The sequence below is a fragment of the Myotis myotis genome, unplaced genomic scaffold (assembly GCF_014108235.1).
Source record: "Myotis myotis isolate mMyoMyo1 unplaced genomic scaffold, mMyoMyo1.p scaffold_m19_p_4, whole genome shotgun sequence".
Lineage (NCBI taxonomy): Eukaryota > Metazoa > Chordata > Mammalia > Chiroptera > Vespertilionidae > Myotis > Myotis myotis.
The window spans coordinates 52,251,300-52,316,247 of record NW_023416346.1 but is presented as its reverse complement, the minus strand read 5'-3'; the positions used below and the strand labels follow the sequence as shown (position 1 = coordinate 52,316,247).

At 37.7% G+C, this 64,948-nt stretch overlaps 1 protein-coding gene and 1 pseudogene across 1 annotated transcript; one reads left to right on the top strand and one right to left on the bottom strand.

Annotated features, from left to right (window-relative positions):
• Positions 1 to 10,099: 10,099 nt before the first annotated feature.
• On the bottom strand, positions 10,100 to 26,166 carry IRS4 (insulin receptor substrate 4). Its single transcript, XM_036306047.1, has 2 exons — positions 22,368 to 26,166; positions 10,100 to 10,578 (listed from the first exon to the last, which is right to left on the bottom strand). Exon 1 carries the CDS (start codon positions 26,152 to 26,154, stop codon positions 22,387 to 22,389), a length of 3,768 nt encoding a protein of 1,255 aa, XP_036161940.1. The 5' UTR covers positions 26,155 to 26,166; the 3' UTR covers positions 10,100 to 10,578; positions 22,368 to 22,386.
• Positions 11,667 to 12,394, top strand: LOC118654641 (annotated as a pseudogene).
• Positions 26,167 to 64,948: the final 38,782 nt, after the last annotated feature.

The following is a 64,948-nucleotide window of genomic DNA, read 5'->3' as shown; positions in this document are numbered from 1 at the left end:
AGTCCACAGGCCGATGCTCTATCCACTGAGCCAAACCAGTTAGGGCTTTCCATTATTTCTTAATAGATTTTTGCAGCTCACCATCACTTGCATGGACTCAACTTATATATTTTGAATGAAGTTGTCCCACAACTCACTAATGCTCTTAATTTTTTGTAACTTCTTTTTGTGTTCCATGTTGAATTGAATTTGTTGCCATGACTTCAAGTTGAACAATTGTTTCTTCTGCAATGCCTTATCTTATTCAGTATTTTTTATCTCTGCAATTAGTTTTCATCTCTAGCAGTTCTATTTGTGTCATTTACATCTTTCCTTTCTTTATTTTACTCTTTATATATGTTATAATATAGTTATAATAACTTTTTAATGACCTTGTCTACTAATTCTATCATCTGTGTCATTTTGGATAAATTTCTATTGGTTTTCTTTTCATTATGGATCATATTTTTTGTTTCTTTACACATCTAGTAATTTTTAATTTGATACCAGACATTTTCCTTTTACCTTGTTGGGTGTTAGATATTTTGTAATCCTATAAATATTCTTTGGTTTTGGAAGTTGTTCCTTTTAAATCTTGCTTCTATTGTTTTTTAGGTAAGTCTGGTACACTGCTTAGCTTAGGACTCATTTTTCCCAATACTGAGGCAAGACACTTACAAATACTCTATCCAAATTCTCATGAATATTGATGTTTTTCTTTCTGGTTGGTAGGAACATGTCCAATATCTGAGTCTTGGTGAGTGCCAAATACTGTTACATCTAATTCTTTCAGGTAGTTCTTTCTGTGGTCTCATATAATTTCCTCATATGCTAGGGTAGTTAGTATTCAGCTGTACACTCAAGAGGGACGCTCTATAGGTCTCTGGAGTTCTATATATGTGAAGCTCCCTCCTCTATGGTACTCTTTCTCATGAATTCTGACCACTTTGTCTTTCCCTGGTCTCAGAGTAACATCTTTTAATTCCAGAAGTTAACTTGGATTCCCCAACCCTGCACCATGGCCTGAAGTTGCTCTCAATACAGTAAAACAAGACAATTATAGGGCTTACCAGGTGATTGTGTCATCTCTTAGGGATCACTGTTCTTTATTATTTTATGTCTATTGTGTTGAGAATCCCTGTTTCATATATTGAGGGCTTTCTTTGATGTTCAGGTGGGAGGGTAAATCTGATCTATCTTGGCTAGAATTGTAAGTCTTATATTTTATCACTTAAAATCACTTGATACCAGCACAGATTACATATCCATTATAACAATAGATCGAAATCATTCTAGAGGACTTTAATTACCATGCAGCACATGCATGGCTTATAATGTAGGCTCATCTGGTGTGTCTATAGTAATATGAATATGTGTATTTGGATAGCCTAATGATTTATTTCAGTTGTGATTTAGCAATTGGATTTTCAGATAAAATGTTTTTCATTAATTTTAGCAAGACACAGTTTTACTTTATCATAAGTGGGGAAAGTAGAAAAAATGATTTTAGACTCTGAATTCACAAAAAGAAATATTTTGAGCACCATTGGTGTAATGAAGACATTTATTGGTGATGGTGGTGAAGGCGAGTATCAAAACAGAAAGGGAGAAAAGAAAATCTTTTCAAATCTTATATGGAAAATCTCATTTTTCATGGGGTATCATGGGTCATAAAACTCTAGAATAAGAAAAAAATATTTCCAGTTATTTCATCCTATTCTTTATATATATAAATATAACTATAGATAGATAGTAGATAGATAGATAGATAGATAGATAGATAGATAGATAGATAGATAGATTTAAGAGAGGAAGGGAGAGGGAAAGAGAGATAGAAACATCAATGATGAGAGGTAATCATTCATTGGCTGCCTCTTGTACGCCCCCTACTGGGGATCGATCCCACAACCTAGGCATGTGCCCTTAACTGGAATCGAACCTGGGACCCTTCAATCTACAGGCCAACGCTCTATCCACTGAGCCAAATCAGTTAGGGCTCATCCTATTCTTTTATTGACCTTTTATCAGGACATTAATAGCTAGGGAAATAATTAAATAACCTCTATAAAGAAGAGAAGTGTATTGATACAGAAGTAGTTGGAAAGGTGATAGGGCCTGGTGTATACCCTAAGATTCCTCATAATTCTAAACCCAATTCTATAATATCAACTCTACATGAACCAAGAGTCAACTATAGTTTTCTAAGGTGTTAAGAAATAAAACTAGAACTCTTGACAAGTGAAATGTTGACCCAGTGTCATTGTCACGCCCCCACAGAAAGACAGTGTAGTCTTGCAAAAAAAGGTTTTTTGCATTTTCTATATCTTCTGTGGGTTATATCTACTGTGTAATTAATATGAAATATTTAGCTATAATGCTAAACACTGTTTAAGCACCACCACCATTACAGCCTGTCTTCCTGGAATGAGCAAAATCTTAATTTAAATATGAAAAAATAACAATATAAAAAAGCAAGATCAAACACATGGTACCTTAAATGCTGTAGAAACTTCAAGAATGTAGAAAACCTTCTTGGAAGTACAAGTGTAAGAATACATAATGCACTGTAAGCTTCACCTTTTTTCTGCAGACACATAATCTACTTTCCATTTCAGTATTTCCTTGCTCTTTTTATTGAAATGCTAATTCAGATTACTGCCAGTGAAATATAAGACCTTATCGTGGAAATTCTGAAATTGGAAAGTCAAGGAGGGGATTGCTTCTAGTTCACTTCTATGGACCCAAATGTTTAATATTAAGTTAAACAAGTGGTCTCCTCCTACTCAGGACTTCATTCTAAATAAGTTTCCCCCATTTATGTAGCATAGCAATGATGTTACTGACACATTTCAATGTAGCATGCAACAGTGGTTCCTAATTGGCTTAGCATTTATCATGCACAAGAGACAGGAGGAAAGTTGCCTTATTTTTTACAGCTTAGTTGCATTTCTTATCTCTAAAGTACACTTAAGCAGCAAACTGAGACTCAAGGTTGCTGTCTAAAAATCAGCATCTAAGAACATGCCTGTCTTAGAAAATTAATTAGTTTTTCTAAAACAGAATATAATTCAACCTTTTGTGTATTAATTTTGCATGATTTCTCTTTTGCATATTTTATAAATTAGGAGCCCTGATCAACTTACCTACATAAATTTTCATACTCATATTTTTCAGGTTCTGCCTTTGGGCAGTTTTGTTTTAAAAACATTTTTTTAAAAAGCATTTTGGTGCATTTCCAAGACACCCTTGGGGGTCAATCAGCACCTAGTAATATTTTTATAAGCAGTCACTGGAGGTGCTTAACTGGTGTATGCTTAGGCATGTTTTACCTGACAAGTCTTCTGTGTAGGTTTTATGTTTTAAAGAAACAGTATTCCTCAACATTCTATAGTGAGCATATGGTTGCTATGTATGAGACTAGTAGATAATCTGAAATTCTTTTTTTCTTTATTGATTAAGGTATTACATATGTATCCCATTGCCCCCCTAAACCCCCCTTATGCCCTCACCCCCTGATGTCTGTGTCCATTGGTTAAGCTTATATGCATGCATACAAGTCCTTTGGTTGATCTCTCCCCTTACCCCTGCCCTCCCCTAACTTCCCTCTGAGATTTGACAGTTTGATCAATTCTGTTCATGCACACTTCGATGTAGATCTTTCCAGCTAGTGGGTTCTGCTGAATGTTGAAGCAGCCACACTAACTACCCTCGCTGTTCCAGGCATTCAAATCCTATTAAGATAAGACTCACCAAATGAGTATAAAAAGATCATATAAACTGATAATGACAGATATGCCTATCTGTCTTTGAGGGGCTGATTGGGGTGAATAAAATATATTTGGACTATACCCTGACAAATAACGATTGCTTCCCTTGAAGTAGGATAAGTTATATACATATCATCAGTTGACCACTGAGCAACATGGGTTTGAACTGGGTGAGTCCATGTATCCAAAAATACATAAATTTTTCAATAAATACTATACATATATTTGCTCTTCCTTATGCTTTTTTAATGATATTATTTTTCTCTTGCTTTATTGTAAGAATGCAATATATAATACATATACCTTGACAAAGAAGGCAAGAGCACACAATGGAGTAGTAAAGACAGTGTCTTCAATAAATGGTGTTGGGGAAATTGGACAGGTACATGAGAAAAAATGAAACTAGACCACCAACTTATACCATACACAAGAATAAACTCAAAATGGATATAAGACATAAATGTAAATTGTGAAAACATAAAAATCCTAGAAGAAACCATAGGCACCAAAATCTTAGACATCTGTTACAGCTTTTTGTTTACCAATCTATCTCCTAGGACAAAGGAAACTAAGGAAAAAATAAACAAACATGATTACATCAAAATAAAAAACTGCTGCACAGCAAAAGAAACCATAAACAAAATGAAAAGAGAACCCACTGCATGGGAGAACATATTTGCCAATGATGCATCTGATAAGGAGTTAATTTCCAAAATACATGAATAACTCATACAACTTAAAAAAAGGAAGACAAACAATCCAATTTTAAAAAATGGGAAAAGGACCTAAGCAGACATCTCTCAAAACTGGACATACATAAGGCCAAGAGACATATGAAAAATTGTCACTAATCATCAGAGAGATGCAAATTAAAATGACAATCAGGTATTGCCTCACACTTGTCAGAATGGGTATCATCAAAAAAATCAACAAATGCGTTGGTGAGGATGTGGAGAAAAGGGAACCCTCATAAACTACTGGTGGGAATGCAGATTGGTGCAGCCACTGTGGAAAACAGTATGGAGTTTCCTCAAAAAATTAAAAGTGGAACTCCCATTTGACCCAGTCATCCCACTTCTAGGAATATATCCTAAGAAACCTAAAATACTCATCAGAAAGAATATATGCACCCCTATGTTCATAGCAGCACAATTTACAATAGCTAAGACTTGGAAACAGCCTAAGTGCCCATCAGCAGATGAGTGGGAAAAAACTATGGTACAGTTGTACAATGGAATACTATGCTGCTGTAAAAAAAGAAAGAACTCTTACCATTTGCAACAGCATTGATATACCTGGAGAGCATTATGCTAAGCAAAATAAATCAATCAGAGAAAGATAAGTATCACATGATCTCACTCATATGTGAAATCTAATGAACCAAATAAACTGATGAACAAAATAGATCCAGAGACATAGCATGGAACAGACTGATGAACTTCAGAGATAAGGCAACACTAGGGGTGGGGTGGGAAGTGATTAACCAGGGAACTTATATGTGCATAGCCCATGGACATAGACAATACGGTAGTGAAGGCCTGGGAGGAGTGGGTGCAGAGTGAAGGGGGTCAATGGGAAAACAAACAAATAAAGGGGACATCTGTAATAGTTTCAAAACTAAAGATAAAATTTTAAAAATATGTATAATACATATACCATACAAAAGGTATGTTAATCAATGGTTTGTTATTGGTAAGGCTTCCAGTCAACAGTACTTAAGTTTTAGAGGAGTATACATGCATTTTCAACTTCATGGGCATTGGTGCCCCTAACCCATGTTGCTGATGGGTCAACTGTGTGTGTGTGTGTGTGTGTGTAAACACATATACATATATATCTATACTAATAATAGCCTAGGAGCCTTCACGACCAGGAAGGACGACCTAACAGTGAGCCCCTGGCTGCCGAGGCACACAGGCGGGAAGGGTCTGTGGGCTCTGGGCCTCTGGAGTATGGCAGGTGGGAGAGATCTGTGGGCCCTGGGCTGCCGAGGCATGCAGGCGGGAAGGGTCTGTGAGCCCTGGGCATCCAAGGTGGTGGCAGCAGTGAAAAGGGTCTTTAACTCCAGGCCACCGAGGCATGCAGGTGGAAAGGGTCAGTGGGCTCTGGGCCTCTGGGGTGTGGTGGTGGGAGAGATCTGTGGGCCCCAGGAGCAATCTGTGGACCCCAAGAGCGATCTGTGGGCCCCGGGCCACCAAGGCATGCAGGCGGGAAAGGTATGTGGGCTCTGGGCCTCTGGGGCATGGTGGTGGGAGCAATCTGTGGGCCCGGGGAGTGATCTGTGGGCCCCGGAAGTGATCTGTGGGCCTGGACTGCTGATGTGTGGCAGTAAGAAGGGTCTATGGCAGGGGTGGACAAACTTTTTGACTCGAGGGCCACAATGGGTTCTTAAACTGGACCGGAGGGCCGGAACAAAAGCATGGATGAAGTGTTTGTGTGAACTAATTTAAATTCAAAGTAAACATCATTACATAAAAGGGTACGGTTTTTTTGTGTGTGTTTTTTTTAGTTTTATTCATTTCAAACGGGCTGGATCCGGCCCGCGGGCTGTAGTTTGCCCACGGCTGGTCTATGGGCTCTGGGCCACTGGGGTGTGGCAGTGAGAAGGGTCTGTGAGCCCCAGGCTGCTGGAGCATGGCAACAAGAACAATCTGTGGGCCTGGGCTGCTGGGCCGTGGTGGCGGGAGCAATCTGTGGACCCCGGGAGTCATCCGTGGGCTCTGGCTGCTGGGGTGTGATGGCAGGACGGATCTGTGGGCCCAGGCCACCAAGGCATGGTGGCAAGAAGGGTCCATGGGCTCTGGGCCACTGGGGCGTGGCAGCAAGAAGGGTCTGTGGTAGCCAGCAGGGGAGAGCAGTTGTGGGTGATCAGGCCAGCAGCAGAGGGCAGTTACGAGCAAACAGGCCAACAGGGGAGGGCAGTTGGGGCGACCAGGCTGGCAGGGGAGGGAGAGCAGTTGGGGGGACCAGGCCTTCAGGGGAGGGATGGCAGTTTAGGGGGACCAGGTCAGCAGGGGAGGGCAGTTGGGAGCGACTGGGCCAGCAAGGGAGGGCAGTTGGGGGTGACCAGGCCGGCAGGGGAGGGCAGGGGAGGGCAGTTCGGGGCAATCAGGCTGGCAGGGGAGTAGTTAGGCATCAATAAGGCTGGTAGGGGAGTGGTTAGGGGGCGATCAGGCTGGCAGGCAAAAGCAGTTAGGGGCCATCAGGCAGGCAGGCAGGCAGGCAGGCGAGTGGTTGGGAGCCAGCAGTCCCGGATTGTGAGAGGGATGTCTGACTGCCTAAACCAGGAGTCAGACATCCCCCTAGGGGTCCCAGATTGAAGAGGGTGCAGGCTGGACTGAGGGACCCGCCCCCCAGTGCACCAATTTTGTTCACGGGGCCTCTAGTATCTATCTATCTATATATATCTATATCTATATGTAGATATAGATATAGAGATAGAAATATATAGATATACAGATTAGATAGATATAGATATACACATATACATAAATATATAAATTCTAAATTATCTCTGTGGTTGTGGAGTTTTTCATGTTAAAGACAGTTTAATTACACCTTCCCATTGTGATATTATTTTACACACAACTTCTTGTGTGCATCAAATAAGGTCAAACTACACAATAAACTCAATTGTCTGCAAATGAGTACTCCATGTAGCTTGTGGATTATGCACATGATATAGTTACTGCCTCCCTACCCTGTGGCCCTTCTCACCCCATCACCCACTGACCATAGAGCAAGCACTGATCACAAAGTTATATTTGCTTTCATTGCCTTTCTGCATGGCAAGAGTGATAAAGAATCATGGAAGCAATTATTTTTTTAGCATTTCCTTTAAACCTTAGTTGTTGTTTTTTATAAGGCTGACAATATAATTTGCTAATATATTCTTGATATCCAATTCATCCATCCTTCTGTATTCTATTAATGCCAAAATGTTTTGTCTGTTCATTGGTATATTTTCCATGTACTCATATTTGCCTTCTCTTGGGTAAAAATAAGTAAATTAAAAAGGAGTTATGTAAAGAGCAATAGTAATTGGCAAGGAAAGGAGACAAAAGAAAATTGTAAATGATTGCCTTAACCTCATAGAGTAATCACTTCAAAACAGGATTCATACATTATCATGAATGAAAAAAAAAAATTCAGGTAAGTTCTACTGGTATCACCTCCACATTTGGAGTATCAAGAGTTGATGTCAACTCTATTTAAAAGCCTCATTTCTAGACATAATGTTTTTAACCCAAACCCTAAATTATTCAAAGTGCTTTATTCTGAAAAAATTCAGTCAATTCCACCAAAGAGCAGAAACCTATATTTATAATGAAGTGGAGACAACACTACTAAGAAAAAAATAATGAGTCTACACACAAATAACTTTCATGAACACATTTATTTTGAGAAGCTCTATGGAAAGGCAAGTCTGATATATATAAACACTATACAGAGTTGCAATGCTGTCTCCCAAAACTGCAAACAGGATGTTTACAAAGAAAATATAAGAGTATTTACAAAGGAAGACAAAGCCAAAGCAACTCAAAGCAGGTCTGTAAAGCAGAAATAGCAAATGAAATTATTGGAACTGTAAAGTTTTAGGTTTTACTGACCAAGTGACTATGTCTGATACTAAATTAAATGTAGAGGTCACACAAAAAATCGTTCCATCTGATATTTCCTAACAGCAGCATAAACTTGTAGCTGGAAGGTAAGTGATATGTTGGTACAGGTATTCTGAAAAGATTCTTCCAGCACAATACTGAATAAATTAGCTGTGTCTGTAAACTAAGAAGTAGTGTTCAAAAGATTGCATATTTGTTATGCTGTACCTGTGACTATTTGTACCTGTTTCTATTTGTATGTTCTGTTGTGTATGAGGTTTTCCATTCATTTATTCAGCAAGTGTTACATTTGTGCAGCACCCTATCTGCTGGCAGTCCCTGGGCCTAATATGCAAATAAAGATATATAGCATTTTCTCCAAATAACCTTTCTTTCCACAATTCTGAATGATTAGGACTTAACTTACTTGAAAATAAAATGGTGGCAGAAGGCTTGAAAAACAGCTGCCTAAAAGACTGCATTATTATCATAATGAACAAAAGCCACACTGCATTATTTGAATAGGTTGGAAAAAGAGAAGAGTCAAAAGGAGTTGAGGAAATCAATGCCTTAGCAGTGACCAGTAACTGGAGTAGTGATTGGTACAGCAGCCATATTTTCTCCTCAGTGCCATTCACAAGGGAAATAAAAGAGTCCCTCCCCCTCCATCCCTTTGGTTGGTAGGCAAGGAAAGATAATAGAAGCACATATTAAAAGACATCAAAACCAAGTGGCAAAAATCTTCGAGAAAACATTACACTACTTCAAAGTTGCACATTAAATGCAAAGCAATTGCTTTAATAGAGTTACAAACAACAGGTGCATCTATAGTCACATGTACACAGGTACACACACACACACACACACACACACACACACAACTAGCACTCCTACACTTCTAGAGAAACTCATACCCACCTGTGGAATGATGAGGTTTGCCAGTGATGGTACGTCATGAATTGCATGCCACCACCTAACAAAGCTCTAAGAAAGCTTCAAGACCTTTGTACCTATCCTCTGTGATCACCACCTGTTAGTGTCCTGTTCTCAAAGGTCCAGGTTCCTAAAATCTTAATTCAGTTTCCATCAGAGGCAAGCAAAAATGGAAAGAGGTAGCTTGCCCTGATTGTTTTAATTTGATACATCTTACATAGGCTAATTGTCCAAAGGGAAACAAGGCCTTGTAAGAGGTTCTTTTTGCTTAAGTTTAAGTCAGAATATTGTTTGATACATCTGTACTAATTTCGTGAATATGGGAAACTGATCTATTTATAGGAGCCCTGGGCATAGGAGGGAGTGTGTGTGTCAAGGAGAGAGTCAGAAAGGGGGGGAGAATGGAGGGTGAAAAGTGGGGAGGCCCAGAGAGGTAGAGAGGGGCTTTGTCAGTTTTTGAAGAACTTTGCTTTAGGGGGAAAGTATATGTTTCAAAATAGAAAAAAAATATATGGTTTTGGAAATGCTCAATTAATTTGCAAGTAGAACATCACAGTAGTAGTGTAAGTGAGCAAGAGATCATCTGATCATCAGTCCTGCCTTTACAATGTTGGAAATCCTAAACCAGGATATTAGTTTAGTTGATATTAAATGTGGATAGAATGTTGCACTTTTGCTAATGGGCAAAATCTGAGATAATCTGCCCTTCGGTACTGCCTTTAAAATATTGGAAATATTTCATCAAGATAACACTTTAGTTGACATTTAATTATTTAATCAAGAAATGTTTTTTCCCTATGTACTATGCAGAAAAAAATCCAGATCATACCTACCTTCTAATGAACATAACTTTTCTTTATCTGCTCTTGTTTTAAAAATGTTCAATTTCAAAACTAAATCTAAGTATTGTACATCAGTAAAATTAAAATTGGCCACATTTACACACATGTAAATTACATTTTTGTAGAGAGGGAAAAGAGTTATAAGATGCTCACTTTTACAGTATTCACTTCCTTTCAAAGAGACAGATTGGGGAAAGAAACCAGAAAACAAAACAAAATACAGTGTAAATATCTTAATTCAAAATCCACTGGATCCATACAGCAGCAGTATGAATGATCTGTGTTATGACCATTCAACTGCCAGCATCCACTTGTAGGTGTTTAGAAATTCTGGTTGCTTTCTATTCAGAAGCCTCTGAATTTTCTTTCTTTTAGGCAGATCTGGAGTAGGCAAAGATGAAACTCCATAAACATCACTTTTCTTCTAAAATATGTTTTTGTGGCGATGTTATCACTCTAGGAAAAAAGATGACAAAACAAAAGGTAGTTGCAGAATTAAAATATGAAGTGTTCTCACCCCACCCCATTTCAAAACAAAACAAAATAAAAATTGAACTAGTAGTTTTTTAAAATACATTTTTATTGATTTTCAGAGAGGAAGGGAGAGGGAGAGAAAGAAACATCAATGCAACCCAGGCATGTGCTCTTGACCAGAATCAAACCTAGGGACCTTCAGTCCATAGGCTGATGCTCTATCCACTGAGCCAAACCGGCTAGGGCTGACCTAGTAGTTTTTAAGAGCCATACTGATGAGACTGCCTTGGCATGGACTTGCCTTACTCTGCTGCCTGCCTGTGACAAATACCAACACAAGCCCAACAAAGACACAGGGGCAATTATTACTTTTGTCCCCAGGCTGCCACTCTGATATTCCTGGTACGTAGCAGCTTTGTACATGCATGCATGCACTGTTCTATTTCTTTTCTGCTGGGCTATCAAGTGAGCTAGGCATTAGGCAAAGATATTTTTTTTTTCTTATCCTACATCAAGCGTGTCAAACTCAAAGGCTAACACGGGCCAAATAAACAAGGATTAAGTTTATGTGAGTCGCAAAAAAACAAAAGCTTTCATTTTATTTCAAATACAAAGGGCTGAAATAAATGAGTGATCGTTAACATAAAATAATAGAACAGTTTAATAAAAATAATATTTTTCTTGAACATTAACTTACCAGATACTGAATAACTGCACAAATTAATAAGCGTAATGCAAATAAACCTATTTTTCTTGTTCTCTGATAGGGAAATACTTCCTGTTGCGCACACAAACAGGTCAGTACAAGACTAATGACGTGGCAATCAGTTGCTAAAATATTCGCTGCTAGTATTAGTGGAGAGAAATGGTGCACCTGCGTTTAAGGCGCATAAGGGAAATGAATGCAACATGATTTTAGTAACCAGTCCTTAGCAAGTATTGTAGTTTGTTATTAATAATTATGCATAACGGGATATTGTAAAAATTAAGTTATGAAATTTTTATTAAAATGTTTCTTACATACCGTTATATTGGCTGGGCCGCAAAAATATTCATTGTGGGGGTGGGAAGCGACTGCAGGCATGGCCATGTTTGAACAGATGAGAGCGAACGTGGGCAAGTTGCTCAAGGGCATCGACAGATACAGTCCTGAGAATCTGGCCACCCTGGAGCGCTATGTGGAGACACAGGCCAAGGAGAATGCCTATGATCTGGAAGCCAACCTGGCTGTCCTGAAGCTGTAACAGTTCAACCAATTCTTCTTTCAGACCACGGTCACTGCTCAGATCCTGCTAAAGGCCCTCACCAACCTGCCCCACACTGACTTCACCCTTTGCAAGTGCATGATTGACCGGGCCCATCAAGAAGAACAGCCTATCCGACAGATTTTGTACCTTGGAAACCTGCTAGAGACCTGCCACTTCCAGGCCTTCTGGCAAGCCCTGGATGAAAACGTGGACCTTTTGGGAGGTATAACTGGTTTTGAAGATTCTGTCCGAAAATTTATCTGCCATGTCGTGGGTATCACTTATCAGCACATCGATCGCTGGCTGCTGGCCAAGGTGCTCGGGGACCTGACCGACAGCCAGCTAAAGGTGTGGATGAGCAAGTACAGCTGGAGCGCTGATGAGTCGGGCCAGATCTTCATCTGTAGCCAGGAAGAGAGCATTAAGCCCAAAAACAGTGTGGAGAAGATCGACTTTGACAGTGTGTCCAGCATCATGGCCTCCTCCCAGTAACTTTGCAGGTGCTTAATAAAGATTTATTTCCTTAGGAAAAAAAAAAATTCGTTGTGGGCCACATGCAGCACGCGGGCCGCGAGTTTGACATGCTTGTCCTACATGCTTGATAATGTCTTCACCAGATTGTGTAGCACATGTCAAAGAATTTAAGCAGGGCCCTGGTGATCGTATCTAGACTCAATCACTGAATTTCTTCTGAAAGAGTAAAGTCACACCTGCAAAAGAGATTTTCTGGAAATCTAGATCTGTCTAATAAAAAGAAGTTCTGGTATTACTCTCTTGGACTTCTGCTTCTTGAGAGGGTGCATAATTGGGAGTGGCATAGAGGAAGGGGATTTGGTATACTGAAGAAAGCGCTGAACTGAAGAAAATGGGGATAAATGGTCAGCAAATTTTTTATGGGATGCTAGTATTACTTTAAGATCAGATCACATCAAAGTACCAAGTATTCTATTTCATTACAGCCAACCTAACAGAATCCACAGAAAGCATCCTCCAGAGTGGGTTTGAGTACAAGATCTTGTATTAAACCAACAATATACATTTTAACTATTCATTTTTTTATCCAAGGTCTTAAACATGTAACAGACTTGCAGCTGAATGTATCATCAAAGATCTCAATTTCCCTCCCACTTACTTGTGGCTATTAGTCATAATTCATTATAAAGAGCCATTCCTCCACATTAAAATGTTAAAAAAAAATAAATGCCCGATATTAGTAAAGATATTAAGCTTTCCTGTCAGCAGTAGGCTTAGGAAACTGTAGACTCTATGTATCAATCAAGTTTACACAAGATGAAAGGTGTCTGTGATAGCTATAGATGATTCTAGACTAGTATCACAGAATTTTGCAGATCCTATAAGGCATCTCACCTAATTTTGTTTGCTACTTTGTTTTATTATAAAAGATAAAGATACATTCACATATATAGCACACTGTATGTGCTTTAAAGGGGATTTCTCACTAACTAATATAATACACTATATTTCATATATGTTTTCTCCAGAAATATACAAATTAAGCTCTATATAACTACCCCATCAACATTATACTAATTCTGAAATTAGGGACATTTGTTGTTATCAGAGTTGTTTTTCTTCTTTACTTTTTTCTTTTTTTGATGACGGAGGCTCTACTAAAAATTTGATTCATATTTCCATTGCTTTCCAATAACAACTAAATCAGAGTTGAGTGAATACTTGATAACATACTAAAATCTATCAAATAATGTGTGGTTTCAAGTATACTTTACAAAATATACTCGCCAACTCTTGATAAACCATGCTAGTAGAAAAGAAGAATGCTATCCAAGACTAGATAATCCAAATGTAATTTAATTTGCTTTTTGAAAAGCATTATGAAATGCTTTTGAGCCACAGGTTTACATTTATAATCCTGTTTTACTTAGACCAATATTAAAATAAGTTTACATTCCCCGTGCACATTGCAAAGAACAGAATAGGGAAGTAACTCAGAAGCTTGCTAGGTGGCAAAGGTAAGCAATTCAGGAACAGTCTGCAAAATGAGTATGAAAGCGCTGACAAGCACATCTTAGTTCTGCCTTCTGTTCATTTTGATATCATTTCACCACTTGATAGATAGGTAAATGGTGGTGCTTAATAATCTGGTCTGGTTTTCATTATTATTTCCACTTGATATTGACAGATTATAAATAATGACCTTATTGGTATTCTTACTTTTTTATTAACCAAAGATCTTTTTAATGACCAGTTAATTGCATCCCTTTTAATTGAATGTATCCTCTTCAAGTAATTCTCTTTAGGAGAGAAAACCTCAATGGACTATTTTCCTACTTCTGCCCCCAAAACCTGGCAGGTATCATTATCTTCTCAAAAACAAAAGAAGTAAACTTTTATGTTTCAATTTGTATAATAATATAAACCTGAACATTACTCTTTAATATACTAATAAAGCACACACAACTTCAATATTCCTGGAAATTTATAAAGTGAGCCAAAAAGGCAGTTTTCCAGGGCACTCCAGACCTCTTTATATGAATCATAAACATGCCTCCGTTAGTTTGAAGTTCAAAACAGCAATGGCTCCCCTGCCCATAGAAAGCTAGGTGGCAAAGGTAAGCAATTCAGGAACAGTTATATTGCCAAAACTGTAACAATATATCCTCTTTCCACTCTTTCCAATATAGTTGCCTTAGTTATCTTTTCAACTCAAACTTTCCTAGACCTCAAAAAATATTTTTCAAGTTCTTCTGAAATTCCTCACTGTTTATTAATCCACATGCTATCATTGCAAACACTTATGACCACACAAACAGGGACTATCAAATAAAGTGTCTGAAGGCAAATAAATGTAAGGAAATGAAGAGAAATTGAAGCATATACCCACAGATGAATGTATAATAATGTAATTATATTATTAGTTCAGCGCTTCCTCTGGCTATATATAGTTTATTTTTTCCAAATAAAAACAGATCATCCCACTTTTATATGCCTTGTAAATAAATGTATAGGAGGATGATTCCCTAAGACTTGATAAAAACTTAAGTGCTGCCTTTCTTTTATAAAAAATATATATTTTATTGATTTTTTACAGAGAGGAAGGGAGAGGGGTAGAGAGTTAGAAACATCGATCAGCTGCTTCCTGCACACCCCCTACTGGGGATGTGCCCGCAACCAAGGTACATGCCCTTGACCAGAATCAAACCTGGGACCTTTCAGTCCACAAGCCGATGCTCTATCCACTGAGCCAAACCGGTTAGGGCTTAAGTGCTGCCTTTCAAGAGTGAATACTAGCAATAGTTGTTGCTAATCTTTCTAATGCCAATCATACCAGCCTATTATCTCCTTCACAGATCAGAGCATCAGATATGCTTCTCTCCATGGCTGCAACAGCATGATAACAGATTTGTCAAAAGAATCCATAAGGGAAATGGATGATGCTTGTAAAATTCTATCTCCTCAAAGGTCATCTCAATTGTTTCACACCTGCCTTGGACCATATATTCATGTTCATTCTAGTCTTGATTATCTGGATACAAACTAGTTGGGGATCAGCTACAGGATTTTCATCCCAAGTCAGATTTTCTACTACCTCCCAACACACCATTTTGCTATTTCACTCTGCTGCCTAGTTACTGCAGACTTAAAGAATGCAAGTAACTAGAATTCTAATATAGGCCATCTCTTATTTATAAAAGAGACATATTCCAAGCCTCGTTGTTTAGTTGAAACTCAGAATAAATTATCCCACAGAAACAATGTTATAAATAAATGGTGTATAGGTTCATAGGTTCATCTACACATGCCTATATTAAACCTATGCAGTTCCTGAACTAATGAGAGAAACTATTTTAACTATGCCCAACCAGTATTTCTAACATAATTTCTGTGGAAAGAATATTTGAAGTTTCTTTCTTTAAAATATATTTTTATTCATTTCGGAGATAAAGGGAGAGGGAGAGACAGATAGAAACATCAATTATGAGAGAGAATCATGACTGAGAATCAAGCCGTGACCTCCTGGTTCAAAGGTCGATGCTCAACCACTGAGCCATGCCAGCCGAGCTCAATTTTGGGACCCCATGAATATATATCTTCTGGCTATGACAATAGGAATAGTATCCCCAAAACTCAAGCTGCTGAAATAATTTGGGCAAGGTGGCAAACTTGGAAAGGAAACTATGGTAAGAACTTCAGCCACAATAAAGATTCCTTCGTGGGGGCAAGGCTGGGTCTCTGAGTGTGAGGGCAGTGTCGTTATGCCTTCAAGGCTGGTGGCACTACTATTAAAAAGCAGGAATTAAAAATCACACTCACTGGTCATTCTCTCAAGCACCTTGCATGCACATGTGAATAATTTTCAAGGTGAATTTAGAAACAGACACTTCATTGCTATTCTATGTTTTAAGTCTACAAAGTAGAAAATTAGTAATCATACAGAAGCAGATTATATAAATTGTGAAAACTAGCTAAAGTGACTACAATGTATGAGGAATTAAGTATTCAGTAAAACCAGAAGTCTGGCTAGCATCAAACATATTGTGGTCAATCCAACCATGAAAATATCTTTAAACACTAGCCCCACCAGCCTCGGTGCCAGCAAGTGGGAGTAGAGCAGGCAGCACAGCCTTAGACCGGCAGAACAAGGAGCCCTGCAAAGAAGGTTGTTCATACAAGCTAAGCCTAAGCAGGCTGTGGACTAGAAGCAAGCAGTATCTGGGGGAACAAGTCTTCTATGGGCCCCTATGGGACTCTCAGATTGCTCATCGTGCTTTCAGCCAGAGAGTACTAAGAAGGGACATGTTATCCGGAAATTAGGGACACAAGGTCAGCAAAGGGCACATGAGGTTAAGATGTAATATAACCAATGCAACCCTAACCAATAAGAAAGGGGTGTCAGGAAGTTAGGGAAAAATAGCACTTTCTCACTTTACTAAGTAACTACCTAAATACATATTTTCCATTAATTCTAAAAGGTATTAAGTCTTTAGCCAGAAATTATAAGGTACTCTTAAAAAAAAAAGACAAATTTAAAATAGGATATATATCTACATTAAAAAAAAAAATTTAAAAATACCTGTTTCTCAGGTCCAGCCTACATTGCCAAAAGGAGATGTAAATGTAAAACTTGTAACTGCATAACCTATAACCAATGCAGAATTACTAAATAATATATTTTAAGTTCATACGGCTAGCACATTATCTTGGCAACTTTATCAATAGCTTTAAAATTAGCAATCTAATAGTGTGATAAAAACTGTGTGTGTTGTAATATATTAATTTCATTATTATACAAGGTGACCTTTTAAATCTCTCATTTCTCACTCAGGGCCTGGCATTGTTTTCCAGTAAATGATCCTCACCATCTAAGGGCCTGGTAGCACCTCTTAACCAAAACATACTGTAGGCTTTAATCAAGCATTTTACAAAAGCTACTTTCCAATACTGCCAATAAAATGTCTGGGCTATTTTTACAGAGTCTTAAAGCATTAAAAGGGTGCTAAACAAAATGAATTTAATATTAAACAAGGATTTCTCTGCCCCAAGAAGAGGATTTGATTTTCAAGGCTTTTAAAATCTACTTGCTTAGCTGTCAAAAGCAAATTTACTTTTTAAACAAATAAAGAACATTTATTTCTACAGTGCTTTTTATTCTGCCTTCTCACTTTATCTTGTTTTGTCTACTATGATGGTTTTTATTAGAATATCAGATTTTATACATATGGAAAAAAATGAAATTAAGAGGCTTTTGTTATAACTGGCAATGCCAATAAATTATTAGGAAACCAAAGATACCCAACTTCAGTTAAAGAAATTATCATTAATGGAAATTTACTGAGTGCATCCTCATTTCACTTTTCTTCCTTTCAATGTTTCCATAGGATCCATATATATACACACACACTATTTGTGTTTTAGAGGTACAAATTAGCAAACTCCTATTCAGATTAGATTTAAAACATTGAATGTCAGCATAGATCACATTATTTTATTCTAAGATCCATGGCCAACAACAGTTTAATATAATGAAAATTACCCAAGCTCTGGAAGATGGTTCACGGTTATAACACTCTGAATGAATTACCAAAATATTGCAACTTCCAAATTCAAGGAAATAAGAAAAGAACATATTTAACATCTGATTGAATGGCAGTGTGGTGTGCTGTGTGGATCAATGGGCTTGAAATTAGATGTATGGGTTTGATTTTAAGCTCTGCCACTTACCTCTTTGATCATGGGAAAATTCTTAACACCAGCTTCAGTTCCAGTACCCACTTTTCCCCAGTAGAATAATGAATGTGAATGCACTTTGCAAATTATAAGGCTATATGCAACTGTAAAGCAATCCCTCAATCAAAAGTTGACAATTTAACAACAGTTCCTTTTAAATCACATATAGTATTCCATATTTCTCCCAATACTGGTTATCCTCATCTATTCCAACACAAAAAATTGAAGGTTACTCTAAGAAGCCTGAGTTTGTCCCTATAAGCGCTCCTTATCAATGACTCAAGTATTTTAGTTCATTTTTGGCAATTAAAGAAATGAAAAGAAAGCAAGAGGTCTTGTTTGAGTTTTTATGCATGTTTGATATTCTGCGGTGCTCAATTAAAGTCTTAGTCCTTGTTTAAAGAAGATGTTTTGTTAATAGCCCACATTTTTGCCTTGGAAGTATCACTCTTAGAATGAACACAAATGAATAATGGTTGCCAATAACCTTACTTAACTTTAGTTGAATGAATTCCTCTTTAATTGTTATAGGTCAAATACCTCTACAACAAATGACTGTCCAATTCTTTTTTTTTTTGGGGGGGGGGTGAATGTTGCCTAAAGTAAGTGACCCATCAATGGTGACTGAGAAATCTCTGCTATCTGGAGAATTTACTCTAGTAATCAATAATAAGTCCAATACAACAAAAACAATGTGCTGCCTGGCTGGCGTGGCTCAGTGGTTGAGTGCTGACCTATGAACCAGGAGATCACGATTAGATTCCCAGTCAGGGCACATGCCTGGGTTGTGGGCTGGATACCTAGTGTGGGGCATGCAGGAGGCAAGCTGGTCAGTGATTCTCTCTCATCATTGATGTTTCTATCTCTCTTTCCCTCTCTCTTCCTCTCTGAAATCAATAAAAATATGTTTTTTTAAAAAAAAAACAATGTGCTCTCAGCACCTCTAATTTATGACAAGAGAATTTGGCAGTAGTACACGGAAAAGAAGCTTACACTTCTGTCATGTTAATAACAGTGTCTAAAATGTCAAAAGGTAATTAATACTTTTTTTTTCTTGCTTTTGAATACCAAGTGCTATAATAACATTGCTACTTTGGCTGACCAAATCTCTTCATTCCTCCTACAACTGCCCTTATCCACCTATCTCTAGAATGAAAAAAATTCAGTAAATTTTTCACCTTAAGTCATTTCAAATTCTATACCAGATGCAGCAATAAAAAGACAAAATGCACATGTGGGTCAAGAGTTAGACTAAACCATATAAGAAACTATATTCTCTTCCTAAATGCTAATGCTTTTAACCCGTGCTTATAAAATGTGAACACTTCACACTTTTAAAATTATTTCATTTATAAATGGTCAAGTCCAGGTTATATTTCTGGGTGTTTCTAATTGTCTTGAACAAATGGCTTTTAAGTACTTACATATATACTATGTGAGTGTGGGAAATGAGATATATTTTAATTTTATGTGACATGAACTAATAAGCAATCTCACTGACTTATATAGTCTCACTTCATCTAACTTACATTCTAAACAGATTCCAGCTATAAAGCATCCAACTCTGAGCAACCATATAAACGACTTTAAATGAAAGTAAAGACTAAAATGAAAAGTAGGTTTTGAGAACAGAGAACTTTAATTCAGCTTTGTGTTTCTAAAGTTAATAACAGTAACAACAATGATAATAGTTGTATAATAATTCATGTACAACACTTACTCTGTGCCAGGCACTATTTTAAGCACTTGCCATAAAATAAAATCACCTTTTGAGAGACATAACTGCTAATAAACACTGTGCCTTTATTCCTTTGTCAGAGAATATATTTTGATTTCTACCATGAAATATAGTTTTAATGTCTGATAGGAAGGTGAAGAGAGAGAAAAAACGGGTGAAAATTATTCTATAGCCTTAGTCAAAATGAATCAGAATTAACCAGCCATCTTAACACTTCACACTCTACCATACAATTTACATTAAAATGGTAGCAAATCAATTCTTGCAGTGAATTCTTTCTTTATATCCTTCCTTTTATATAGCTCAGTTAATTATGCCTTTGAATTATCCTCAGGACCAACTATTTCTGCAAGAAACTAAATCATTAGTTTAAATTGTTGAAAGTTCACTTCAGTGTTAATCCAACAACAAAATAAAATATATTGGCGAAGTGCTTTACCAATATATGTGCTTCCACATACATTCTCTTGTTTCAATCTAAGCCCTGCCCTCCCTGTAAAATACAGCCTCCTTGCCGTAGTCACTCAATACAGTTAGGAATTTCCTCAATGAAAAATACATATAGAGAACATTAAATTGTTAAGATAACTACAAAATCGATTGAAGTTATTTATAAATCAGTAACTTATGATAAAATAATGATAATTGAATCTGGATAATCCTTGGAAAGTGAGGGTTTATTTAAGGGACAAGGTTTCACTAATTTTAATCGTTGCTGAAATAAAAAGTGTTGGAAAGTATAGACAAACCTCTGTGAAAACTTGTCCTTTCCAAGACACCACAGGGACACGGGTAGCTTTAAATATGTACATCAATATCACTAAGGGTGTCTTCAGCAGTTAGGCTCAAACAATATCTTGAGACCAATTTTTGGGTGTACCTTTAAAACAGATCTGTTCCTGAAAAGCTGATTATGAGTTAAATTATTGGAAATATAATTATATATTTTAAATGCATGGCTTGAGTAGTAGTGATAATCATGTGTGCATTTGTGTTGGGGGAAGGGCTCACAATTTAAAGGAGATCTGAATGGAATCCTTTGGCACGATAAAGCATCCTTTTGTCCTTTTGATGATCACTCTTTAATGTGTCCATGCCAAAAATGAGTTTTTGTATGGCAAGTTCTCTAAAGCGGGAGGAGAGAAGGGCGGGCGGGGCGGGGGCAACACCTGCACTAAATAGGAAGCTTGTTAGGTGACTGTTGTGATCAGTCCCCAACTTGTTCTGCCTGATCAAGCACAGTGGGCAGAGTTCCAATCACAAAAGCATTCCAGAAAGCAAGCAAAGCAAAAATCTTCACTAAACTGACTACTGGAATGAAAACTGTTGGGGTCCATCCCTTCCTTTCGTTGGGAAAGAAGCTCATTCTACTAAAGAGGGAAGGCACTTGAGACTATGGAAACATCAATCACCTTCTAAAATCATTTCTTGAGAATATCTCCAGACACACTGATAACGACACTGCACAATGTACACAGTAGATTTACTCAAAGTCTTATTTTCAACTCTGGCAGCTCCTCCTCTTGCTTATTTCTTCCTTTGGTAAAGGAATCCTTTAAAATTCTTCCATTGTTGCAGGGTAGACTGCCCCTAAGGTCAGGTCTTCCTCTAGCCTTATTATCTTTCTTTTCTGGATTTCCCAGAAGTCACACCAATGAAGATGTTCTAAATGCTGTTTAAACCTTAGAAACAATATTCATACCCATTATCACGTTGTCACCATACCCTCTTTGGGGAGAGTTACATGAAGAAAATGAGGCACAGGGAAGGTGACTTGCCTGTCACTTAGTGACAGAGAAAAAGAACACTCAGTTTCTGGCAATTTGTCCTGTGTATAAAAACAAAACAAATCAACAGAAAAACACATTCCATAGCCAAATACTCTCTTCTTTTAGTCACCTGTTGTTTTGGATTATTTATGCTTTTTTCCTTCCAGATATTCATGGTAACAACTGAGATTTAACCTTCTTGGTAAATTACGGCAAACTAACATGAGGATGATTGCTTTTTAAAAAGCAACGTTCAGAGAAGAAAGTCATCCACTTCCAAATGCTAACAGTTGATTATTACTGCTTGATATTCTGTGCTCTTATTAAAATTCCTGCAATTAACAATGGGTAGTTATAGAAAAACACCCTTTACTTGTTGATTTGAAAATGAGTTCTTGGGATTCAGTCCAAGGTGTCTTATTTGCATAAATCATTAAGTGTTAGGGAAGGATATCTAAAAACACCCTCATGCTACATATCCTTAAGTGATAATCGGTTCTTTCCGGATAAAGAAATGATAATTGGATTAAAACTTACGTTTTTGCAAAGATCACAAGTATTTCATACATAATTAAAATTAAATTCTATTTTCCATGCTAAATAGGCAGCAGCTACTGAAATATTAACTCACTTTGGAACTTTAAAGCACTTTACAAATATATTTTTATTTTGTCGTTGTATTAACACTGAATGAAGTTTCAACAATTTAAACTAATGATTTAGTTTCCCTAACACCTTAGATGTAGTAGTGCATCAATTCATTAAGCACTAACCATGAACTTTAGGGAAATTAATTCTAAAATTACCAACCTCTTTGGGGAGAGTCGAACTATTTGTCCTCAGGTCCGGCGAAGTCCATTCTCACGTATGTGTCTTCCTCGTCAGAATCTTCTCGCTCGGGGAGCCTAGGCAACCAGTGGCGAGGTGGTGGCGGGGGAGCAGCAGCTGCAGCAGCAGCCTCACCAGCCCCGTTCTCACCTCTGGCAAGGTCTGCAGATGGGTTTTGGGCTCTAGGGTTGGAGCCATCGACAACGTGGGAACCCCTTACTGCTTCGGCACCAGCAGCAGCACCAGCAGCGTTAGCAACAGGTTGGAACCAGCAGGCAGAGGCAGAGTTAAATCCAGAGGCAGCCTCGAAGCCCGCGGCGGCTGCTCCCATACCGGGGGCCGCGGCGAGGGCGGAGGCGGCGGCTAGAGCCCGGCCTACAGCTAGGGTTGGCTCAGCGCCCACAGCTGAGGTCGAGCCTCTGGAGGTGTAGAGGTCTCTCTCCAGGCTATCGGTAGGGAAAGCCGAGACAGCAGCTCTGGTGGATGCAAAGATACTTTGCGAACGGCTTTGTGGGCTTCTCTCTACCTCTTCTTCCTGCAGCAGCCTAGCTACAGGTGGTGGTTCTGAGCAGCGGCTAGGGGAGAGAGAAATGTCCATACAGCACTCAGAAAATGGGTCAACCACATAGATTCGACCTGTTTCAGCATCATAGCGAATGGCACGGTCACCAAAAGGCAAGGCTGGTGCCATTGCTGGGTTGAAAGTCACTTCAATGTACTCACACTCTTCCTCATTAGCATTGCTACCTGTAGCACTGGTAAGAAGAGGCAGAAGTGGCCTAGTACTGTCCAGAAAGAAGCGGTTGGCACCTGGAATCGCTCTTAAAAGATTTGAGAGGACGTTTGTTGCATTTCGAAATGGCACTCGGAACTCAATATTCATGTAATGAGAAAAGGCTGACTGTCTGGGGTTAGCAATTATGCCCCACGAACGTGGCAGTCCTTGAGTAACGGGGGCTGGCGGATTGCTACTTCTTTTAGTGAAGTCAGCGTTGACGTAGTCACTAGAGCTGTCAGCCTCTCTCTGCTCACGTGTGGGCTTTTGTGTTTTGGGCTCGATTTTATTTCCTTTTGTAATAAAAGAAAGTTGGTTAGGTCTCTTAGCCTGGTCCTTGGGGGGCCCATCATCTGAAGGCTTTGGAGGTGAACTCCCATCTCCAGGCTTTGAGACTGACTGGAGGGTAGCTTCGAAGCCCTCAACTGAAGGCTTTGAAGCTGCATATTTGGGGCCCCTGATTGAGGAGGCTTCTTTGTCTAGGCCCTTCCCCAGGAGTTTCCCAGATAACATCGGTACATACTCACTGTGGTCACTCTGTCCCAATGGGGAGCTCCGAAAAGTTTTTGGCAGAGAGAAGTAGGAGCTCCAACTTTTGGAGGAAGAGCCTCCCTGAGGATTTTGGGGTTTTTTTGGAATTGCACCGGCTCCAGGAGCCATAAACATGTAATCACTGTCACTGTCATTGTCCTTAGAGTCATCCTTTTTATCAGGATCAGATGCTTTTGGAGGAATTGGGGCAGGTGGTGGGCTCACTCTGGGAAACATCATCATGTACCCTCTTGAATCTTCAAAAGAGGCTCGGGAGTGATACTTTACTGAAGCAGAAACATTTTGAGGAGCCATTGGCATATAATCACTGGAGCTTTCCAGAGGGGCAGCCACCCCTGGCCTCATTGGCACGTATGGGTCGTCCTCGTCCTCATTAAAAGCTCTGGCTCTGTGAGGACCCCGAGCTGCACCTTCCAGAGTCTCTGCATCTTTGACTTCTTTGCGTTCTTTTGTGGCTGCTCTGTCAGCACAAAAATAAAGTCGAAACCTTCCCCCAGACTTCCCTTTTCCACCAGTTGCTCCTGCTGGCGGAGGCGGAGGCGAAGGTGGTGGAGGTGGTGGCATTTGCTGTTGCTTGCTTTGAATTAACTTGCCAAAGTAGGATCTTTTCTTCAAAGATTTTGCCCACTCACCATTGCCATCGGAATCTTTCCCACTTCCTGAGCCTTTGCCCCCTCCAGAGTTCTTGCCACCACCTGAATTATGGCCATCTCCTGGTCCCTGGCCACTACCTGAGCCGTGCCCACCACTGGCTCCCTGGCTACTGCTGGAACCGTGCCCACCTGCGGGGCTCTGGCCATTTCCTGAGCATTGGTTTCCTCCTGCACCTTGGCCCCCTGAGCCCTGACCACCACTACATCCCTGGCCACCTCCGGAGCCCTGCCCTCGGCCTGAGCACTGGTTTCCTCCTGAGTTCTGGCTACTGGAGCCTTGGCCACTTGAGCCCTGGCCACCTCCTGAGCCCCAATTGTTCATGGGCATGTAGTCACCTGTGTTTCCTTCCTGACCCGCTTGGCCTTGCGGATTGCCTTCTTCCCCAGAGTTGCCAGAACCGGAACTAGACGCTTCAGAAAACAGGAAAACTCTGTCGCTGGGAGGTTCTGCAGTCTGCCGAGCACGCACCGAGCAGGGTGCTAGGCGTCGAAAAAAGCTGGCTGGCACAGAAATCGTTCTCCTGGACCTGCGCGCTCTGGGCAGGTGCAGTCTTCCTCGCCTGGGGTGGGGCACAGGCTCGCTGGGTGTTGCAGAGTGCCTGGTGAGGAGCATCTCGTTTTTTCCATCACCGATGGCCCGGAGGTGGCAAAATTGTTCAAAGCGGGACCTTCTTAGCCAGCCACCGGGCTCCTGCGGCACCATGTCCAGGTGCCTCCTAGTGGACAGCAGGGTTAACAGGTGGGCCCCGATGCTGATGCTGTAGCTGCGGCAGCGGGCTCGGTATTCGTCTGCACACAAGGCTTTCATCTTCTCCAAAAAGAGCTCATGCATATTTTGGGCCACCACACAGTCATCGACCTGCATCCAGAGCTCCCCTGGACCGATGACGGTGGACCTGCCGACTTCCAAGAAGAAATACTGCTCAGAGTGTCCGCAGCGACGGATGCTCAGGAGCTGGACCACCACGCTGGCCACCTCGGTATTCAGCCTCACAAACACAACCTCCTCGTCGGTAAGACAGAGCCGGAACACGCCGCTCAGCTCTTTTCTATGCCCCAGCCCCCTGGGTTTGACTATTACCTGCCACACATCTTTGTAGAACGGTGGCTCCGCCACCGCTGGGGCCGCCAGCGCGACCGGCTCTCCATCCAGCTGCGCGCAGGGCGTGCCGCAGCGGCGGCGTTTGCTCTCGAGGATGAGGCGGCTGAGCAGCAAGTACCAGCTCTCTTGCTCCGACTCGTTTTCGGCCACCAAAGCCAAGTACTCGTCCTGGGTGAAAAGGGCGATGAGATGTCGGTACCTTGCGTCGGCTCGCTGGCTCACGGAGAAGCACTGGTACAGGGTGATCACGCGCCGCGGCGGGATGAGCGCCGGGGCCGAGGCGCCGGAGGCGGCGGCGGCTGCTGCAGCGGCCGCGGCGCGGACACTGTGCCGGAACTTCCTGGCATTTTCGTAGTATTCCAGCCGGGCTGGGGCGTCGGCGGTCTCGAGTTTGAGCACGAAGTAGCGCTTGTGCCCATGCTTCTGCTTCCGCAGGTAGCCGCGTTTGCAGACTTCCTCGCCGACGGGGAGGTCCTCCTCATCAGACTCGGAGTGTGGCCGGGAGCCCGTGGCTGAGGAAAGCCACATGGCTCCCGGACAAGAAGACCCGGTCCCAATGAGTGCGGTGAGGGTTCCCGAGGAAAGAAGTGGGGTGGTCGCCACTGCAGCCAGAGCTGCCGCTGTAGCCGCTGCTGCAGCTCTCAGTCTCCTTGTCGCTCGGTCGTGAGCGAAAGAGCAACTCGCCATGGTGATGCGCGATGTTTTAAGGTGAGCGAGGGGGCGGTGAGCGAGGGGGAGGGGAGCTCCGGGAAGGGAGGGCTGGGGAAAGAGGCCGTCTACCCCTGTCCACCCGCCCCAGCCCCCTCCCGCCTCGGCCCGCGCCCCCGCCTACTTCACTCCGAGCGCACAGCGGCGGGCAAAACAACACGTGACCGCAGCCTCACGCGGCAGCCTCAGCTCCAGCTACCAGCGCGGTGGAGGGGCGCCGCGAACAGCAGCCTGAAAAGAGGTGTGCAAGGGAGGGGGCTGCCATCCCGAGAGGCGGGGCCACCTCCAACCCTACCTAGACCCTCTAGGTCAATCTTCGGACCTGGGGACCAACGGGAGGAGACGGGGCCCTCTGGCCACCCTGGTTCTAAGGAGGAATCCACGAATGCACAGAGGGGCAGGAGAAGGCCTGGAGGGGCGGCGAAGAAAGTGGTCAGTGAGCCCATCCAGGCGGGGGCGCCACAGCCCAGGCTCTATTCGCTGGAGGGTGCAAGAGGTGACTGGAGGGAACGCAGCACAATCACTTGGGGAGACGCCAAGGAGGGAAGCTGGCACTGCCTTGGGAAGGTTTGTTTTGTTTATTTGGGAAATGGGAGCCAGGTGAAACTGTTACAAGGTTCTCATTGGATATGATGGGAGCCAATGGGAGTGTCTGGGAGGAAGGGGACCCTGAATTAATTAGTTTGGGCAGGAGGGGAACTGAGGGGCTAGGGGGCGTGGCTTGGGTCACGGAGTGGGCTCCGCTGTCTGGGTTGTCACGCACTCAAGCGGTAAACAACCGTCTCCAAGTAGTTGTTAATAGTGGTGATAAACTCATGTAAATCCCTGAGCCACGGTGACCTGGGGACCGGACCCAGCCTAGCGCCCTCTTTTGCTCCCTGCCCGTCACATAAATTCTCTACTATCACAGTCTGGTCCACTAGCTCCCGCTACGCACCGCACCGTGAGCAGAGCGTCTTGGGAGAAAGTGTGGGTATCCCCCTGGAAACGTGTTAAGGACCAGGGCTCTCAGACCTGCCGCCCACCGCCCTGCAGGCAATTCCTGAGCCCTCTCAAGCCCTGACAAAAGCCCGTGGCTCTAAGGCACACTAGTAACAGCGATGCCTTCCAAGTGAACATAATCTTTAACCAGAGCGCATTTCTAGCCCCAGGAAACGCAGGTTGGCTAAAGACGATGTTTCTGACTATTTGATTAATGGTGACTGAAAGCACAAATTTGGGGGCCTGCAAAGTATACAACCATGTGGAGGAAGGGGGGGATCAGACTCGAGTTTCACTGAAAAACGCCAGTGTTGAGTTGTCGTGATATTTTCCCGTGGGAGATGCTTTGAAAGGCGCCTTTAAGAACATGTCCAAATAAAATTAATTTCCCCTTTTCTTGAGTGAAACCGGAAACTTTAGGAAAAGGAAAGCTCATACCTAGCTAGAACAAAGGATCTTACAGAATACATATCCTACAATGTATTTCGCATCCCTCGCGTCAAGAAAAGATTTTTGTCGAATTTCAGTCTACAATTTGACACCACACAAATAAGAACTACTGCCTCCCTCATTTCTGGAAAAACTGCTGGAGAGTAAGTGCAACCTCCTGAAATGTTTCTCATTCTCTCAATCACTTCCCTTCTCCCTTCTCTCCCTTCTCTTCTCTCCCTTCTCTCCCCTCTCCCCAGGATTTTAGGAAATGGGTCCATATTACACTACAATGCCAAAAGAGTGACTACAGTTGCAAAGACAGAATTGGGCTGAAGTTAAGGGAGAGGAACATATGGTATTTCTTTCTAAAGGAATAAAATATTGGTTCACCTTTGGCTTAGGGTAGATGCTTTGAAGGATATTATTTATAAAATATAACATGTATGCATTGTATAACTAAACAATGTATGCATCATAAAAATAAACCCAATCTCTGCCCTCTTAAGAATTTGTTCTCTGTTGGAAACAATAAACATATTTTAATGAAGGGCTCCTTTTTGATGCTCTCATTTGGTGAAAAAATAACTTGGTTTTGGTCATCCCCCAAATATTAGAAACAATCATAACATTCTCTCTGCTGCCACAGGTTTATAAGGGCAGTCTATTCACAGGTGCCAGGAGCAGCCATGATTTCTGAAAGGAGCTAGAGGCAGAATGAGTGTGGATGCTGAGAAAGCCCTGGAGCTGCCACCTATATGTTTCAGCTGCTTAGTCACATATGTAGAAGATTCCCTACACTTATAACCTAAATGATAATGTGTAAAATAATTTGAGGTATTTATAATAGATATGACATTTCACAAGTCTTTCCAGGCACAGGGTTTTGCTTTAGATCGAAATGTTTTGAAAACAATGCAATGCATTTGCAAGTGCTTCAAATAAAAACATAACATTTTACGTGTATTGAAAATGTTAAAGTGCATGTTAAATAAAAATATGGAAAATACTGAAAATAATGTATTTTTAAATCCTAATTTATCTGAAGAATTTTTTTTTTCATATAGAGGGGTAGCCTGACAATGTATGTAATGTTGTGTCTTGTTCTTTTCACTTAACATTCATTATATGATAACATGTCCTCATATTATTACTGATGAGCCTAAACATAATTTAAAATGCAGTAAAATATTCCAGACAGTTGTATACTAATGCACTTAATCATCCTTATGCTTTGAGGTATTTAGTTCATTTTCATTTTTTTCAATATTATAAGTAAAGTTGCAGTGAACATCTTATACCTATAGCTTTTTTAAATGCTTAGAATTACTCCTTTGGGGTGGAAACCCAAGGAGTTGAAGTTGAATTACTGAGTTTAAAGGTATGATGTGTGTTTTTTTAGTTGCATAATTTTGCCCTGTCACCACACCGATTGCCAGAATTGGACATTCTTATTTTTTAAAACATCACCGGAAAGGTGGATCAAATGGCATTCCACTGTTATTTCATTCGAATTTTTGTTTACTAGTGAGTTAAAAAAATTATATATATGTATATATATAATTTGCTGACAATAGATTTCTTGTGTTTTATGTTCTCTACCTTATCTATTAAATTCTTAGTGTTTTTTTCTTATGTGTGACTTGTTTACATAATAAAGATATTACAACTTTGTCATATTTGTTGCAAGTTTTTTCCCAGTCTATTGATGAAAAAATCACATTTAAAATTGATTTTCTTCTATTTTGAAAAGTGTGCAAATTAGGCAAAATGAGGTTTGTAGTGCAGTTTAGAAGGGAGCTAGCGACAACCACAATGTCACTGATCACTTCCAACTTTCTGTTAAACCATCATACATCTAAACTTATATGCTATTGTAAAGAGAGAAGTAACTTTGTTCTCATATCAGCAAACTATAAGTGCATCTACACTTGTAAATTTTATGTAGCGCTCTTAATGCTTTGTCTGACATTCTCTATAATGAAACCATTAGGACTAGTAAACATGTTAAAAATAGAAGTGTGAAAATACGTTTAAATAATTACAGTGAAAAATTAACAATGCTGATCATTTGTACCAAAAGTGTATTATTTTGCTGCAATAAAATTGAACTAGAGATATAGTGTGATGTTTCATAGAGGGATTTCACTTTGTATGCCCCTACAATAGAAGAGAATTAGGCAAATATTAGTATTGTAAACAGGGAGAATGTGTGGGTAGAATAACATTATTTTCTTTACATAGGTTAACCACAGCTCAGTTCTAAAATTTGTCCAACACTAAAGCTCTCTGGAAGAAACTGTTATTACTGAATTGCACCAGATGCTACAGATTGTCTGACATATATTTAAACTTTCATCTTCCTAGACAACTTAATGGCATAGAATAGTTGTTTAGTTTAGGTCAGGTTTCCTTGGGCAAAATAAAGTGGAGGGGTGGTACAGACATCTAGATGGTTTAGGTAAAAAGTAAAGACTTTGTATCTGGCCTGAACTCACCAGATGGTTGCTTTAATGTTCTACTATTCTTTGGGTATAGACTACTGTCTCTTAATTTTTTTGGTTTTATATTTAGGAAAAGTTTCCCCAGGAAGCTAAATTTCTTTTCCATATCTAGTTATAATTTCTGTAAAGTTTGGACTCTGAACCAAGAATCTCAAACACAGATTTTTAAAACAACAGATTAAAGGTAATAAAACCTGAAATATTTCTTATTTGTTTTCCAGTTTGGCTGAGGGGGGAAACAGCATTCCAGCTGGTATGTTACACCTAGAAACTAAGGTAAATGGATAAACACAGCCACAGTAATTTTAAACCAGTTTCTATCTAATGAAGAAATATGCCCTTAAAAGGGGTTTCCTAGGAATGCTGTTTTAAGAAAGTAGTTGCTAACTGAATTAAGTAGTCAGTAGTAATAAAAACTCATCTTTTCCCCTCACATACATAATCATCAGTAGTCTAAGCTCCAATTTACTAAAATAAAAATAGATAATAAAATTATAGATTTACTTAGCTTGAAAATTAAACTGTTGCATTAAATATGGACATTATTCAAGAGAATAAGCCCTAAGAGGAAAAAGTAACCAGTATAAAAGCACTATTATTCTTGCCCGATATATAAATTGTCCTTTAATAACTCTATTGTTTTTGTGAGCTAGCATCCAATTATGTTGATGAAAATGTGCTATCTTTGATATTCAAGAATGATACTAGTGGTGGTGATTGCTTTCACTGCATTTGGACATAAATAAAATCATAGACTATGAATGATGTTTTCTACGCTATGCAGAAATAAGGGCAGTCCTGTGATTTGTGGCTGCAGCCACTGCTTGCAGATGATGGCTTTGCATCTCTGCTTCTTTCCTTCTGTGCTACTCAAAACCTCTACTGGAGAAAACTACCATCAAATGCCTGACTGCTGCACACAGAACAGATCTGTTTGCTGCTTTTGTTTCCGTGCAGTCTACAGCTAAATTAATTAGAGCAAATGCATGGTTTAATTAGGCTCCTAAAGCTTCCCTGTTATCTTAGGAGTCAACTGAAAATTAACTCAGTAAAAAATCAAGCATTTCTCCCCACCTCCAAAAGATGAAACTTTCCTTTTGGAATGACTTTTAGTAAGTAAACTAAATATCAGAACAATGAAATCATAGTTCACACAACTTTCCATGACTTTACGCCATATACATTTTCTATGCTAATATAAATGAACAATAAAAAAATTAGCTTTATGCTGTTCCTTGTTGGTATACAGCAGCTTTGTTCTTAGTGTTGAAAAGATTATCAGTTCACACAGCCTTGTCTTCAAAAATGAGAATCTTTATTTTGTAAATTAAATAGGATCATTACATGGTTAAATTTGGTATTTTAAAGGAATTAGTATTAAAGACTTGCCATTTAGTTTCCTTTGGATGTTGAGGAAACCAGCTATCAGATTTTGTATATAATATGTATTATGATTATCATCATTCGTTTTTCTCCACTCTTCACATGGCCCTGCAATATCTGTCAGTTTGAACTCTTTCCTTCAATTTCCAGTCACTATCCTGGTTTGGTCCTTAATCAACTTGACCAGGATTGCTGAAATAGCCTTTTAAACTGGCCTTACCCTTATTTGGTCTCCATAGTCGGTAGAATATTTTCCCTTATATTTCACTTGCATCATACCATTCTCCCTTTAAGGTTGTATAAAGAAAGTGTCCTCCTTGTTTTTCTGCTCTGTCAGAACTAAACTCCTAATCCTAGCATGTAAGTTTCCCTCCTCCCAATTGACATCACAACCAACACTCTTTCTCACTCCTTTGCTGCTCACAACCCACGTTTCTATTTTTCCAAATTTGCTCCTCATTCTATTATAATACATTCTCACTGCCTACACTTCAGTTGGTTGGTCTCTTTAGGGCAGTGGTTCTCAACCTTCCTAATGCCGCGACCCTTCAATACAGTTCCTCATGTTGTGGTGACCCCCAATTTCATTGTTACAAATTGAACATAAAGCATAGTGATTAATCACAAAAACAATATGTAATTATATATGTGTTTTCCGATGGTCTTAGGCGACCCCTGTGAAAGGGTCGTTCGACCCCCAAAGGGGTCGCGACCCACAGGTTGAGAACCCCTGCTTTAGGGTATTCTGCATACAATTTCATTTTCACTGTTACTTAGGCCATTTCTCATGTCTGAATATCCTCACCTCCCAATCACTGATTAATGTCAATCATCTTCCTCAATACTAAGCTTCCCTCACTCACAACCACTAATTTTCATAATCCTTGCATGTATGTAGAGCTAAGGATTTCATTGTTATTCATTGATAAAGTCATATTATTGTTAAATGACAATCATTGTCAAAATGACTAACACTTTTCTACCACTTGGTAAATAGCTAGTGCCCCGAACTTTCCGTCCACACCCTCCCCGTAACCCCCAGCAAAATGCTCTTACTCAATCTAATTATCCTGGCTACTTTAGCGCTTCTTTCAGGACTTCCACCTCTCCATTTTCCAGCCACTATAAGGTTAATTACAGGCACAGTAGTAGATTTCCAGGACCCTACTCTACAATTTTGGCAAACATTCTTTTTTTCCCCAAAAAATTGTATTGAAAAAAATTTCCCTTTTTATTGAATTTATTGGGGTGACACTGATTAACGTTATACAGGTTTCAGGTGCACAATTCTACAATACACCATCTGCAAAATGTATTGTGTTCACCACCCCAAGTCAAATCCCCAGCCATCACCATTTATCCCACCTATACCATCTTCCACCTCCACCTTCACTCCCCACGCCTGCAATCACCGTACTGTTGTCCATGTCCATGAGTTTTCATTCTGATTGGTAGGCTTGTACTACACAAGTTGTTAAGTAGTCAAAAGTACTACCCCTGGAGATTAAAAAAATCCATGAGTTGGGAACACTGTTCTAGACTATAAACACTTTGAGGACCAAGATTGGGAACTGTAACATATTCATCTTTGTATCCCTAATTCTTGGGACAGTGCCTGAAAATCACCAGTACATGTTTGTTTGAAGCAAGAAAGAAAAGAAGAGAAGGGAATGGGAAGGGTGGGAAGGGAAAGGAGGGTTGCGGGAGGGGAGGGAAGGGGTACAGGAGGGGAAAAGGAGAGAAGAGAAGGGAGAGTGAGGAGAGAGGAGAGGGGAGGGGAGGAAGCAGGGTGGAAGGGACTGAGGAAAGTAGGGAAGCAGGAGAAGAGAAATATTCAAGACAGGTTTAAATGGCCACTGAAGACTATTTCCTCCTCCAAATTACATGTAATCATCCCCAAGCTCTCCATGACTGATGGCAAGACTTGATGACTTCTGCCTGATACTGCTTTCTCCTCAAAGGAATCATGACCATTTTATTCTCTCATTCACCATGGCTAAGCTGATCTTTTCCCATACATTTCCCTTTCCCATCTTGCAGTTTTCAGGAGCCTCAGGAAATGTCTGTACCCTATTTCCCCCTACCTTTTTAGTTCCTTTATTTGGGAACAAAGACACATTTCAACCTTGATAATTAAAGTGACAAATATAAAATTAATGCTGGCTATAAACAGACAGAGTAATGGTGATGATAAACTTTTATCAAGGAAGAACAAATCACTTCTTGACACCATTTTATACGCCCCCCCCCCCACCAAGAATGTAAACTCCATGTGTTCTGATGTGTTCTTCAATGCCTGACATGTAGTAGAGATCCTAGATACTTATCCATAGGATCCCTTTCAAAATCTTCACAGAAATCTTCAGCTACCTGCTTTAATTAAACATGCTCTTAAGCATCAACGTTCATAATATGTCTAGATATATTTACAAACCTATTTCATAATCATTGTTCCAATTTTTGTCTAATTGTTAATATTACAACACTTTTGCTTTCTATACTTTAGCAGATATACAGACAGTTTTCATATACTAAGAATTACAGGAGTTTCTTTTGGCAAATCTTTAAGTTAACATTTATTTAGAATGTTTTCGTTGGTAAAATGTGTTCTAAGTTCAAAACAACTGTCTTACAAACTACTTTTGAAATTTAACCATTTTGATTTTCAAGGCTTTCTATATTCAGTCTGTATTTTACTATCAGGCAATTGTTTATGTAATTTAAGTACTTTTCAGTTGCCTCATTAGTGGGTGCTTTATCTTCCTCATTGTTTTGTAAGCCCCCCTGAAGGCAGGGATTATGTTTTTCTATTTTTTTCACCCCTTCATGGTGCCTAATACTGCATTGAACTCAGTAACTCCTTGTTGAATGAAGGATTTTACCAAAATGCAAAGTACTACATAAGGTGATGAGCCCAGAAGACAATGCATTTTTTAAAAAACAATGAAACACAATTTAATCCCTTTCTTCAGCATTTAGGGCCACTGCACTTGAGATCATGTTGGAGATTACATTTGGTTTAGATTTGTTAAACATTCACTCCTCCCTTGTGAAACTTTTTCAGATGTTAATTAAAAATAACAACAATACAGGAAAAAATCCTAATTATGAAAACATCAGCAGCATAATAAGCTTAAAATGTTTCACTCTTCATTAATTGTATGTTCCCTTTTCCCCTAAAATACATCATTGGTTTATTACAAACTATTATGTAAAAAAATTAATTTGGGTTCAGGAGTTAGGAAGTGAGATGTTTGTGCTTATTTACTTCAGGACCTTTTCCAAAGTTGGGACTAAGGAATCAATAGAGAAATAAGGAGGGAAAACTTTCATTTTTTGATCAAGGAACAATAGGAAAATTTAGACACTATCTCATAGTAAACTGCTCCCTTCCTTCAGTGACAATGCATTAAAAATACCTGGGATCTTATTTCTTAATCGAAGTGATGGTTATATGGACATTCAGTATGTGGTTATTATTTGAACCGTACATTGCTTTTTATATACTCTTCTGTATGTATGATGTATTTCACAATCAAAGAAAAGATACCTTAAAGAAAAATCTTGTCCAAAACTGGGAACATCAATATTTCACATTAATTCAAAATCTGGAACCAAGTATAAAACATTCCTTCCTTTTGTTAATTAGATTCAGAAAGGAATAATGTTAACATGTGAATAGAGTGTTTAAGAAATAGTTACATTTGCATCTGAAAAGAGGTGTCCCTTGGAAAGTGAAATTGGTGCTTTTAGAATTAAAAAACAAAAACCAAGCTGAACAAAACGTTTTGTCTACTGAAAAGGATTTCTTTAAAGATAGCTTCAAGGTCCACCTGAAGACTTTTGTCAAAAGGTTCAACACTCCTCTGGAATCTTTGAGGTGTTAAAAAAATCAAAGCTGAGAGCACTCCAAAAAGTGAACCATGTAAATTGAGAAACCCTCTTTCACAGTACCTAATAGTTCAAGATGATAAGTATCAGGGAAGACTTACTCTTCTCTTAAAGTTTATTTGTTTTCTATGACTTTACCTTCTTTATACGTGTGTGTAAATATAATTGTGGCTTGTAATGTAATTTTTTTTCTCATCAACAAGATTGTAACATTTTTGAGTTCAGGGATAATCAATTGTCTTTCATGCTCCCTGCATGGCCTATCTATGTGTTAATTACTTAATACTTTGACTTGATTTGCAAATGCATATATGTCACATTCTGATAGTTTGTGACTCCTTTGTCTCATCCATTTTAAACCCAAAAGAATGTGCTGGAGAATATAAGGATCACATTCTCCTATTTTGTAATGTATAGTATCTAAAGGCAGTTATAACCACCAATTGTAAGTTTTAGTGTATTTATACAATTAAAAAGATTGAAAAAAGTGAAAGCATTTTGTGATCTGGAAATCTTTTAAACTATTATTAATTCTACAAATCAATTTTGGAAGTTTGCAGACACCGAGGTTAAGTTGAAATTTTGACATTCTGATCCTAAATTAAAAAATAAAAGCTTACTCAACTTACTAGAACTATAGGTTTATGCCTATAATAAAAGCATGACCCAATATAAGGGGAATATTTCTTTAAACTTCTATTTACTTGAAACTGATTTACTATACAAGTCTTTCTGTGAATTGAGAGTCTTATATGCTAAAAAATAATCATCATCTGTAACATTTTGCAATGTTACAAATTATTTTTAGCACCTGTATTGCAATGCGTTTCTAAAAACTAGGTGTTATCATTCAGCATTGACTAAATGTTAATATTTCATGATGACTGTACATGTGTGATTTATCTTTGTTTTAAAATTTTAAATATTCAGACATAGCAGACCATATACTCATGAATCAGACTTCTTTCTTTAATTCATTTGGGCCTCCTCACTAACTAGTAAACCTTCATTTATGATTTTTTATGTCATAATAGGACCAATATTTGATAATGAGCAGAATATTTGATTTTTAGTAGTAAGGTATGGAAAGTTCCATATTGGAACTTAGGAGAGGTGGGTTTTAGTCTCATTTATGAAACTTACTTTCCATGTGATTATTTAATCCTATTTATCTTTGTTTACTCTTGAAAAGAGGCTAGGAGGAAGTGATTTCTAATGTTTCTGAGACAGAGAGAAAGAGGACACACATATGCATTCCAGTTTTTGTATATTCAGGTTGTTCCTTATTTTGAACCATCCACAGAGACAAAGCTTTACTGTGCCCTCAGATCAAGAATCTTAACAATTCAACATCGACTTAAATTATTAAACATAAATTTGTTTTTATCCCTTTTTCCCTTTCACTTATTTAAAAATATTTATCACAAATCAGATATGTTCCAGATAGTGTTTTTGATGTCCTTACTCTCATGGATTTTGCATTCTAGTAGGTGATAGCCAAATAAATAAATGCCTAAGAAATTATGAGGTAGTGAAAAGTGCTACTTTAAAAATGGAATTGATTGATATGATAGAGGATGTAACTGTGTTGGATGATCAGAGAAGCTCTCTCTCAATGGAGAGGAATTTTGTTCTGAGATGCAAATGCCAAAAAGGAGCTAGCCATGCAAAGATCAAAGGAAGAATTCCAGGCAGAGGAACAAAAGTACAAGGCACAAAATCAGGTGTGAGCTTGGAGTGTTGGAGAAACAGAAAGAAGGAAGTGTACTGGAGCATAGTGGGGTCAGAGAGCAAGGGCCCACATCAGGGAGGGGTTTGTAGATCAGGGTAAGGAGTCTGGAGTTTATTCTAGATGTAATGGGTAACCACTGAAGAGGTTTCAGCTGGAGAGTGACATGAACTGATTTACATTTTAAAAAGGACACTAAGGCTGTCACTTGGATTGATGGTTTCCAAAAGTGGCAGCTGAGAGACCAGCTAGGAAAGTATTTCAGTGCTCCAGATAAAGACGGCTTAAACAATAGTGACAGTCATAGAGACAGACAAAAATGGGCAAATTTTGGATGTACAAGTATTTGGGAGGTAAAATATGTGGAAGTTTCAGAGGGATTGGATTTAGGGAATGAGGGATAGGGACGAATCAAATATAATTCCTAGGTGTTTGGCATGAACAGATTTAGTGGACATATTAACTTAATTCAGAAAATAGAACCCATTGAACATTAAACTCTATAGGGGCTTCATTTCTTTTTCCATCATTTAGTGTAGGCTCATGATTTTTGTATAACTGTAATCAGTGAAGCAAAATGCTTGAAAAGTTTGATGTTATTCTTAACATTATTTCACGCAAATAAGTCTATATGCCAACATAATCTGTAATTCTTGTCTTTTTCATCATGACTATATCATTCTTACACATTCCTCTGGTATTATTCTTTTTTTATTTCAAGAAAAACAATTTTAAATATAATGTTACATGCAATAAACCTTAATATTTCAAGAAAAACGATCTTAAATAGAATGTTCCATGTGATAAACATCAATTATTCAAGAAAAATGATCTTACATATAATAATATTACATACAATAAACATTAATATTTCAAGAAAAAAAGGATTTTAATTACAATAATATTACCAAAACTCTACTAACATAGTATGAAATCACAAAAGTTGTAGGAAATATTAAAAATCTGCAGATAACAGGATTACTTCTATTCTAAAATATTTTTCCCCTCTGGCTCTATTTTTCTTCATCAGTTTATGTTGCTCATTATATTCTATAAATGAGTGAGATCATGTGATATTTATCTTTCTCTGACTGGCTTATTTTACTTAGCATAATGCTCTCCAGGTCCATCCATGCTGTTGCAAATGGCAAGAGTTCCTTCTTTTTCACAGCCGTATAGTATTCCAGTGTGTAGATATACCACAGTTTTCTAATCCACTCATCTGCTGATGGGCACTTAGGCTGTTTCCAAATCTTAGCTATGGTAAATTGTGCTGCTATGAACATGGGGGTGCATATATCCTTTCTGATTGTGTTTCTGATTTCTTGGGATATCTTCCTAGAAGTGGGATTACAGGGCCAAATGGGAGTTCCAGTTTTAATTTTTTGAGGAAACTTCATACTGTTTTCCACAGTGGTTGCACCAGTCTGCATTCCCACCAGCCGTGCAAGAGGGTTTTCTCTGCATCCTCGCCAGCACTTGCCATTTGTTGATTTGTTGATGATAGCCATTGTGACAGGTGTGAGATGGTACCTCATTGTTGTTTTGATTTGCATTTCTCAGATGGTTAGTGACTTTGAGCATGTTTTCATATGTCTCTTGACCTTTTTTTTTGTCCTCTGGTATTATTCTTATCACCCCAACTTCAAAATTGTATTAAAACAAAACAAAACAAAACAAAACAAAACTCTGTCACTTTAATTTTCAGCCAATTCTACACTACTTTCCCGCGTCTGTTTTTCATCTTTATCAAATACTAGTATTCATTAAGCACCTTTACCTACTAGGTACTGACCCCATCATTTTATTATTTTTTTTTAATATTGTGCAACTTTGGAGGTAATGTTGGAGCAGATTAGGTGCATGGAACACCTGAAAGCATTGAGGAAGTTTTCAAATATGATATTAGGCCACTTTATAATTAATGTTGTCATACATAATATGAATTAACTAATGGTTCATAGCTATCTTCATGTTTGACTAGAACTTTAGGGCTGTTGTACCAAATGAGTATATGTATGAAGGTAGTTCATAGTTTTATAATAATCGATTTTTTCAGATTATGGTGGTGTTATCCTGGAACCTTTGGAAACATTCAGTCTTTGATAGCTACCCAAATCAAACTTATGTGCCTTCTCCTGCTGTTATTTTTCATCTGAGCATATAATGCTACATTGTTTAAGGTCAGTGGTTCTCAACCTTCTGGCCCTTTAAATACAGTTCCTCATGTTGTGACCCAACCATAAAATTATTTTCGTTGCTACTTCATAACTGTAATGTTGCTACTGTTATGAATCGTAATGTAAATATCTGATATGCAGGATGGTCCTAGGCGACCCCTGTGAAAGGGTCATTTGATCATCAAAGGGGTTGCGACCCACAGGTTGAGAACCGCTGGTTTAAGGGTTTTTTTTTTTTATTCAAAAAGTCCTTAAATGCTTCTTTTGTTCCCCTTGCTTATTTCCTCTCTAAATATCACTATATCTGCTTTCATCCATCCTTTTCATTTGCTTTGCCAAGATCTATCTTGCCATTTAAAGTTAAGTGGTAGTCATAGAAGACATTAATGAAAAACTCCAAAAAGCTATTGGGCTTTCCATAGTAGCATATGATTGATAGTCAGGAAAAAGATAAGATGCCAAATTCCAATGCTTCTGTTTAATCTGGAACTATACTTAAGTTGTACAGTCCTAGCAGGGTTATATTTATGCTCTTGTTATCACTGCATTCAGGCACATGGTTTAAAAATTAAATACCTCTACAAAGCTTATTCTAAAAACAGCAGTCTTTTTTACCCACTTTCTCCTCTCCAGAGACAGCTATAGTTAGCCTTTGTATTGTTATATTTTGATACTTATCTCATTATATCTGAATAAATATTTATTACCATGTTTTGATTTTTCAATTTTATAGATCTGTTAACACCTCACTATAGCATATGAGGATTTTGCTCTTTTTTCAAATACACACTCATACTTACACCATACACATGCACTCTTCCCATCCCTTAATTTTTCTATTGTAAGTATAATAGGCTTTGCCTATGTAAACACAAATCAAAGATGAGACAGTTACTATGTACTTTCAATTTCCTCTACAACTTTACATTGTCTTTGGAATTAATGATCCTTTTCTAAAAAATTTCTTTGGGCTATTATCAGTAATTCACCAATTTATTCTTCACCTATTGTGTCTAAATATTTTATTTATTTAGTTATTTATTTATTTATTTATTTATTTATTTATTTAATTTATTGGTGTAAAGGGAGCATAAATGGTGATGGAAGGAGACTTAACTTGGGGTGGTAAACCCACAATACAATATACAAATGATGTATTCTAGAATTGTATACCTGAAACCTATATAATTTTATTAACCAATGTCAGTCCTTCTGTTCTTAAAATATGCTTTCAATTCATTTGGATACAGGAAGTCCTTGTATTTTCTTTCATGTCCTATTAGCCATATATTTTACTCTTTGTTCTACTGAGTTTTCCATTTCTGATTTCATTGTTTTTTTCATTTTCCAAGAGCTCCGTTTTTCATTCTCAAAAGCTTCCTTTAAAAATAGAATTTCATTATTTTTTTATATTTGCAATATCTTCTTTAATATCACTTGGGCTATGATTATAGTTATAATTATTCTCTCTGCATGTGACAAAGAAAATTTTTGCCTCCTGATATCTTGAAAATGTGGAAATGTTTAAGTAGCAGGTGGCAAGGGCAGATTTTTCAGATAAGGAACTTGGACTTTTGTTAAAAATAAAACAGTTAGGACATCTTGGAAGTCAGACCACATGCTGCTGACGGAGCCTGAAGTGCTACAGAAATGTTTTTTTTAAAATGCAGAATGTCGGTGTATCTTTTGCTTTGTGCTGTTTTAGCTACTGAGTTGTCGTAATAAGGGACACAATGCAGTCCAGAGATAGCCAAAGAGAGGCTTGTGATTTGCAATCTAATTTTATTAAAATCCCTATAATTTGTAGAACTTTCAGAGTTTGAAAAACAAACAAACAAACAACAACAACTATGTTTAATATTCCAAAATAAAGTAATGGTAGTCAATAAGACAGTATTAGCAGGAGATAAAATGTTGGCCCCATCCACTTAAGAGTTCTCTTCCTGACCATGGGATTAGGCAATAAACAAAGTAAGGGAATTTCTCTCCCACTTAAAACTATTTTTTAGATGACTTCCAGGTGTCCACCTTTGAGTTGAAGTAGAAAGAGTCAGCCAAAACACAGAGGCCAATAAATTTAAAAACAAAACAGGTACAGGATTAAAAACTTAGCCAGGAAAAGATATTTTTATTGCTTACTCACCCATGGGGCTGACCACAAGTAATGATACTTGAAGCCTGGAATTGTCTTTATTGTTGTGTGTTTCTTTTCCCGCTTTCTTGAGATATATTTGACTTATCTAACATGTGTAAATTGGACAATGTGTTGGTGTGATACACTGATGAAATAAAGACCTCCTAAAAATGGACAAATGCGTTATGTTCATAAATTGGAAGACTCAATATTCTCAATATATCAATGCTCTCGGTAATGATCCTTAGATTCAATGCAATCCCAGCCAAAATCTTAGCAAGATATTTTGTAGTTGTCAACAAGCTGATTCTAGAATTTATATGAAAAGCAAAAAATAAAAAAATTAGAATAGCCAAAAATTTTTAAAAAGAATAAAGTAGGAGTACTCACACATTGTGAATTCAGAACTTAGTGTAAAGTTACAGAAATTAAGGCAATGTGGTATTTCTGAAAGGACAGACTTATAAATTAGTGGAACAAAAGACAATACAGAAGCAAAGGTATAAAGGAGAAAGAGTAATCTTTTTTATTGTATTCCTTTAAAAAGTGTTTTAATCACTAAACCATATTACCTGGCCAGTTGCAAAACACTGTAAGAACTATGTAAAAAAAAATTAGAAACTAAGACAATCTAAATGAAAAAATCTTAAGACAAGTGCTTGTAAATAAATACAGCTTACGGAAGCACAAATAAAATATGCCACAATGTCTCTTGCCTTCTTCCAAGCAAGGTATACAGCTAATGAATATGAAAACAGTATCCAGCATATTAAGATATACTAGGATATTATTAAATGGGACTGATACAAACATCTAAAAGGAAAAAAAAAAACACTAAACCTTAGATGTAACATTGCAGCATCTTAATCAAAATTTAACATGATTTGATGTTTTAATAAAAAATTTAGAGGTAATTAAATTTTCTCACTCAGAATATAAAATGAAACTCTCATCCATCTTTAAATTAGTGGGCATGTGAATACTAAAATTTTAATATTTTCAAAATCTAATAAATAATACTTTCATTTTCTAACCTTTCAAAAGAGTAATCTTTTCAACAAAATGGATATCCATATGCAAAAAGGTAACCTTGACCCATACCTTGCATTTTATACAAAAATTCAAAGTGGACTGTAAACCTAAAGATAAAACTAAAAATTAATATTTCCAGAAGTAAACATAGAAAAAAATCCATTAACCCTCAGGTTTTTTTTTAATATGACACTAAACAAAAAAAAATCCATAGGAGAAAAATCTGATAAATCTGACTTCATCAAAATTTAATATTCTGCTTTGTGAAAGATGCTAAGGAATGAAATTACAAGACAAAGACTGTGAGACAATATTTGCAAAGAGTACACCTGGTCAAACACCTGGATGTAGAATATGTAAAGAATTTTTAAAACTCAATAAAAAGAAAACAACACAAATATAAAAGGAGTACACATTTTGGACAGACACATCACCAAAGAAGATATACAAATATTAAAAAATGCATGAAAAAATGCTCAGCATCATAGTCATTAGTGAAATGCAATTTAAATCACAATGGGATACTGATAGATACTTACCAGGTTGGCTAAAATAATAAAAAAATTATTGGCACACAATGTGCTGGTGAAAATGAGGAGCAACTAGAACTCTCATGCATTGCTGGTGAAATGAAAAACGGCAAAAGTCACTTTGGAAATACTAGTAGCTTGTCAGTTTCTTATAAATTTAAACATATACTTACCATACAATGCATTAATCTCACTCCTAAGTATTTAGGCACAAGAATAAAAACTTATGTTCCAACAAAAACTTGTATGTGAATGTTCAAAGTAGTTTATTTTTTGTGATCCCCCTGTACTGGAAACAACCCAAATGTCCTTCAATCGGTGAATAAAGAAACAAAAAGTTTCATCTATACAAAGGAATACACCTCAGCAACAAAAGAGAATGAAATATTGACACAAGCAACAGCATGGATACATTATGTTAAGTGAAAGAAGCCAGACACAAAGTCTGCATATTATATAATTCCACTTATAAGAATCCTGAAAAAGGCAAAACAATAGGGACAGAGAACACATCAGTAGTTGCCAGGGGCTGGAGTTTTGGAGAAGGCTTGAATACAAAGGGGCACTATAAGTATAGAATGTGGTGGTGGTTATATAGCTGCATGTATTTTAAAAACAATAAATGTGTTCAATAAAAAGAGTAAATTTTCCTGAATGTAAATTATACATCAATTTATATGTATGGGAGAATTAAAACAACAACAAAAAAGCCTGTGAATATTTAACCCTTAGCTTCCCTCCTGCACTCCCAAGTTTTCACATATAGGAAATGGGTTATCAAATCTCTCCAGCCTCCAAAGAAGGGCATACTATTCACCTAACTTCCACTTTCCATATATCCATGAAAGAAAATGGGCAAGGAAAAATCATCAAAGTGTAGACCTGGGGAATATGAAAGAAAAGATGAGAGAAACGTTACAATAGAGAAAAAATTTGGGACTTTAAGATGAATTTATTTCACTACTAAGAAAAGGAGGGAATCACTACCACATATTCTCATTCTTACCTTGCTTGAACGGAAGCTTTTACTGTATTTTATATTGTTCTTATGCTACCATTTTTATTGGCTGTTTTGAGGGTGGAGTAGGGAGAGAAAGTAACATGTCATTGACATGAAGTTGGCTCTTTAGCATATCTAATATACTGCATGGCCTGTTTACTCCAGTTGATTATTTGTTTTTGTTGCAGACTTTCATAAGAGAAAGCTATCAGGTTAACATTGGCTGTCTGTTCATGTTAAAGACTGAGGAACTAAAATGTTGATTGAGGAATTACCCTTCTGGTAATTATAGATTTGGTAAAGCACACTAATTCTCCCACTGAGGACAACACACACAAAAAAATACATAATGTGTCTTAAAATCTTCGTTGGATCAGAAAATAAACAAAGCAGTGAAGAAAAAGTGGAATTGGATCAAAGGAGTAAATGGAAATCCAGAAATAAGAGTTGCCCTTTTGGGGTTGCTCGTCCCTTTGGATATTATCAATTCTACAAGCATGGATGGCAAAGATACAAAATTTAGACAGGCAAAAGAGTTCAAGGCCTGCTAATAGCTAGGAAGTATGGGTAATCCCGTATGTTTTGTGTTGGGACCCGGAAGGCTTTACCATAGAAGTAAGGGTAACCTTGAACTAGATGACTTTAGTAAAGATTGCAGCCTAGCTTCAAATCATATCAGTTCCTGAAATTATAGTATAGTTATTTTATATTGTTATTTTTCACATGTGTTTGGCTAAAGCTAAAGCTGATTTTCTCTGGAGGAATATAACATTATCCTAAATTCCAAATTACTTCTATAAACAAATTTTAATTACAACGTTTAATAGACAATTAAATTACACCAGGAAACAAAACAATATAAAGAAGAATTAGCAGAGAAAATAGACAATGGCAAAATATCAGCAGGGGATACAGAAATACAAAGTATCACACAAAAATTTAAAAATGACTATGTTTACCATGCTCAAGGGACTACAAAACAAGATTAAGAACTTTGACAGAAAACTAAAATCTATTTTTAAAAAGACATAAATATTTGAAAAATAACAAGATGGATATGTTATAATTGAGGAACTATTGTATATGAGATTAAGAATTTGGTGGATGTGTTTTAACAGCAGGTTAAGCCTCACTGAAGAGTAATTTGGTGAATTGAAAGGTCAGAAAACAATAGCCATATTGAAGCATGAACAAAAGGTAAAAAACAAAGAAACGAATATAGAACCACAGATAATGCATGGAGAAGATATAATATAGGTTTCACTTCAATTTCAGAATGAGAGGAGAGAGAAAATGAAGCAGCAATACTTGTAGAGATAAGGGCTTTTTAAAATATATATTTTTATTTATTTTAGAGAGAGTAAGGGAGAGGGAGAGAGAGGAACATCACCTGGTTGCCTCCCGTATGCACCCTATCCAGGAATCGAACCCACAACCTGGGTATATGCCCTGACTGGGAATTGAACCAGCAATGTTTCAGTGCACAAGACAATGCTCAACCAACTGAGGTACACTGTCCAGGACAATAAGAGCTTTTTGCTTTTCAATAAATAGTGAAGGAAGAATTGGATAGCAATAAATTTTATTCTTTATACCATATGTAAAAATTAGTTTCACAAGGAGTGTTTATCTACATCTGAAAGCCAAGAAAGTAAAGCTTCTAGAAGATAATATGTTCATGATATTAAGGCAGGGAAATATTTCTTAAATATTCTTAAAAAGCACTGATGGGAGAAAAATTGACAAAATTCAGAACTTCTATTAAGAAAAGCATTTGGAAAGGGAAAAGTGAAGCCATATTTGCCTACACATCTATAGAAAACTTGGCATAACACTCACTTCCAAAGAGAAGATATTCAAATGGCCAATAAACATAGAAGTTATGAGGAAAATGTAAAAATCATAATGTGATAATACAATTGATCTAACAAAATGGCTAATGCCAAGTGTTGGCAAGGATGTGGTTTAACCAAAATTCTCAGATAATGCTATGTTTAGAGTAGTGTGGTACAAACATTTTGCAAAACCATAAATATTTTACTAATTTTATCATATCCATACCTATTACCCAGAAAATGTATATTCCTAGTAAATATGTGTGCATTTGGGTATGAAGAAACATGTGTAAGACTATTCATAGCAGCATTATCTCAAAGTGTGGCTCCTGGAGAAGCAGCAGTGTCTGGTAAGTGTTTAGAAACACAAATTCTTGAGCTCTGTCCTGGACTGATCAGAAACTGGGGGTATGGGCCCATAAATCTGTATTTTAACAAGCCTCCTGGATTATTCGAATACACTCTCAAGTTTGAGAACCACTGTTCTACAATGATGAAAGTGAATGAACTACAGCAATACGCAATGACATAGATGAATCTCACAAATATAAGTTTGAGTATAAGAAGCCATATACAGTATATACTATATGATTTTATTCATATAAGTCTAAAAATCAGGCAAAATTAAACAATAATGTTTGGGGATTCATGCTAAGATAGTATAACAAGAAAGGCAATGCTTACCATAAAAATGAGCATAGTGGTAACTTTTATTTGAGAAAGGAGTAGGTAGAGATTGAAAGAGACTCTGGTGGGTATTCTGGGGATGGTGGCAAGTTTCCTTCAACTGAATGGTGGTTATTGAAGTGTTGTTTATGATAATTCATTTAGCTATACTTCTTACTTTTCTAATATATTATTCATGATATATCTAATATATGTATATATAATATTTCACAATGATTTTTAAAAACATTGTTGGAATTTCTGTGGTATTTTGAGGAGAAACCCCAACATTTTTTTCTCTAAAACTTATTTTAGGGACTGGTTAGATTTCTAAGAACAATCTTTAAATCTCTTGCCAGAGAAGCTTGAGATTTGCTTCCAGTGTTCTGAGGACAGAGTGGGGAGAGAGTGGGCTTCCCGCACAGTTGAGAGTTACCACTTAATCCATCTGTTTACCTGAAATATTGTTACTTTTATCTGCTTTTCAGTCATTTTTTTTGGTCTCTGGATTTATGTCTTTACACAATTCTTCTTACAGTTGCTTTAGTGGGGACTCAGGAGGGGAAAAAACTAAATTTATGGAGTCAATTTCCTAGCTTTTTTTGAAAGTCTCTATCATTAGGACTTTAATGGCCTGCTAGAAAACTTCATAAGGAAATACTATCTTTCTTGTATTTATAACAATCATATTGCATAGGCAATACATTCCAGTGAGAAAAACATAAGTGCAAAATTAGTCAACTTTAGTCTTTTTCATATTTTTCTTAATTAATAACATACTGTATCGATTAGTACAGTGGGGCCTTGACTTAGGAGTGTCCCGACTAACGAGTTTTTCGAGATACGAGCTATCTCTCAGCCGATTTTTTGCTTTGAGTTGCGAGCTAAAATTCAGGTTACGAGCCAGCTTCAGATACCCCACCGCTAGTTGGCTCAGTGAACGTCACAGTGAACGCCACAACATCAGCCCAGCATCACGTGTCTCACTCGTTCACTTTATGATTTGACATATGAGTAATTTGAGTTATGAGCTCCGTCACGGAACGAATTAAACTCGTAAGTCAAGGCCCCATTGTATTTCTATTTTTCATTTAACTTTGCATCTACTGTGTATTTTTTCATGTTATTTAGACAATAAGATTGAAATCAGCAAGATAGTAGAATAAGAAGAGCCCCTTGTTTATATCCCCTCTGCAACAATAATTTGGCATCCATCTACAAAGTTATTTTGTAGGAGCTTTGGAATCCAGGCAGTAAATTGACACCCTGGTGGAGACCAAGACTGAAGAAGACCATTTTGAGAAGGACATCCCGTGCCCATGTGGCAGGCTCTGCCACTGTTGCCCTGGCAAGAGACTAGGCAACAGCTCTGTTCCCTGTGGACTCAGAAACAACCCCATTTAGCCTTGGTCCTACCACTAAGTGGCACCATCTTCCATAGGACCTGGCAGGAGTCACATCTGCCCTTTCAGGTAACAGGCCCACCAACCATGGTCCTGGTTATGGACCCTGAAACATTTAGTAACCCAATGCTAGCCTCTCTCAGCTATGATCAGGGAACAGTCCTGCCCACCCAGGGATCAACTGGGAGACACACCCATTTGTACTTCTAGAGGTAGATACAGAGAACTTGGTCCAACTTTGGATCTTAAAGCAGTACTGTAAACTAGCTTCATTCCCTCCCAGCTATGATCCAATAACAGTCCTACCCACTCAGAGGCCCACAAGGATACACATTTGTCAGTGCCCCCAGAAGCAGGCCCATCAACCTGAGCCTGAGTGCATATCCTAAAGCGGCCCAGGAAACCAGCTCCTGGTCCAGTTAGGAGAATTTCTTCCTTCCTAGGATAATTTAGGAACCTACTGGATCCCTTCCATTATGTGAGGACACAATAAGGTTAATTGTCTGCAATCCAGAAGAGGGCCTTCACCAGAATTTCATGATGTGGGCATCCTCAGACTTTCATCTTCTGGAACTGTGAGAAATAAATTTATATTGTTTATAAACCTAGTCTGTACTTTGTTATAACAACCTGAATGAACTAAGGAAGATTCTGTACAACAAATTAAACAATCAACAAAACAAAAAGGCAATCTAGAGAAAATATCTGCAAACCATACACTGATAATGGATTAATATCCAAAATCTATATGGAACTGATATAACTCAATAGCAAATAAAACAAATAATCCTATTTTTTAAATGGGCAGATGATCTGAGTGGACATTCTTCCAAATAATAGCCAACAGGTATATGTAAAAGATGCTCAACACCACTAATCATCAGGGAAAAGCAAACTAAAACCATAATGAGATATTGCCTCATACCTGTTAGAATGACTATTATCAAAAGACAAGAGATAACAAGTGTTTGAGAGGATGTGAAGTAAAGAGAACTATTGATCATTGCTGGTGGGAATGTATTGGTACAGCCACTATGGAAAAGAGTATGATGGTTCCTCAAAAATTTAAAAACACAACTGCTTCTGGGTATATATTCAAAGGAAATAAAATTAGCATTTTGAAAAGATATTTGCACTTCCATGTCATTTGCAACATTATTCACAATAGCCAAAATACAGAAACAACCTAAGTGTCTATGAGTGAATGGATAAATAAAGTGGTAGAAGAGGGTATGGGGGGTATAAATGGTGATGGAAGGAGACTTGATTTGGGCTGATGAACACACAATACAATATACAGATGATGTACTATAGAATTCTACACCTAAAACCTATATAATTTTATTAACCAATGTCACCCAAATAAATTCAATAAAAAAGAAAAAAAAGGTTATTACCAGTCTTGCAAGATTTCACAAGGGGAAAAAAAGAAAAAAATATATATGGAGTTTTTCCTACTAAATCCAGAAGCAACATATATATAATTTTTATAACTATATTTCCATTCTTACAAGGAGCTTAATACGCTTTTCCCCAAAGCAGTTAAAAGTGCATATTTATAAATAAAAATATTTACAGAAAGATGTTCTATTGGCATTGGCTTAATGTAAGAGGTCAAAGGCACAGTCTATTTAGTGGTATAAAATTAAATGGTGAGAGTTTTGTTTTGTCCTAAGCTCAAGTGAAAATTTAAAATATTCATTATTTTTCCTAGGGAGAAAAGTCATTTATGCAATGGCTTCTAAGTTTTCTCCAGATAAAGTTTATCATAGTACCTAACTTTACACCAAAAGGATATTAATTTTTAGAGTAAGTTGATGCAAAAGAGATGTGAGTAACTGTCACTGTAAGATACTGGATTTTGTTAACTTAAAAATGTATTTAAAATAATAGCACTGACAATTTGGGAGAGAGAAAATGAAAATAAGGTAAATGGCACTACAACCCATTGTGTTAGCTAACACCTCCATCATGTCTGTCACATAATTTTATTATTCCTTTTTCTGTGGTAAGAACATTTAAGATCCAGTCTCCTAGCAACTTTGAAGTATACAACACAGTCTTGTTAACTATAATCACAATGCTGTGCATTAGAGCTCCAGAACTTATTCATCTTCTAACTGCATAATTTACACTTCTTGCTTAACAACGTGTTGAAGACATCTGTAAACACTGTCCAGTAGAACTTTTCAGGATGATGGAAATGTTGTTTCACACTGTCCAAACAGTAGGCACTTACTGGATTTTACATTGTTTTTAATTTTAATTAACTTAAATTTAGACGACCACATAATGATAATGGCTACTGTATTGGACAGCACAACTATAGAATAGCTACATATTTATTTTAATAATTTGCAGAGTACTTTGTTGTATGCATGTACTGTAAGTTGTTTAGCTAACACCCAACTGGTAGACATAAAATACTTGCAATTTTTGCTATTATAAACAACACTTCAATGAATCTTGCAAAGAAAAAAATGTTGAAAACATATTGGGCTACTTTACTATTCTGCTGTATTATCATTTCATACTCTTTTGCCAGTGCTACATATAATTTATTTGATTACTCTCATAATTCAATCATATAACTAATTTGTTGTACATGGAGAAATGTTCCATTAACTTAACATTCTGAGTATTTCTTTTTGGAATACTTTCTTAATGTGCAGGTACATTTTCTGACACTAGTTCCCTAGCATAGCTTGATATAATATTTTTATTCCACACCATTTATAAAATACTCTCTCTTTTTGATAATAAGAAATAGATAATTTAGAAAATTATTGAGCCTTAGAATATTAGTGAAATTCTCAGAGAACCAACTTTATGTGATATGCTTAAATTCATTTGTTCTTTTGTAGGGTAGTAATTTTATTTTGTTTGGTATTTTTTTTTAATTTTGAAAATTAGCATACCGGCAAAAGAATGTATGGAAAAATGTTTCTACAGTTGATTTTTTTTTTAAAAAAGTAAAAATCACGAGGATTCCCTTTTCTCCACATTCTTGCCAACACGTGTTTGGTGATGTATTGATGATAGCCATTATGACAGGTGTGAACAGATATATCATTGTGGTTTTAGTTTGCATTTCTTTGATGATTAGTGACATTAACATCTTTTAATATGTCCATTGGCCATCTGTTTGTCCTCTTTGAGTAAGTTTCTATTCAGGTCCTTTGCCACTTGTGCACTGTTGGTGGGAATGCAGGTTGGTGCAGCCACTGTGGAACACAGTATAGAGGTTCCTCAAAAAATTAAAAATGGAACTGCCTTATGACCCAGCAACTCCACTTCTGTATACATACCCAAAGAAACCCCAAACTCTAATTCATGCTGTTGCAAATGGCAAGAGTTCCTTCTTTTTTTTTTTTTTTTTTTTTTTTACCACAGCGTAGTATTCCATTGTGTAGATGTACCACAGTTTTTTAATCCACTCATCTGTTGATGGGCACTTAGGCTGTTTTCAAATCTTAGCTATGGTGAATTGTGCTGCTATGAACATAGGGGTGCATATATCCTTTCTGATTGGTGTTTCTGGCTTCTTGGGATATATTCCTAGAAGTGATATTACTGGGTCAAATGGGAGTTCCATTTTTAGTTTTTTGAGGAAACTCCATACTGTTCTCCACAGTGGCTGCACCAGTCTGCATTCCCACCAGCAGTGCAGAAGGGTTCCTTTTTCTCCACATCCTCTCCAACACTTGTTGTTTGTTGATTTGTTGATGATAGCCATACTGACAGGTGTGAGATGATACCGCATTGTCGTTTTGATTTGCATCTCTCATATAATTAGTGACTTTGAGCATGTTTTCATATGTCTTTCGGCCTTCTGCATGATCTCTTTCGAAAAGTGTCTATTTAGGTCCGTTGCACATTTTTTGATTGGATTGTTTATCTTCCTTTTGTTAAGTTGCATGAGTTCCCTATAAATGTTGGAGATTAAACCCTTATTGGTGATATCATTGGCAAATATGTTCTCCCATGCAGGGGGCTTTCTTGTTGTTTTCTTGAAGGTTTCCTTTGCTGTGCAAAACTTTTAATTTTGATATAGTCCCATTTGTTTATTTTCTCTTTAGTTTCCATTGCTCTAGGAGCAGTATCAGAGAAGAAATTCCTTCAGCATATGTTTCCGACTTCTCTGCCTGTGGATTTCTCTAGTATCTTTATAGTTTCCCGTCTTACGTTTAAATCCTTTATCCATTTTGAGTTTATTTTTGTGTATGGTGTGAGTTGGTGGTCTAGTTTCATCTTTTTGCATGTATCTGTCCAATTTTCCCAGCACCATTTATTGAAGAGACTGTCTTGACTCCATTGTATGCTCTTGCCTCCTTTGTCGAATATTAATTGGGCTTAGTGGTTTGGGTCGATTTCTGGGTTCTCTATTCTATTCCATTGATCTATATGTCTGTTCTTGTGCCAGTACCAAGCTGTTTTAAGAACAGTGGCTTTGTAATACAGCTTGATATCTGGTATTGAGATCCCACCTACTTTGTTCTTCTTTCTCAGGATTGCTGCAGCTATTCGAGGTCTTTTATTATTCCAGATGAAGTTTGGGGGAGTTTGTTCTAGATCTGTCAAATACGCCGTTGGTAATTTAATGGGGATTGCATTGAATCTATAGATTGCTTTGGGTAGTATGGACATTTTGATGATGTTGATTCTACCAATCCATGAACACGGTATATTCTTCCATCTGTTTATGTCTTCCTCTATGTCTTTTTTCAGTGACCTGTATTTTTTCGCATATAAGTCTTTTACCTCCTTAGTTAAGTTTATTCCTAGGTATCTTAATTTTTTTTCGTGCGATGGTAAATGAGATTGCTTTTTTAGTCTCACTTTCTGTAAGTTCACTATTGGTATAAAGAAATGCCATAGATTTCTTGGCATTAATTTTGTATCCTGCTACATTGCCGAATTCATTTATTAAGTCTAATAATTTTTTGATGGAGTCTTTAAGGTTTTTCTATGTACAGTATCATGTCATCTGCAAATAAGGACAATTTTACTTCTTTTCCAATTTGGATGCCTTTTATTTCTTCTTCTTGTCTGATTGCATTGGCTAGTGCTTCCAGTACTATGTTGGACAGGAATGGTGAGAGGGGGCATCCCTGTCTTGTTCCTGTTCTTAGGGGAAATGGTTTTAGTTTTTGCCCATTGATTATGATGTTGGCTGTGGGTTTGTCATATATAGCTTTTATTATGTTGAGGTATGATCCCTCTATTCCTACCTTGCTGAGAGTTTTTATCAAGAAAAGGTGTTGGATTTTGTTGAATGCTTTTTCTGCATCAATTGATATGACTATGTGGTTTTTATCTCTCAATTTGTTTATGTGATGTATCACGTTTATTGATTTCTGATATTGTACCATCCTTGAATCTCTGAGATAAATCCTACTTGGTCATGGTGTATGATCTTTGTAATGTAATCCTATTTGCTAGAATTTTGTTGAGTATTTTGGCATCTATGTTCATGAGGGATATTGGCCTATAATTCTCTTTCATTGTGTTGTCTTTACCTGGTTTTGGTATTAGGACGATGCTGGCTTCATAGAATGAGCTGGGAAGTGTTCCTTCCTCTTGGAATTTTTGGAATAGTCTGAGGAGGATAGGTTTTAGTTCTTCCTTGAATGTTTGGCAAAACTCCCTTGTGAAGCCTTCTGGCCCCGGGCTTTTGTTTGCTGGGAGCTTTTTGATGACTGCTTCAATTTCTTCTATAGTTATTGGCCTGAGATTTTTAGAATCTTCTGGATTGAGTTTTGGAAGATTATATTTTTCTAGGAATATGTCTATTTCCTCCAGGTTGTCTAGTTTGTTAGAGTTGTTCATAGTATTTTTTAACAATCCTTTGAATTTCTTTTGATTGGAGCATTTAGTCCGTTTTAGTTTAAAGTTATTATTGAAAGGTACTTGCTTGTAGCCATTTCTATTTTTGTGCCTATGTTCTTTCTTACCTTTTTATTTCTTCTTTTAAAGCATTCCCTTTAGCATTTCTTGCATTGCTGGCTTGGTAGTGATAAATTCCCTTAGTTTTTTTTGTTTGTTTGTTTGTTTGTTTGTTTTTGTTTGTTTGTTTTGTTTTGTTTTGTTTTTTGTCTGAAAAGCTCCTGATTTCCCCTTCAATTTTGATTGATAGTCTTGCTGGATAGAGTATTCTTGGATTCAGTCCTTTGCTTTGCAGCACTTTGTATACCTCCTTCGATTCCCTTCTAGCTTGATGTGTTTCTGTTGAGAAATCATTCGATAATCTGATGGGGGATCCTTTGTAGGTGACTCTTTGTCTCTCTCTTGCAGCCTTTAAGATTCTCTCTTTGTAGTGTACATTTGCCATCGTTATTATGACGTGTCTTGGTGTGGGTCTTTTGGGGTCTTGCTTGGGACTCTCTGTACTTGTGTAACTTTTTTCTTCCCCATATCTGGGAAGTTTTCTGTCATTATTTCTTCAAATAGATTTTCTAATCCTTGCTGTTCTTCTTGTCCTTCTTGCAACCCTATTGTGGGTATGTTACTTCGTTTCATGTTGTCCCAAAGCTCCCTTAGGCTCTCCTCCTGCTTTTTAATTTTTTTCTCCAGTTGCTTTTCAGATTGGGCTTGTTTCTCTACCTTATCTTCTAACTCACTAATTCAGTCCTCTGCTTGTTCTAGTCTACTCTTGAAACCTTCCATGGTGTTTTTGATTGTAGCTATGTCACTTTTCATTTCTTCCTGATTCTTGCATAGGTTGTTGATTTTCTCATCCACCCAGTAAATGAATTGTACAACCATTACTCTGAATTCTTTTTCAGTCATGTTGCATGCTTCAGTTTCATTAATTTCCTTTCTTAGCGGCTCCTCATTTTCTTTCCTCTGTGGGTTGTGTCGTCTCCCCATTCTGACTATCTCCAGATGGTTCAAACGTCAAATTGCGTGGGCCTGGGCCGTGTGTAGTGGGAGCTTCGCACCACCCTAGTGTCACTGAAGAGCTCTGACACTAAGATGTGTGGTTGTGGTGGGTTGGTGGGAACCAGGCTCATTCAGTGTCAGCGTTACCAGAGACCCCCTGGAGTGTGTTGAAAATCAGAGCCCCCTAGCGTGTGCCAGGAGTCAGAGTTCCCCAAGAATCCAGTATCAGAGTCTCTGTTGCTTTGAGTGGCCTCTCATTGAGAATTAGGGTCCCTGTGTGCACATGCACCAAGAATTGGAGTCACTGGCTCTTAGTGTGAATTCACAGGGAATCAGGGATAAGAAACACAGTCAAGTCACTGGTGCTTGGTCCTGCCTCCTGCCGGGAGAATCAGGGTCCTGGGGCCCATGTTGGGAGGAACAAGTTCCCAGTGTTCGTGCGCGTTAGCTCCCAGGCTAAGATTCCTGTAGCCGGTGCTGCAGGGGACAAGTTCCCAGTGTTTGAGCATTAGCTCCCAGGCTAAGGTTCCTGTAGCCAGTGCTGTGGGGGACAAGTTCCCAGTGTTCACGCGTTATGTCCCAGGCTAAGATTCCTGTAGCCCGTGCTGTGGAGAGCAAGTTCCCAGTGTTCGCGTGCTTCCAGGCTAAGGTTCCTGTAGCAGCACTGAGGCCCCTGCGAGGAGTGGGTCTATCAGTTACTATGGTGCTTCCCGTGAGCCTGTGGGGAGGGGGATGGGCTCTGTTACTCACAGAGATCTGCTGCCAGGATGTCTGGATTTTTGTTGTCTGTGGGTCTGTAGCTGTGGTCGCAGGTCTCTGTCCCCAGTGGCTGCAGGGTCCTGGTTTGCATCTGAGACCAGACTGGGTGGTGCTGAGGCCAGGAACCTAGTCTCAAGCAGCTTTGTTTCTCAAGATGGCATGGTCTCTGTGCCCGCGCTGACCGCCCAGGAATGTCTGCTCTGGGAGCGGGGCTCCGTCGTCTAAGACTGCCCGGTTTAGCATCCCCTTAGAAGACCTACAGAATCTAACTGTCCCTAGATCATACACACACACACACACACACACACACCACACACGTCCACACACTCCTCTGTCACTTCTTCACCCTCTCACACTCTCTCCCTCCCTACCTTCCTGCTGGTCGCCATCTTCCCCTTCTCCCAACTAGTGATATGGTTTTATATTGAGGGATAACACACAGTGAAGTGAATAAAGTACACTAATCTTTATTGTACGTCATTGATTTTTAAAAATTTATGTATACACCTATATAGCCATCACCCTGATAAAAATAAGATTTTTCTGTAACCTATAAGATTCCTGTATAAACTTTCCCTGTCTATAGCCCCCTTAGAGTAAACTACTATTCTGATTTCTAGCATAAATGGTTAGTTTTGATGGTTTCAGAAGTTCATTTGAATGCAGTCATACAGTATGTGATCTTTTGGAGTCTGACTTATGTTGCTCTCATTCATGTTGCTGTGATGCCATTAACGTGCATTATTATTATTATTATTATTATTATTATTATTATTAAGTAGCATTTCATTATATGATAATACCACCATATTTTGAAGATGAATATATAGGTTCCTTTCAGTCCTTTGCTACTATAAAAAAAAAGCTGTTATGAGCAATTTTGTAACATGTCTTTTTGTGGCTATATGCATCCATTACATTGGGATTTATGCCCAGGAGTAACATTGCTAGGCCATTAGTCATAGAGTAAGCATATGATTAGCTTTGGTAAATATTTACAAATAGTTTTCCAAAGTGACTATACAGCTTTACATTTCCAGGAGAAATGTATGAGAGTTCCAGTTCTTCCACATCTTTTCGAACTGTTGGTGTTGTCAATGTTTTAATTACAGCAATTCTGGTAGGTGGCATATCATTGTGGCATTTCACTGAGGGCTAATGATGATGAGCACCTTTTCATATGCTAATTAGTAATTTATATATAGACTATTTTGTAAAGCATCCCTTCAAGTTTCTTGCCATGTTTCTATTATTTTCTTTTTCTTAATTTGAATGTTTTATTTATATATACTTGATCTGAGTCACTTGTCAGCTATATGCATTGCAAATACCTTGGCAATCCTATAGCTTGCTTTTTTATTTTAATAATGATATAGTTTTAAACAGCCTTACTGAGACATAATTCACAGACCACACAAATTATTCATTTAAAATGTACAATTCAATGCCTTTTAGAGTTGTACAACCATCAAAAACTAAATTTTAGAACATTTTTATCACCCCATAAATAAATTCATTATCCATTAGCAGTCACTCCTCAGTGTCCCTAATACCCCCAACCTCCAGCAAACAATAATCTGCTTTCTGTCTCTGTAGATTTGCATATGCTCAAAATTTCATATAGATGGGTTCATATAATATGTGCTTTTTTGTGACTGGCTTCTTTCATTTAGAATAATGTTTTTAAGGTCTGTTTATGTTATGGCATGTATCAGTACTTCATTCCTTATTATGATTGAATATGGATATTCCTTGTATATACCATATTTTTTAATATATTTTTATTGATTTTTTTTACAGATTGGAAGGGAGAGGGATAGAAAGTTAGAAACATTGATCAGCTGTCTCCTGCACACCCGCTACTGCGGATGTGCCCGCAACCAAGGTACATGCCCTTGACCAGAATCGAACCTGGGACCCTTCAGTCTGCAGGCTGACGCTCTATCCACTAGGCCAAACTGGTCAGGGCTATACTATATTTTGTTATCTATTCATCTGTTGATGGGCATTTGGGTTCTTTCCAGTCTATGGCTATTATGAATAATGTTCTTATGAACATTCATTTACAAGATTTTGTATGGGCATATTTTAATTTCTCTTGGGAATATAGTTAGGAGTTAAATTGCTGGATCATATTTCAACTCTGTTTAACTATTTGAAGAACTTCCAGACCATTTTCTAAAGTGGCTGCACAATTTTAAAATCCCCACTAACAATATATATGAATTTCAACTTATCTGTATCTTCACTAACACTTATTATCTTTGTTTTTGGTTATAGCCATCGGCTGTGAAGTACCATCTCATTGTGGTTTTGATTTGTATATCTCTGATGGCTAATGATATTGAGTATCATTACATATGATTATTGAGCATTTGTATGTTTTCATTGGAGAAATGTATATTCAAAACCTTAGCCCATATTTAGTTGGCTTTTCTTTTTATGAATGAGTTGTAGGAATTGTTTATACATTTTGGATATAAATATCTTGTAAGATATATGATATGTGACTAATTTCTCTAATCCTGTGAATTGTCTTTGCACTTTCATCTTGGCGCCCTTTATTACACAGAAGTTTTCATTTTTTATTATTTTAATGATGGATTTTTATGAACAAGATAGGAGTTTTTAATGTCAATAAGTCTATTGTGAAATTTTAAAATTATTGGTCAATTTTGTGTCTAATTAAGAAATCTTCACCTATTTAAATGTCATGAAGCTTTTATTCCTTTATGTGTTCTATTTTTTTGCTTCATTTTATATTTAGAAATATGATCCATTTTGATTTAAGTTTCTCTATGGTATGACATAGTTATCAAGGTAGTCTATTTCTGGAACCATTCTTTCATTGATCTATTTGTCTTTCTGTCAATAGCACAGGGTTTTAACTATTGTAGTTTGAAAATTAGTAGTATATATTCTCCAACTTTGTTCTGCTTCAAGATTGTCTTGGTTATATTAGATCACCTGCATTTATGTAAATATTAAAAGTAGCTTACCAATTTTCACAAAAATTGTTCCTGGGAGTTTGATTTGGATCACAATGAATCTGTAACTCAGTTTCTAAAAATCTTAACAATGTTTCAAATTCAAATTCATGAACAATGATATAACTCTCAATTCATTTAAGTCTATTCTCAGCAATGTTTTGTAGTTTTCAGTAGACAGTTCTTAGATATCATTCATTAAATTGAGTCCAAGCTATTTGATATTTTTGTTTTGTAAATTAAAAATTGCATTTAGAAATCAATTTTCAACTGTTTGCTTTTAGTTTATATTAACACAATTAATTTTTATACGTTGTTTTTGTGTTCAGCTACCTTGCTAAACTATCTTATTTATTCTAATGATTTAGCGAGACTTGCTTTCATATATTCTTAATATACTATATATTTTTAATTAATGTTTTTATTTTATTTTGTTTATTTTTTATTTTCTTCATTGATTAAGGTACTACATATGTGTCCTTATTCCCCCATTGCCCCTCCACCTCTCCACTCATGCATGCCTTCACCCCCACTCCCGGTGTCTGCGTCCATTGGTTATGCTTATATGCATGCATACAAGTCCTTTGGTTGATCTCTCCTCCTTATTCCCTCCCTCCCCTGCCTTACCTCTGAGGTTTGATGGTCTGATATATTATTTGTGAATGACAGCTTTGTCTTTTCCATTCCAATCCTTATGTATTTTATTTATTTTTCTCTGTTTTTAGCCTAGGCTTTTCACTACAATGGTAAATTGAAGTGGTAATAAGGGTTAATTTTTATCTTGTTCATGATCTTAAAGGGAATATCTTCATAATTTATAAATTAGTATACTCTTTTCTAAAGAATTTTTGCAGATACCCTTTATCATTTTAAGATCTCATCTATATTTAGTTTTCTAAAAACTTTCTGAATGAATGCTGAATTTTATCAAATCTCCTTCATCTATTGAGATGATCACTTCCTTTAAAAAAAAATCCTTAATTTAGTGAATAATATTATTTGATATTAAAATATACAAATTATGTATGCCTCTAATAAATTCATTTTGCCATGATATGCTATTTTATACATTTCTAGATTGGATTTGCTAATTTGTAAATGATTTTTGTATCTTAGTTCATGAATGAGATTGGATTAGGATAGTTTATATGAGATTGAGATTCTTCGTTCTTTGAATGTAATATATTGCTTATGTGCCCTGGACAGGTAGCTCAGTTGGTTAGAACATCATTCAGATATGACAAGGTTACAGGTTTGATCCCAGATCAGGACACATAGCAAAAATCCACTAATGAATCCATACATAGGTGAACAATAAATTGATTTTTTTCTCTCTCTCAAATCAATTTAAAAAATTTTAAAGTTATTGCACACTGGTAAACCTTGTGGACCTAGAATTTTCTTTGTATTTTTTTTTTGTTAAAATCTTTATTGCTTAGAGTATTACAAATGTCCCCTCTTTTTCCCCCATATTACCCCCCTCCACCCAAATCCCAGCCTGTTCCAGGCCTTCACCATGCTATTGTCTGTACCCATTTGTACTGTATATATGCATATAAATTCTTTGGTTAATCTCTTCCCCCCCTTCATTTGGAGATTCATCAGATTCATCAGTCTTTTCCAGGTTTCCATGCCTCTGATTCTATTTTATTAATCAGTTTATTTTGTTCATTATATTCTTTGTTTTTTTTATTTTGATTTTTAGATTCAGTTGTTCATAGATATGTATTTATTGCCATTTTATCGTTCATATTTTTATGTTTTTTTTCCTTTTTCTTCTTCTTCTTAAAGAAGACCCTTCAACATTTCATGTAATACTTACTCATTTGGTGGTGATGAAGCTTTTTCTTGTCAGGGAAGCTCTTTATTTGATCGTCAATTCTAAATGATAGCTTTGCTGAGTAGAGTAATCTTGGTAGTAGGTCCTCGCTTTTCATCACTTTGAATATCTCTTGCCACTCCCTCTGATCTGTAAAGTTTCAGTTGATAAATCAGCTGGGAGTCATATGGGTGCTCATTTGTATATAACTAACTGCTTTTCTCTTGCTGCTTTCAAGATACTCTCTTTGTATTTAGACTTCAGCATATTAATTATGATGTGTCTTGGTGTGGGCCTCTTTAGGTTCATCTTGTTTAGAACTGTCTGTACTTCTTGAACTTGTAACTCTATTTCTTTCACCAGGTATATGAAGTTTTTTCCAGAGGCTCCTGACACTATCTTCATATTTTTGCATTCTTTTTTTTCTCTTTGCTCTTCTGATTGGGTGATTTTTGCTTCCTCATATTCCAAATCACTGATTTTATTCTTGGTGTGCTCTATTCTACTGATGGTTCCCTGTAAATGATTCTTTATTTCAGTCAGTGTATCCTTCAATTCTTTTTAGTCCTTTTTTATGTAATTTATGTTCTTGAAGTTCTCAAAAAATCGGCAAAGGTCCTAAATAGACACTTTTCTAAAGAGGACATACAGAAGGCCAAGAGACAAATGAAAACATGCTCAAAGTCACTAATCATCTGAGAGCTGCAAATCAAAACAACAGTGAGGTACTATCTCACACCTGTCACAATGGCTATCATCAACACATCAACAAATGACAGGTACTGGTGAGGATGTAGAGAAAAAGGAACCCTCCTGCATTGCTGATGGGAATGCAGACTGGTACAGCCACTGTGAGCAGTATGGAGTTTCCTCAAAAAATTAAAAATGGAACTCCCATTTGACCAATAATCCCACTTTTAGGAATATGTTCCAAGAAATCAGAGACACCAATCAGAAAGGATATATGCACCCCTATGTTCATAGCAGCACAATTTACAATAGGTAAGATTTGGAAACAGCCTAAATGCCCATCAGCAGATGAGTGGATTAAAAAACTGTGGTACATCTACACAATGAAACATTAAGTTGCTATAAAAAGGAAGGAATTCCTATCATTCACAACAGCATGGATGGACCTGGAGAACATTATGCTAAGCGAAATAAGCCAGTTGGAGAAAGATAAATATTATATGATCTCACTCATTTGCAGAATATAACGAACAACATAAACTGATGAACAAAAATAGATCCAGAGATGGGAAAGCATCAAACAGACTGTCAAACCTCAGGGAAGGCAGGATCGGGTCGGGGGAGGGGGTAGAGAGCAACCAAAGGGCTTGTGTGAATGCAGATAAGCATATCCAATGGACAGAGACACAAGAAAGGTGAGGGCATGTGCTGGGGGGTTAATGGAGGGGGAAAGGAGACCTATGTAATACCTTAACCAATAAAGAAAAAAATGTTTCTCGAGCATACTTATAACCATTGTTTTAAATTCTGTATTTGGTAGTTTGCTTGCTTCCATTTCATTTAGCTGTTTTTCTGGAGATTTCTTCTGTTCTTTCATTTGTGACATGTTTCTTTGTCTCCGCATATTTGTTTCTATGTGTTAGGTAGAACTGGTATGTCTCTTCAAATTGGTAGTGTGACCTTGAGTAACAGGTGTCCTGTAGGGCTCACTGGATCAACCTCCCCAGTCACCTAAGCTGGACACTCTAGGTGTGGACTGTGTGCACTCTCCTGATGTAGCTGAGCCTTGCTTGCTGTTTTCATCACTGGGAGAAATTGATCCTCAGGCCAATCAGCTATGAGGACAGCTGTGACTACAGTGGATAAGTTGCTGTGCAGTAGACCCGTATGTAGCAGGACTTGCTTCAGTGAAGCTTTGGTGCTCACCAAGTCCACCTTTTGCATGTGTTGCTTGTGGTTGTGGTAGTGTTGTAAACTGATGTGGTCTGAAGCTGACCACTTGGTGCACTGGCTCTGGGGCCTCCCAGGAGGTACAAAGTCAGCTACTGTCTATGACCTGCCTGGGGATACTTGGCATGAGCTACAGAGTAATCTTGTGTTGGTCTTGGAGGTGCCCAGGAGAGGCGAAGCTGTGAACTTCTGCAGGCTGCTGCTAGTGCCTGGCCAGGGACCACTTACTGAGAGGAATGGGGCCTGCTGAGGCCAGTTGCTACTTGTTTACGAGATTTTAGGAAAGTCTGAAGCCTGAGCCAGGATAAGCCATACAAGTGGAAAAAGCACAGCTTTGGTGGGGCTGCAGATTGGGTGGGGTGCAGTGTCAGGGAATCAACAAGGTGGGATGAACAGCGTGGGCCAAGTTAATGGAGACTCAGAAATGGCACCTGCCAGCTGGTTCTGTGGTGGTGAGGTCTCAGCAAAGGAGCAATGTCTTCTGTCAGCACTTTTGTCTGGGAGAAACTGCCTCTAAGTTCTTGCCATGATGCCAGACAATTCACTTCCTCCCCATATGTCCCTGAATCCTTTGAAGCCCTCTGCCCCAGTGCTGGAACTCAGAAGGAGTGAGTCTGAGTAAGCCCAGGCGCAGGCCTTTTAAGAGGAATGCCTGGGAATCTTAGCAGCCTTCCGTCTCCTTCAGTCTCAATCCCTTCTGGTTTTTACACCCTGAAGTTTTGGGGATTTCTCTTTCTGGCACTGGAACCCTGGGCTGAGGAGTCTGGTATGGGGCTGGGACCCTTTGCTCCTCATGGGGGACCTCCACCACCAAGATATCCCTCCTGATTAAAAACAGGCCACACATGGGTGTCAAACTAGCCTGTTGTGTGCCTCTACCCCTCCCAACAGTCTCAATGTGGCTGCTTTTTTACTTCTCTAGTTGTGGGGCTTCCACTCAGCCAGATTTCAAGTGGTTCTGTATAATGGTTGTTCTGTATTTTAGTTCTAATGTTGATATTTACTTATGGTGCATTTACCTATGCTGCCATCTTGACCCTCCTCAGTCTGTAAACAGTTTTAAAATAATTATTCACTCACCTAAGGGTTATAAAACTATTCAGGTTTTTTTCCCAGTTCAATTTTGGAAGGACATATATAATTTGTTTAGTTTATACAGGTTGATAAAATTTGTTGGCATCATTTTGTGTTATACATTTTATATTTGTTTTGTTGTTTGTAGTATCTATAATTAAGTACCCTATTTAATTTTGATGTTGTCAATTTCTGTCTTCTATATTATTTTTCTTTGATCAATCTTGACAGTATTTTTGTTAGTTTTATCAATATTTTCAAAGAATATTATCTGGTCTTTATTCATTCTTTCTATGTTTTTGTCTAGTTCATTAATTTATGGTTTTATTCATTACCATTTTCTTCTCTCTATCTTATCTCAGTTTATTTTACTGCTCTTATATTAACTTGTTTTTAGTTTCCATTTTTATTAATGTTGTGTTTTTTAAAGAACATAATGCACTTAAACTTTAATACCATAAATAAAGACTAGCTTTTAAATCTTCTATTTTACTTAATAAAAATGTAAACATGAAAGAAAATAATTCTCAATTCCTTCCACAACAATGACTAAATATATCAAAACAAACAAAAAAAATCATCCTTCAGGTAAGTTCTTCGGGATAAGTAGCACAGTCTTTATTAAAACATGTTAGTCCTCCTGGGCTGCAAGGACATGCATGGCATGAATGACTGGAGCTCACTATAAAATGTGTTGGAGGGCCTGTGACTGAAGTTCACCTCCTCCTTCCAGGACTGCTCAAATGACCTCAGAGACAGGCTCTTCTCTTTCTACTCAGTATCCAAGGACATAGACCGTGCTGAGGCATCAAGCACAAGACACTATGAGAAACATGGCATGCAAGCTGTCATACTCTGCAAGCAGTTAGGACGTCTTCATGTAGATCCCCCCAATACTCTCCTGAAAAACATCCTTTTCCCTTACTGATTTCTTAAGGATACTGATTTTTTTTAAGACCAAGTACACATTCTAAAAATGTTATAAATTATACTTAAAATTAGTTTCAGCCTAATATGTTGGCTTAGAGCAGTGGTTCGCAACCTTCCTAATGTTGTGACCCTTTAATGCAGTTCCTCATGTTGTGGTGACCCCCAATTTCTTTGTTACAAATTGAACATAATTAAAGCATAGTGATTAATCACAAAAACAATATATAATTATATATGTGTTTTCCAATGGTCTTAGGTGACCCCTGTGAAAGGGTCGTTCGACCCCCAAAGGGGTCGCGACCCACAGGTTGAGAAACACTGGCTTAGAGTTTATCAATATCTGAAGATGAAGCATAAATGAAGTTTAGGTAGTTTTAGGAAGATACATAAATAAGTATAACTGAGTATTCTATAGAATTCGATATCAATATTCTCTTCAATATTAGAAGACTCACTGGTTGAAACCATCTATAAAATGGGTAGATGCTTTCTCAGAATCTTTCCAGCTCTAATATTCTATGATTAATACTCATCCAGAATTGCTAAGTTACTGCTGGTTCTGAGCCACCTCTTCTTACACTAATTTCTTAAGTGAACTATATATTCTTGGAGCCATTTGGCAGTTCACCAGAGTCATGATGACTATTTACCTGTGAATATTTCAATGTGTATTTATTTACATATTTTTCTAACATAACCACACCG

Coding starts and splice junctions, on each gene's coding strand:
- IRS4 (XM_036306047.1), bottom strand. CDS start 26,154: ATGGCGAGTTGCTCTTTCGCTCACGACCGAGCGACAAGGAGACTGAGA.